Source organism: Arachis ipaensis, chromosome B6, assembly GCF_059453495.1.
Source record: "Arachis ipaensis isolate K30076 ecotype BB chromosome B6, ASM5945349v1, whole genome shotgun sequence".
In the NCBI taxonomy this organism is placed as follows: Eukaryota; Viridiplantae; Streptophyta; class Magnoliopsida; order Fabales; family Fabaceae; genus Arachis; species Arachis ipaensis.
The window spans coordinates 123,131,029-123,191,058 of record NC_142441.1 but is presented as its reverse complement, the minus strand read 5'-3'; the positions used below and the strand labels follow the sequence as shown (position 1 = coordinate 123,191,058).

At 37.1% G+C, this 60,030-nt stretch overlaps 1 non-coding gene and 5 pseudogenes across 1 annotated transcript; 5 read left to right on the top strand and 1 right to left on the bottom strand.

Annotated features, from left to right (window-relative positions):
* The first annotated feature begins 2,611 nt into the window (after positions 1-2,611).
* On the top strand, positions 2,612-3,387 carry LOC148562566 (arogenate dehydrogenase 2, chloroplastic pseudogene; annotated as a pseudogene).
* Positions 3,388-3,558: 171 nt separating this feature from the next.
* LOC107647235 (arogenate dehydrogenase 1, chloroplastic-like) lies at positions 3,559-30,743 on the top strand (annotated as a pseudogene).
* Positions 24,665-24,770, bottom strand: LOC148562565 (small nucleolar RNA R71). Its single transcript, XR_015887670.1, has one exon. It is a non-coding gene; the product is annotated as a small nucleolar RNA R71 (small nucleolar RNA).
* Positions 30,744-30,933: 190 nt separating the features above from the next.
* On the top strand, positions 30,934-32,565 carry LOC107647233 (arogenate dehydrogenase 2, chloroplastic-like; annotated as a pseudogene).
* Positions 32,566-34,818: 2,253 nt separating this feature from the next.
* On the top strand, positions 34,819-36,759 carry LOC107647232 (arogenate dehydrogenase 1, chloroplastic-like; annotated as a pseudogene).
* Positions 36,760-38,370: 1,611 nt separating this feature from the next.
* Positions 38,371-40,658, top strand: LOC107647231 (arogenate dehydrogenase 1, chloroplastic pseudogene; annotated as a pseudogene).
* The last annotated feature ends 19,372 nt before the right edge of the window (positions 40,659-60,030 follow it).

Below are 60,030 nucleotides of genomic sequence, written 5' to 3'. Positions count from 1 at the left end.
TGTAATTGTCGTCTTCGGCAACTTCAGCCAGTTCCTTGTCGCCACATTAGTCTGCCAAGGCCACACCTCCTCGCTCACTCCCGATCCGACCACTTCGTTGCAGCCAGAAAACTTGGTGTATCGTTCTTCTAAAATCGTGACGACTTATAGGAGGAGCATCCCGAAGTGATCCTCCTTTCTCCTCCATAATCTTAAAGGAGCTTGTGGATCATGATCGTTATGCCCCCGGTTTGCATTTTATTACTTATACTGTTGGAAGGATTCTCGAAGGGTTGATACTGGAGTCGACGCCGATTAATCCGAACTTCCTTTCCCTCCATTGTACAACCACCGTTCAAACTTCAAAACCACCATTTTGAAATTCGTCGCGCAGCCACTGTTCTGTCAGCGCCAGCTCCCTCAACTCTGTCGCAACCTCCTGAGCCTAAACACAAACCAAACGCCGTCGTCCAGATCAATTTTCAGTAAATCAGCCACGGCTAATGTAACAACCGCCCTTCACCCTTTTCTAGAAAATTCAATTTGAAATTTGAAAACCAGTTAGAAGATAAGCTTAGAATTTTAAATTACGGATAGGAATCTAACAACTACCCTTCTTTGGAATTTAAAATACACTAATCACACCTACCACCAGAAGTATATAAATAGGGGTACACCAATAGGTAGTAGATCACCCTTCTCAAACACTAATCCTCCCCCTTCTCTTTCTACAAAAATATTCTGTGTACACAAGAGTCAACCTCATAGTCAATAAAGAGGCATTAGAAAAAAAATAGGAAATTATATTTTGTTACTTTTATGCTTGGCATGCGTTATGCTCTATTTTGTTATTATTTACCATCTATATTGTTCTTATCCTATTATCAAGGTTGTGTGTCTTATGGCATTATTCTCTTTTTCCTTTTCTTTACACACATACATCATGTTTGTCATCAAAGTTTCTTCTATACGCAAACCCATAATTGTTTAAAGCTTTTTTTTATCAAGAGTACATGCATATTTTCTGTGTTTTGTGATGAATGTTATTCCTATACTTGTTACTGCCATCTTACAAGCCTTTTAAGCCAAAAGTACATGCCTTTCCATAAACTTACTTCGATTATTTAATATGCTTTATTCTCGTTATGTGCCTTAAAAATATGATGCTACACTGTCCAAACTTATGCCATTATATTATTATTATTTCTTTAATTAAGGAGTACATGACTATCTTGTGCCATTATCATCATTATGGTATCATTACTTTACATGTCCTTTTGTCGTTTTATCTTCTTGAATGATTCTCTTCTTATGTATGTCTAAATAACATTGTCTGTAAATTGAACTGAGGGAACGATCTTTCGGTAAGGGAAGGTGACCCCCAAACACAACATATTGATATGACCCCTTGGTAAGGGAGGGTGATTGATCGAGATGATTCTTCGGTAAGGGAAGGTGATCGCTAAAACTTTCGGGAGAAGAACCTTCGGAAAGGAAAGGAAACTCCCACCTTTTATACTAGCTTGAGCTCAATGCCTTCCATAAAAGCTATAAGTTAAGAAAAGGAAAGTTTGATTGTGTTCTTATTTTTAAAGTGTATCCAGTAAGTTATGATTATGTTGATCATCCATTCCTTTGTTGGGCTTATCTATGTTGATTATTTTATTATTTTCTTTTATATATGCATACCATGCCATATTTTTAAAATCCCGCAAGTGAGATGGGGATAGATATGGAGGTGTCCACATAGCACTCTTACTAAGATCTTTTAAGTTCTCACCCCTTCTTTTTCCCATAGTATCTCCAGAGGAGCATGACACAGTGGATAGAGATGACGCAGCGCCCCCGAAAGTGAATTCTGAGTATGATCCCTCAAAGCACGCATGGGTAATTACAAACACTACTTCTGTGCTCCAAACTATCTACTTAGGTCAAGATTTCGTAGGAGAAGACCCCCAGCTTCCTGTCTTAACTTTCCTAGATACGAACACTTCAGCACCCAAGAAATGGTCACCCGAGGTGGTCTACCTCGAATCAAATTCTAAGACAGGAGAAGAGGAGTCCAACAGTCCTAGCCAGGAGGAGGACCCAGTGGAGGAGGACCCAGAGTAGTAATTGACCTTTTGCAGAAGTCCAAAGGTGGAGTACGTGCCTTATTCTCCTACTTCAGCACCCCGTCAGATCTTAGTTCACCCACACAACGGAATCGGATCTTCATCTCACAAAAAAGTATTGGAAGAGGATTGTTGGTTCCCCGATTCATGGAAGACTGAAGGGTCCTGACATAAGATAGAATATGACATAAGGATGGGAGTTTCTTCGATGAAATTAGTTAGGATGCGTTGGATTTTTTGTCATAGCAATTTTTAGGCATTTCTTTTTTATTAGAAACCGTACCAATGGGAATTTTGTTGTTATTTTATTTGCTCGAACTTACTTGTGTGTGTTCAATTTTGTCTTTTAATTGCTTATTGATTTTATCCAAAACTTCATGCATATTTCTCTTCTTCCTTGCATAACGATTGGGTTAATTTGCTTCCTAAAAGAGTGACACCCTATCTAAAAGCCTTCAAGGATAGGATTTAAGTTAGGGTGTTATAGCTAACCATTCAGAACTACCGCCAAAATAACTATGCTCTCCATTGCAACCCTCAACCCTTCAACCGCACTTAATCACTCCCCAGATTAACTGTCCTCCATACCCTCAACTGTCACTCTCTCCTCCCATCCACAATCTTACTACCGTCTAAATTAAATGCCTATTGTTCTTCCTCCACCTACAGACCCCTCCGTGTTCATACCATCATCTACCAAGGCCACACTATCCTTGCCCACTCCCGCTCCGACCATTTCACCGCAGCCAGGAAGTTTGGCGTATCGTTCTTTCGAAACCCCGATGACCTATGCGAGGATCATCCCGAACTGATCCTCCTCTGCTCCTCCATAATCTCAACCAAGCGCGTGCTCATCACGCTCCCTCTCCAGCGCCTCAAGTGCAGTACTCTCTTTGTTGACGTCCTCTCCGCCAAAGAATTCCCCAAGAAACTCCTACTTGAGCTCTTTTCCTCTGATTTCAATGTCCTCTGCACTCACCCAATGTTTAGACCTGAGTCTGCACCTGACGGATAGACCAGCCTCCCTTTCGTCTTCAAGAAGGTTCGTATCTTCGATGAGTAGTACTGTGTTTCTTGCTGTGAGAAGTTCCTCAATGCATTTGCCAAAGAAGGTTGTAGGATGGTGGAGATGAGTTGCTAGGATCAGGACCGTTATGCCGCCAGTTTGAAGTTCAATATTAATGCCGTTGGAAGGATTCTTGAAGGGTTGATACTGGAGTCGACACCGATTAATACTAACTTCCTTCACGTCCATCACGCATTCACCGTTCGAACTTCGAAGCCATTGTCCTGAACTCCATCGCAACCTCCTGCCTCCAACACGTAGCCAATGTCCCACCAGCGTTAGCTCCCTGAACTCTGTCGCAACCTCCAGAGCCTAATCACAATCCAAACGACATCATCCAGATCAATTTTTCAGAAAATCAGCCACGACTAACCAGTCAGAACCGCCGCCGGAACAACCATGCTCTGCATTGACACCTTCAACCCTTCAACCCCATTCAATCACTCCCCAGATTACACTGTCCACCGTATCCTCAACCGTGACTCTCTCCTCTTATTCACATTCTCACTACCATCCAAATTGAATCGCTATTGCTCTTCCTCCACTTAAAAAAACTCTGCATGCGCGCCATTGAAGCCACTTAGCTCTTTGACTACAAGTCAAAGCTCGCCAAGGAATTCACTATCTCCCAGCACCTCAAGATCACAATTTTCGGCTTCGACAACTTCGGCCAGTTCTTTGCAACCACATTAGTCTGCCAGGGCCACACCGTCCTTGTCCACTCCCACTCTGACCACTCCGTCAGAGCTAGAAATCTTGGTGTATATCCAAAACCCCCATGACCTAAGCGAAGAGCATCTCGAAGTGATCCTCCTCTAGTTCTCCATAATCTAAACCGAGCGCGTGCTCATCACGCTCCCTCTCTAGTGCTTTAAGCACAACACTCTCTTCGTTGACGTCCTCTCTGTCAAAGAATTCCCCAAGAAGCTCCACCTTGAGCTCCTCTCCTCTGATTTCGATGTCCTCTGCACTCATCCGATGTTCGAACCACAGTCCGCACTTGACGGATGGACCAGCCTCCCCTTCATCTTCGAGAAGGTTTGTATCCTCTACGAGGAGCACTGTGTTTCTCGTTGTGAGAAGTTCCTCAATGCATTTTTCAGAGAAGGTTACAAGATGGTGGAGATGAGTTGCGAGGATCACGACCATTATGCCGCCGATTCGCAGTTCATTACTCATACTGTTGGCAGGATTCTTGAAGGGTTGATGTTGGAGTCGATGTTGATTATTACAAACTTCTTTCTCCTCGATCGCACAACCACCGTTCGAACTTCGAAGCCACTGTCCTGAACTCCGTTGTGTAGCCACTGTTCCGTGGTTGCAGAATTTTACAAACCACAACTTACCGACAAGTGCACCGGGTTGTACCAAGTAATAACTCACTGTGAGTGATTGTCGATCCCACAAAGATTAACGGACTAAGCAAACAGTGGTTTATTAGCTATTCTAATTAACAAGTAATTTTTTAATTAATTTCAAAAAGATTAAAATATTTTTTTAGGATTCGAGTTGTTTGATTTTTAAAAGATTAAGAATTAATATTTGGAATTAAAAAAGATAAAATATCCCTTTTAAATATTTATTTTAAAATTCTAAAATATTCATTTAAAGGTTAATTAATGTAATAATATCGATTCATACAGATACAGAAGAAAAGGTTCTCCATTGAATCAAACGCTATACCTACGAGATAGGGATAGAGAAAGGGGAAAGAAAAAATCGAAGATTTCACACATTACTTTTGATAGAAAAATTAATCTGATTTATTTTGTACCTTTCGCTCAATAAAAAAATAGGTCAGATTTTACAGGATCAAACTTGTGGGACTTAAGGAACAAAATTACTCTTTTAGAATTAATGTTGTTTAAATTATTAAAATATCATGTTTAAGATTAATTTTGGAAACACCAAAATCTCTTTTTAAGATTAATGTTATTTAATAAAAATTAAAATGTTAAAATTTAAATTTAATTTTAATGATTAAAATACACACTTTTTGGTAATTTTAAAATGATAAAAAAATAATCTAGCTCTGTTTCTTCCCTCTTATAATTAGGAGTGGAAAAGCAGGTCGGCCCGTCCTAATCCGCCCCGTTCCGCCGCCCGCCCTGCCAACTAAGATGGGTTACCCGCCTCATTTTATGGCGGATTGGCGGGTCGGCGAGCTAGCCCACTTGACTCTTTTTTTTTAAATAAAATTTATTAAAATTAACCAAAAAATAATAATTAAAAAATTAAATACAGATAAAAAATAGTCAAATTATAATATAAATTTTTTTACTAACTCTTTTTTTTATTTTAAACTTTAATAAAATTGTTCAAAATAATATTTGTCAATAGAACCATCTTTATTTTAAAAAATAAATCACATAATTTGAGCAAATATACGAAACTGTAAAATAAAATAAATAATGTTAAAAAGTAAAAGAAGAATAAAAACAAAACAAAAGTGTTTGAAAATTCTATAATTATTAATTTTATAATAGTAATCACTCTTTTATTTAATTAAAAAAAACTCTCTAGCCCGGCCTTCCCCGCCAAAACTTGCCAATTTGGCGGTGTGAATTTGGCGGATTTTTTTAATTTGGCGGGCTCTAAATCCTAATCCGACCCGCATTTTTAGCGGGTTTAGCGGGTCGGCCCGACGGGTTCAAACCATTTTGCCACCCCTACTTATAATCATTAGTAACAAATAATTTAGTTGAATTTTAAAAGACAAAACTAAAAAAAAATTATAAATTAAAACAAAAAATAAAATAAAAAATAAGAGCAAAATAAAGAACTCTTTAATAGAAAAAGAGAAGTAACTCAAATAAAAAAAAAGTAAAAAAAATAGATATTTACCATGACCGAAAAACATAAAACATAATTAAAATCCAATACATACAATTCCAATCACACATGTTCTGAAGATGGTAGCAATCCAACAAATTACAACAAAAATTAAAATTATGGCTTTTACCTTTTACATAAAAAATAGGACAAATTATTGAAATAAAATAATTGGACTTTAAATTTATCATATTATAACTTTCTGAAATAATAGACATATTTGTAATTTTTTTATTCTATATAAATCGTTGTAGGTGTAACTGTTTCTAACTTCAACGTAATCTGCTACAGGATAGAACGAATTACTTAGAAGGTGTAGCGGTTTCTGAAAGAACGCAATCATACATAAAATGCTGTTATGTATAGCGGTTTATGAAGAAACATTGGGTAGCTTAATCCTTGGCACCCTATAGCAGTTTATGTATACGTACATTATTGCTATCCAAATCTCTCGGATAGATCAAGGTGGAATGGTTAGAAGGGTCTTAAATTAATCTGTTTTTTAAAAAAATTCTAAAATAATGTAAAATTTAACAATTAGACTTGTATCAATATTTTTTGGCAAGATTTAAGATAGTTATAATATAATTAACATTTGACCGCTGAAATAATAATATGATTATTTATCAAAAAAAAAAAATTATTAAACTAAGAATCTTGCGTGGTACTGTAGTTGTGCATTATTTTACCTTCTTTTGATTTTTTGGAAGAAGGTGATTATGTACAAAAGACACCCCACAAGCCATAAAAATGCTCATGTGGAACGGTCGGAGTTTAGAAAAATTCTTGATAATTCACATGATACAAGAGATTAGAAAATCTCACTCTCCTGATATGATTTTTCCTTGCGAAACGAAAAACCAAACCTCATTTGTGGTGAGAAAGTTAAAGGAATGTGGCTATGATTATGTGTATTGTATAGAATGTAGAGGATTAGTTGATGGACTAGCCTTAGCATGAAAAGATAGTACTGATGTGAAAGTAAAAAGTAGCAGTGAGTTTTATATTCAGTTTACAGTATTATATCAAGAAAAATAGATTATGTGAAAAGTCCATTGAAATGAATTTATTTTTTAATCTCCTTAAAATTCAATTTAATTCCGCCATTCAGAAACAAATTCAATTGTATGGCTCATTTTTTTGGATATGAGAAGCATGTGTGTGTTGTGAGTTATTATGGAAAATGCATGTGTTAGACATGGATGTGGGACAGCTTTTCTTGAAACAAAGGATGAAAAAATCGGACCATGCGATTTCTTTGTAAAAAAAATTAAGCCCACTAATCGGACGATCCGATTTGTATGGGAGGAAAATTTTGAATTTTGGCGAAGGTAATCGGACCGTCCGATTTCCATATAGATTTATTTTTTATTTCGAGAAAATCAAATCGGACCGTTCGATTTGATTATTATATGTGTTATTTCGTATGAAGTAAAAAAATTTGATAGTGAAGTTTATATTCATATGAGTGAGAAAAATGGATGATAGAGTCCTACTAAAATTATATTATTTCAATTAGATTTTGTTACAAACATATGAAGGAGTAAAATTTTTTTGTAAAAATCCGTTAGATATTATTATTCCATTCACAATCTCATTCGAAGTACTAAAATGTGTGATTTGTGAGAATATAGGTTCTGCAGTGTCAAGAAAAATATCATGTATTTTATACAGATATCCTATACCGGTATTTGGTGGATTCGTTCAATTTCAAACGAAATTTGTAACTAATGAAGCGAGTATATAAGAGATGTTTTCAATGTACATTGAAAGTCGCACTCAGATATCGTTCATTGAGTTGTATATTGAGTTCGAACAATCTAAAGCCGACCGAAATATTGAACGGAAAGATTACAATAGTGACAGTGAAGAAGAGTTTGAAAGCAATTACAAAGTTGTTGGTCTAGACAGAGACGAAGATCAAGGTGACGGCAGTTTAGATCCAAATATGACAGACGTGGCAAATGCACTCGCAAACGAACATCTGTTTGAGGAGCCATCTTTCATGCGAGCTTTGGATTTCAAAGCCATGCATGCTTCGGAGTTTCCAGAATATATGAATGCAGGTACGTAATTGTCTATATTTATACGAAGGATTAGAATTTTGTAATAATTTATATTGATCGACGGACCAAATTGTTACGTGATATGTGAAAATATACTTAATTAGCATTTGTTTATGTGTTTATTTAGTTAAATTTAAGATAATAATCTTTTTAGTTAGTTATTGATTTAGTTAAATATTAATTAGTATTTATTTATGTGTTTATGTATTTATGTTTTTATTTTGTTAAAATTGAGATAATAACATGATGTAAAGTTAATTTATATTAATAATGAAGTCGGTGCCATTGACATTTTATTCCAAGTGTACACAGTATGGGTCAGGTTGTGATTGGTTGATCAAGGTTAGCATGATCAGCAGAAAGTATAGCATGATCAGCAGAAAGTATTGTTGGGTTATAAGGAGGTATATTGGTAATCACACTTGTACCAGAGCCACCATTTCTTAGGATTATTCAAAACTGGATTCGAGCACAATTGCAGAAGTAATAAAGCTGTTGGTTGAGGCTGACCCCTCTAGAAAGGTGAAATCAGTTATTGCGGAAGTGCAATCGAAGTTCAATTACACTGGCAGCTATCGAAAAGCATGGTTGGCTAACCAAAAGTTAGTGGAAAAAATATTTGGAGGTTGGAAAGCATCGTATGAAGCTTTGCCCATATGGTTTGTGGCCATGTGTCATAAGGAGTCATCAGCAGTCGCCCATTTCGAGACTATGCTTGCATATCAAGGCGATGACTTGGTAACTGATATCCAAGTATTGCATCAAGTCTTCTAGAGTTATTACCCCTACATTAGAGAATTCAAACATTATAAACCAGTTGTCTAGGTGGATAAGACTCACTTGTATGAAAAGTATAAGGGTTGTCTATTGGTTGCTGTGTCACAAGATGGTAATAATAATATCATCCCAATTGCATTTGCTATTGTGGAGGAAGAGACTTCTGATGCGCGACACTTTTTTCTTAGTAACATGCGACAACATGTGGGGACTCGGGATGGTGTGGGACTGATCTCTGACCGACACGAATCCATCAATGCAGCTGTGCCCCGTAGTAATGGAGCTTGGTCGCCTCCTAGAGCTTTCCAAATATTTTGCATCAGGCATATAGAGTCGAATTTTCTGAGAAAGTTCAAGGCACTGTACCTGCAAAAACTTGTCGTCAATATAGGTAACATTGAGTAATTCAAAGTTCATTATTAACAGAGTTACCTTTAAACAATGTTTTCCATCTATTTTTTTCTTTTTTTCTCTTATTGCGTAGGATATTCGAGGACTGTTGGCAAGTACGAATTAGCATTTACGAGAACGAGGCGAGACTTACACTAACTGGTTAAACCGAATTCTCCGCAGACAGTATGCATTGACATTCGACTGTGGTTACTGATGGGGTCACATGACCACAAACCTAGTGGAATGCATCAACTCAGTCTTGAAGAGTGCAAGCAATCTCTCTATCACTGCACTTGTCAAAGCAACATTCTATAGGATTAATAAGTTGTTCACCCAAAAAAGAGTCGAGGCGGAGAATCGGATTAATGCTGGACATGTTTTTTCTGAGCTTGTGACCTCCAAATTGCATGCAAATCAACTTGCATCAAGAAACATCCAGGTTAATTGATTCGACAGGCAGAATGAGGTCTTTAAAGTGCGTGAGATGCCAAGTGGAATGGAGTACGCCGTCGACAACGATGTGAATGTGGTGAGTTCCAGGTGGACCGAATTCCATGTCGACATGTGTTTGTATGTTGTGCAAATCAACGACTAGATTGGCAAGTGTATGTTCATGATGTTTATAAGAGGGACCAAGTTGGACGGGTATACCGAGCTAGGTTTAAGCCACTAGGGAATCATACTACATGGCCTGCTTACAACGGGTCTCGATTCGTACCAAATTTGTTCCTGAGACAAGTTACCAAAGGTCGTCCAAGGATGACGCGTTTCTTGAACAAGATGGACACACAAATGTTATGTGGTCCTAGGCGGTGTAGGCAATGTGGGGCCGAGGCCCACAGCCATAGTAGATGCCGTCAATCAGGAGGTTCAAGTGCCGACAATAATGCTCAGTAAAGTTATGTATTTTGCATTTTATCCAAGTATTCAATGAATCTTTATCCTGCTTACTCTATGACATTTGTGACTTTATGTTTTATCGAAACACTCTATGATATTTGAAACATTGCATTTTGTAAAATAACTCTATGACATTTGCGACTTTATCAAGTATTCTATCACAAACATAGTAATGATTCAAACAAAACTTAAATGATACATGAAAAAGTTAAGTGATACACGTAACTTGTTAAGTACACAACTACTACTTTCTCATAGACCACTTTACATCTTTCACATAACTCCTGCGTTTCTTGGTGGCCTTCTTGAACAAGGATGGGGTGCATCGATTAGTGCTACGACGTGGCGGATCAACCCTAAGATTGTAGCCTTTGCCTGTCTCATCTGAAGTTCGTGCCTCACCTGTACATAATTTAATTAAACAGACCATCCAAACATGAATCTAATAATAGTAATCAACAGCACCTCCAAACATGAATCTAACATAATCAATCAACAGCACCTCTAAACATGAATCTAATAGTAGAAATCAACAGAACCTCTAATTATGAATCTAATATAAGTAATTAAACAACGAAAAAGAAAACCTGTACCTGGACCTGCATCATCACCATGATCAGAATCATCGTCGTCGGATTCTTGATCATCATCCATATCCTCATATCTGTCCTCCTTGTCATCTAGTTCATCTACTAGATAGTCATCAGTCTCTTGCTCAATTGTCTTAGTATTTTCTTCAATTAGACCCATTGAAACACGCCGTGGGTTTTGGCTGTTAAGAATTCCTCGATCACCGTCACTCCTACTAGAGTCTCCAGATACTACCCCTCCAGAAGTACTCAAGGAAATGCAGCATGGATGCCTCGCATCCAAGGAATACCTACCCATCATCATATCAGGCTGATGGCTAGATTGTGATCAGCTTGGATCTACAGCCATGAACCCAAGTAACTGGATAAATAAAGCTCCTTCTCCTGTGTTTTGAGTACTCCAATACGGCTGATGTAATGGGTATGACGGGGTAAATTGTGTTTGAGGTACATATGGAATCGAGGACTATGGTTGTTCTTCTAGAGGTTGAGATTGGAGTGGCAGTGACTGTGGCTCATCATTCTCCTGCTCTTGGTTGTCATCATCCCTAACTGGATTTAGCCTCATCATTCTCTTGCACCACAAGATCCGATAAGTTCATGTGGTTGCCATATTTTGTATGGTACCAATGCATGTAAATCTCTAAGGGATGCTATGGAGGCACGGGAATCTCAGTAAGAATGTGATTATACTTGTTTGTCCACTGTATCACCCAAAATGAATGAGTCGTGATTGTGGCCCAGTCAAGATTCTTAGGACTAGTCAGGACTTCCCCGTGTGTCTTATCCAGACTCCGTTCCTGATGAGGAACTCCCTAAATGAAACCAAACTATCGCCTAAACCAATCAGTTGCATGCCACTCAATGCATTCAAATGATACCAATGGCACCGTAGCGCTCCACACAACTGAGTCAATGTAGACTTCTACAGTAATTAAGTCTGGCTCAATGCGATCAACACCATAGGCCTGCACACAAACTGCACTTCATCCCACACAAACTGCACACAATAAAAGAAACAAATGATTACAAGCCAAATAATAAGTACACTAAAATAAAAACAAATACTCCTTTAATAAAAACAAACCTGACCTTCCTGAAGATCATCAAATGACTTCCTAACGTTTGCAAGACTAAGATATCTATAGCGTCTGTCTCCACGCTCCCAGTTACGCCACCTAATATAATTTATTAATGCAATTGGATTCTAAATATGAATTTACGATGTAAGTCGATATTGTTACCTGTTTGTAGCAAAAAATTGTGGGGTTCTCTAGGAAATAGCACAAGATGTGGTAGACGGAGCCAAGCCCAAGCTAGCAAAAGAGTTAGTGGACCGTCGATTTTCTTGCAATAAAAACGAGAAGCCCTGCATAACACCTTGTATAGGTGCGCTAGGCATGCCGATCCCCAACTATACTGTCTGATACTACCAAAATCACGAAGCAATGGCAGAAACTTCCAGTGCACAGCTACCTCAAACTTGTCTCCAAACAAGATCGTACCAAATAACAACATAATTATGTTAATATACGTTTGTCCTTCTTTAATAAGATTTATGTCTTTGGCTAATTTAACCTAGCAAGAAAAAGCATTATATTATAGGAAACATTTCAAGTGTACCGGGAGTACCGGTGTTCTAGTTGTTTTAACCGTTGATCTGAATTATAAAAAATATATATAATATATATTAATTGAAATTAATGGTTAAAACAATTGGTACACCGGTACTCCCCGGTGCACTTGAAATGTTTCCTATATTATATATCTTGTGTAATAAACTTTTTAAAGTTTAAATCAAAGAAATCAAGAAATCCTCAGAATATTCTTTCAAGGTGGCCAAATTCCAACGATTTTGGAGACATCGTCGGAAGCCAAAACAGGAGGAGCTTCTTGTTCATGTTGCCGTCGTCCACTGTTGTCAACTCGAAGGCCATTGAAAACTTTGGACTTAGATGTGGATGATGATGATGATGCTACTACTAATCTGGGCCTAGGCTTGAGCCTGACCTGAGCCTGAGAGTTGGGCTTGAAAGTGAGGGATAGAATTGGAAGCACAGAAGATGATGAGAGGTTCTACTGATTGAGTTTGGTGTGTGTGGAAGTGGAAAGAAGCAGGTTGAGCTATATGCTCTGAGCATGAATTTCTCCATTTTTAGAAAAATAATAAGTAATAGAAATTATTTAATTTCGTAGGAGTGAGTAGCATAATACACAAACCATGTATTGTGGGTTGGAAATGGAAAACTGAACATGAGGTTGCCACCAAGGACCTTGCTTGTGGCTTGATGAGCGGATAATTTATACGCTTTTTGGCATTGTTTTTAGTATGTTTTTAGTAGGATCTAGTTACTTTTAGGGATGTTTTCATTAGTTTTTATGTTAAATTCACATTTCTGGACTTTACTATGAGTTTGTGTATTTTTCTGTGATTTCAGGTATTTTTTGGCTGAAATTGAGGGACTTGAGCAAAAATCAGATTCAGAGGTTGAAGAAGGACTGCTGATGCTGTTGGATTCTGACCTCCCCGCACTCAAAATGGATTTTCTGGAGCTACAAAACTCAAAATGGTGCGCTTCCAATTGCGTTGGAAAGTAGACATCCAGGGCTTTCCAGCAATATATAATAGTCCATACTTTGCCCGAGTTTAGATGACGCAAACTGGCGTTCAACGCCAGCTCTCTGCCCAATTCTGGCGCCCAGCGCCAGAAACAAGTTGCAAAATGGAGTTCAACGCCCAAAATGGCACAAAAGCTGGCGTTCAACTCCAAGAATGACCTCTCCACGTGTAGACTTTAAGCTCAGCCCAAGCACACACCAAGTGGGCCCCGGAAGTGGATTTATGCATCAATTACTTACTTCTGTAAACCCTAGTAGCTAGTTTATTATAAATAGGACCTTTTACTATTGTATTAGATATCTTTGATTAGTTATATGCTATCTTAGATCACGTTTGAGGGCTGGCTTCTCGGCCATGCCTGAACCTTTCACTTATGTATTTTCAACGGTAAAGTTTCTACACTCCATAGATTAAGGTGTGGAGCTCTGCTGTTCCTCAAAGATTAATGCAAAGTACTACTGTCTTTCTATTCAATTCAACTTATTCCGCTTCTAAGATATCCATTCGCACCCAAGAACATGATGAATGTGATGATTATGTGACGCTCATCATCATTCTCCCTTATGAACGCGTGCCTGACAAACACTTCCGTTCTACATGCGAACAAGCTAGAATGAATACCTCTTGGATCTCTTAATCAGGATCTTCATGGTATAAGTTAGAACCCATGGATGGCCATTCCTGAGGTCCAAAAAGTCTAAACCTTGTCTGTGATATTCCGAGTAGGATCCGAGAAGGGATGGCTGTGACGTACTTCAAACTCGCGAGTGCTGGGCGTAGTGACAGACGCAAAAGGATAGTAAATCCTATTCCAGTATGATCGGGAACCTCAGATGATTAGCCGTGCCGTGACAGAGCATTTGGACCATTTTCACAAGAGGAGGGGATTGTAGCCACTGACAATGGTGATGCCCTTGCATAAAGCTTGCCATGGAAAGGAGTAAGACTGATTGGATGAAGACAGCGGGAAAGCAGAGGTTCAGAGGGACAAAAGCATCTCCATACGCTTATCTGAAATTCTCACCAATGATTTACATAAGTATTTCTATCCTTAGTTTCTATTTAATTAGTATTATTTTCGAAAACTCCATAATCAATTATTATCCGCCTGACTGAGATTTACAAGGTGACCATAGCTTGCTTCATACCAACAATCTCCGTGGGATTGACCCTTACTCACGTAAGGTTTATTACTTAGACGACCCAGTGCACTTGCTGGTTAGTTGTATTGAAGTTGTGACAAATTATGAATTGAGATTAGAGCACCAAGTTTTTGGAGCCATTACCAGAGATCACAATTTCGTACACCATGGCTCTCATAAAAGGATCACACCATGTAACCAAATTCTTGGAACATATTTATTTATACAACTATATAAAAATTAAATTTTTATTATTATTTGAAAAATTATTATCATCTATTGCTCCCAAGTAAAATTTTTTTCTTGTCTTTAATTAAAATATTTAGATTATTATGATATAGGCTCAGATGGGAACCCACGAACCCTAAGTCCCTAACGCGCAGTAGCCAAAGAATTCTTCAGTCTTCACCCTCGTCACTTGGTGCGAAATTTATAACCACAAACTAACTGGCAAGTGCACCGGGTCGTACCAAGTAGTACCTCAAGTGAATGAGGGTCGATCCCACGAAGATTGATGGATCAAGCAACAATGGTTAATTGATTGGCTTAGTTAGACAAACAGAAAGTGGTGTTTGAGAGTTCAATTGCATTAAACAGTAAATTCAGGAAATCAGAAAGCAAACAGTAAACAAGTTGGGAATGATATATGGAGAAACAGTTAAGGCTTCAGAGATATCTATTTTTCGGATTGACTTTTTTTACTAACTAATTTAATCATGCAAGATTCAATTCATGGCAAACTATATATGACTATGCCCTAATTCCTTATACCTTCTTAATCTACTCTAACTTTCATCAACCGCCAATTCCTTGGTCACTTAATTCCAATTAGAGGGTGAAGTTCAATTCTAGTTTATATGCCACAGAAACTCTAATTACAAAAATATAAAAGGATTATATGTCACGTATCCCGTTAAGTCCAGATAATTAGAAATTTAGGAGAATATATTTTCAAACTGTTGTTCAAGTAAAGAGCTTTTCCAAGTTATACAAGAACTCAATTAGAACAAGGGTCATACTTCCGTTCCACCCAAATTCATAAAATAAAGAACAAAAATAATTCATGAATTATAAATCAGTACATGAATTAAAATAGAAAAAATAATAGTATCAATCCATCCAATAGACAGAGCTCCTAACCTTATCAGTGGGGGGTTTAGTTGCTCATGGTTCAGAGAGAAAAACTAGGATTCTGGTAAATTGTAAATTGCAGAATGAGGTAGAAGAGAAGAGAGGCCGAAGAACTGATTCTTTTTCCTTTTACATCTAATTCTAATTAATGTAAAATATATTTTCTAAAACTAAAATAATATCTTTTCCTAATTGTAAATAAAATAAAAGTTGAATCAAAATTAATTTGATTGATCCGTGCAGGGCTTGAAGAGTGTGGGGACCATTGGATTCATTAAGCTCCACGCTGAACTTGGCTTTTTCCAAGTTCAATGTGGAAAAGGCAGCAAGTGCTTCAGCGTGTTCCTTTGAATCCTCCCAAGTTCAGCGTTGAGAAGGCAGCAAGTTCTTCCTTGGAAGTTCTCCAATCCATGCTGAACTTGGCAGGAACCAAGTTCAACATGGAGGATGCAGAGGTTGCTGGAGAAGAAATGTGAACTATTATATATCGTTGGAAAGTTCTGAAAGTTAACTTTCTAATGTCACTAGAATCACGTCAATTAGACCTCTGTAGCTCAAGTTATTCCAGTTTGAGTGCAAGGAGGTCAGGATTGACAGCATCATTCGCTTTCTCCCTTTTCTGCTACAAAACTCCGTCAAATCCCTCTGGATGCTACCTGAAATAAATAGAATTGTGCGCAACTCAAAGTAGCATCCATAGTAGCTAAAAGATATTTAAATTTTAATTTAACTTAGCAATTCAAGTGCAAATTCACAAGGAAAAGATAGATAAGATGCTCACGCATCACAACACCAAACTTGAATTGTTGCTTGTCCTCAAGCAACCAAAATACGTGCATGATTAAGACCTGAATTTTCATGAGAAGTGAGAGTTTAGTCATGCTCAAGTCTATTCTTAAAATGGGATTTATTCATTGTAACTCTGAACAGTTTTGGCATCTCACTCTCCTTTGAATCAGAGGAATGTCAGTGTCATTCGGAATTAGAATCCGGATCATATTATGAATTCTTTGATCTTTATACTCCAGTTTAATCATTGAACACAACAAAATTTACTTTAATTCTCTTTTCTTTGGTGCTTTGCACCTTGAGCCTAGCCGTGACTTTAAATGTTTTGTCTCAAGCTTTACTTGACACAGAAACACCACAAGCACTTGACTGGGGAACTATTTTTAAATTTTTATTTTTCTTTCAGTTACTCCCAGACAGTGTTGCTCAAAGCCTTTGGCATATTCTGTTGAATGCAATTGGTTGCCACTCTAAATACTCTTTCTCAAAGGTTACTTGAAACAAGAATATCACAAGCATATGACTAGGAAAATAACTCTTTGAGCTTTTGATTATTTCAGACCCCCTAGTCATTGATACTCAGAGCCTTGCACCTTGCTTTTATGCTTATTTTGCTGTCTCTTTTGCTTCAAGGATTAAATTTTTTGTTTATTTCAGAGAAGTCATAATAATTCTCTAAATCCCTCTTCCTCATACATTAACATCCCTTGATTCAAATTCAAATATGCACTATTTATGTCATTCATTCAGGCAAATAGTACCACCACATTTAAGTAAATAAGGTTAATCTTAAATATAAATTCACTCTTTTCATGCATTATATCATTTCTTTCTTTTCTTTTGATTTTCAAGCTCAGTGAGCAATACATGAGACACTCTTTTTCAGCATAAAAAGAAATCAAATAATAAAATAGACAGTAAATTAAACTAAAACCTAGGAATTGAAATAACAATTGATCATGCAGTAACAAAAATAGCAGAATACAGGAATATAACATAATACGAACAGGAGGAAATATAGAATGAAAGGAACTTAACCACCTCAGTTATCCTAGTGGCCATCTCATTCTTATGGCTGTACTCCTCCGTGGAAATGATTCGCCTCCTTTTGATGTCATTAAAATAAACAAAAAATCCACAAGCGAAGCGACAACACCAAACTTAAAAGTTTGCTTGTCCTCAAGCAAAGAAGAACTGAAAACAGAGAGGGACATAAAAAGACAGACGGAGGAGTAAAAACAAATATTAGTATAAGAAAATAGAATAATAAAAGGACAAGAAAGATTAAAATAATTAAAACATATATAGATATTTTTATTTTATTTTATAGTTTGTGATTTTTTTAATTTTATTTAGATATAGAGAATTATTTATTTATTGATTTATTTATATATATATATAAATAAAAGGGGGGAAGGGGGATAATGTATATATACGTAGATAGGGGGTTCAGGGGTTGGTGGGGCATGGGTAGTTGTTAGGTGTGAAAAGGAGGGGAATCTCTGAATGATATTTGGGAAGGATGTGGTAATTGAATTGGAGATTTGGTTGAGATATGTGGATTGGCGCTGAACCAGAAGAAAGGTAAGTTCAGCGTCACCTGCTTTGTGTGTGGAATGCATGCTTCACGCTGAGCTTGGTGGATACCACGTTCAGCGCCAACGCTCTCTTTTTTTTTTTTTTTGGATATTCCCACGCTGAATTTGAAAAAGGCCAAGTTCAACGTGGGAATGGCAGTGGCAACTCTCACTTGGTACGCATGCATCCACGCTGAACTTAGGAAATTCCAAGTTCAGCGTGGAGTCTGGCCCTGATTCACATTAATGACGTCTTTCCAAGTTCAGCGTGGACTTTGCAGTAAAAACTCCCTCTTTGCACGCTTCTAACTACGCTGAACTTGAAAAATCCCAAGTTCAGCGTAGAACTGGCAGAGACTTCCTTCCAAATTACACGCACATGCCACGCTGAACTTGGAAAATCCTAAGTTCAGCGTGGAACTGGCAGAATCAACCTCCTCTAGAGTGTTCAGAAATTTTTCTAAGTGTCCGGTTCTTATTTTAAAATTTCTGCATGATCAAAACACAAGTAAAACAACGAAAAATAGTAGAAACTCAATAAAAATCAAACAAGTAATATAATCAACGTAACGGAAAAATAACTAAAGATACGAAATCATCGGGTTGCCTCCCGACAAGCACTTCTTTACCGTCACTAGCTTGACGGTCAGCTCCTCTAAGGAGGAGGATCATAGGGGCTCAGCTCTTCACCCCTTACTTTGAACTTTTTTCCTGTGTCTCCATAAAGTAGCTCAATATGCTCCAGAGAGAGGATTCTATTTACTGTATAAATCTACACTGGATTGCTAGTCAACACCACTTTCATTCCTGGGGAGAAATCTTCAGTGGGGATCTTTTTGTTTCTCCATCCCCTGGGTACTTTCTTCTTTTTGGAAATCTCCTCCTTGGTGGATGATGCATTCCCAACACCAAACTTAGGTTTGATGTCAGGGATAAGTTTGTTGATTGTCACCAAGGGAGGTTTGAGCTGCAGATTTTGTGGTGCATCACCAGGTGGATTTTTGAAGGTTTGGATCAATAAGTTCAGTCTGTATGCACCTCTCTTCTTCACCTGCTGAATGTATATCTTTGAAGACATGAAAGACCAGTTGCTCATTGTGCACTCTAAGTACTAATTCACCTTCTTCCACATCAATTAGAGCTCTCCCAGTGGCTAGGAATGGTCTTCTTAGGATTATAGAGGCATTCTCATCCTCTCCCGGTCAAGAATCACAAAATCTACTGGGAGGAAGAACTTACCCACTTTGACCAATACATTCTCCATTAATCCATATGCAGGCTTTATAGATTTGTCTGCCATCTGTAATGCTATCCTTGTGGGTTGTGTCTCTTGGATTTGCAGCTTCTTCATCACAGACAAGGGCATTAAATTGATGCTTGCTCCCAGATCACATAACGCTTTCTCAAAGATTGTGCTTTCAATGGTGCATGGAATTTGAAAGCTCCCTGGATCCGGCATCTTCCTTGGCAAGTTATTCTGAATGATGGCACTACATTTGATCACCCGATGTTCGGACCTGAGTCTGCACCTAACGAATGGACCGGCCTCTCATTCGTCTTCGAGAAGGTTCGCATCCTTGACGAGGAGCACCGTGTTTCTCGCGGTTAGAAGTTCCTCAATGGGTTTGCCAGAGAATATTGTAGGATGGTGGATATGAGTGGTGAGGATCACAACCGTTACGCCGCCGGTTTACAGTTCATTACTTATACTGTTGGAAGGATTCTTGAAGGGTTGATGCTGGAGTCGATGCCGATTAATATGAAAGGGTACCAAAGTTTGTTGGGATTAGTAGAGAACACTGTTGAGGATAGCTTTGATTTGTATTATGGTTTGTTCATGTTTAATAAGAATTCTTTGGAGGTGCTGGAGAAGTTTGATTTGGCGTTTGGGGATCTCAAGAAACAGCTCATTGCACGGATGCATCACGTGGTCAGGAATCAGTTGATGGAGAACGGTAAAAGGTTGCAGCAGCTAGATAGAAGTAACAACCATGCACTGCTTTGGTGAGCTCATAATGGATATACATTGTTGCATTCTAGGTATTTGATATTTGATACTTGAAAAAAAGTCTCAGGACTTTTTGCTACATTGTGTGAATATTTGTGATTAATGTTTTAGAGAGTGTTTGTGTTTGTTGATATTGAGAGCATGCAACTTAATCATTTTGAATTCGGAAGATTTTGTTCTTGTGATGGAAAAAAGGTTAGTACATAATAATGATTAATGAGCAATGATACTAATAATGCAGATCCAATGATGTTGCTCTGCTAAGTGGTTTCACTTCAAACAATTCTAGTCCGTCTGATGATAACACAAAGCTCAAGATTGCAATAGTTGGTTTTGGAAACTTTGGTCAGTTCCTTGCGAAAACTATAGTTAGTCAAGCTCATGGGGTCTTGGCGTATTCTAGATCAGACTACTCTAATGTGGCTGGGAGTTGGGGTTTTGTATTTTAGTGACACAGATGATATTTTTGAGCAGCATATATCCAAAAGTGATCTTACTCTGCACTTCCATCCTTTCGACAGTTAAAGTTCTTAAATCATTACCTTTCCAAAGGTTGAAGAGAAGTACATTGTTTGCTGATGTATTATCCGTCAAAGAGTTCCCTAGAAACCTCTTCCTTCAACACTTGCTTCCTGATTTTGATGTTCTCTGCACACATCCCATGTTTGGGCTGCAGAGTGGAAAGAATGGCTGCAAAAAACTTCCTCTTGTTTATGAAAAAGTTAGAATTAGGAACGAAGAATCAAGAATATTGCGATGTTATGGGTTTCTTGACATTTTTGCTAGTGAAGGACTACAGATGGTTGAAATGTCTTGTGCAAAACATGATTGGCATGTAGCTGGATCCCAGTTTGTTACACACACAACAGGAAGATTTTTAGAAAAACTAGGGTTAGAGACAACACCAATCAACACAAAGGGTTATGAAACTTTGTTGAGTTTAGCGGAAAATATCGAGGGGGATAGTTTTGATCTGTAACATGATTTATTCTTGTATAATTTAAATGCCAAAGAGCAACTAGAAAGATTAGATTTGGCTTTTAATCATTGAAGAAGCAGCCTTTTAGTCGATTGCATAGTATCTACCAAACGCAGCTATTTAAAAATGAAGAACAGGTCTTTGCTTTGCCAGAGAGGTCTATGTTGCCAAAGAAATCTGAAGAACAGATCCTCCTTGAGCTCCTCCTTTTCGATTTCGATGTCCTCTACACTCACTCGATGTTTGGACTTGAGTCGGCATTTGAAGGATGGACCGACCTCCCATTCGTCTTTGAGAAGGTTCGTATCATCGACGAGGAGCACTGTGTTTCTTACTGTGCAAAGTTCCTCAATGCGTTTGCAAAAGAAGGTTGCAGGATGGTGGAAATGAGTTGCGAGGATCAAGACTATTACGCTGCCGGTTCGTAGTTCATTACGCATACCGGTGGAAGGATTCTTGAAGGGTTGATGCCGGAGTCAACGCCAATTAATACGAACTTCCTTGCCCTCCATCGCGTAGCCACTGTTCGAACTTCAAAGCCACTGTCCTGAACTTCGTCGCAACCTCCTGCCTCATCACGCAGCCACTGTCCTGCCGGCGCCAGCTCCTTGAACTCTGTCGCAACCTCCTAAGCCTAAACACAAACCAAACGACTTCGTCTAGATCAATTTTCTGAAATTCGGCCACGACTAACCACTCAGAACCGCCACTGAAACAACCATGCTCTCCATTGCAACCCTCAACCCTTCAACCTCTTTCAATCACTCCCCAGATTACACTGTCCACCGTATCCTCAACTGTCACTCTCTCCTCCCGTCCACATTCTCACTACCGTCCAACTCGAATCCCTATTGCTCTTCCTCCACCTACAGACCACTATGCGTGTGCACTATCGACGCCGCTCAACTCTTCGACTACAAGTCCAAGCTCGGCAAGGAGTTCACTATCTCCAAGCGCCTCAAGATTGCAATTGTCGACTTCGGCAACTTCGGCCTTGCCGCCACATTAGTCCGCCAGGGCCACACCGTCCTTGCCCACTCCTGCTCCGACCACTCCGCCACAGCCATAAAGCTTGGCGTATCGTTCGTCCAAAACCCCGATGACTAATGTGAGGAGCATCCCGAAGTGATACTCCTCTGCTCCTTTCTAATCTAAACGGGGTGATGCGTGAGCATCTTTCCTATATTTTCCTAGTGAATTTGTACCTAAATTGTTGAATTTAATTAAGAATTAATTATATTTTAGCCACTATGGATGCTATTTTGAGTTTTGTGCAATTTTATTTATTTTAGGTAGCATTCGGATGGATTTGATGAAGTTTCTGCAGAGAAAGGGAAGAAGCCAAGGAGATGACCAGCGAATACCGGACGCATGGCTCACGCGACCGCGCGAAATAGAGGAAATCGCAATGACGCGATCGCGTGCCTGACGCAAACGCGTGGACTGGAATCTGCACAAATGACGCGAACGCGTGGACGACGCGGACGCGTTACATGCGCCACATGCAAAAAACGCAGAAAAATGCTGGGGGCGATTTTTGGACTGTTTTAACCCAGTTTTCAGCCCAGAAAATACAGATTAGAAGCTGCAGAATGGACAAATCAAGTGGTTCCCATCCATCCATTGAAGACTTGATTATTTTAATTAATTCGAATTTAAATTCAAATCTTAAATTAGGAAAAGATATTATTTTAAGTTTAATTTTAAATATTAGATTTTAAATTTATTAGGATTAGATATAAAAAGGGATCTAATGCCATCAGATTGGAACTCTGTACATTTTTACCTGAATCCTTATTTTCTCTTTTTCATGAGCAACTAAACCTCCACTGTTAAGGTTAGGAGCTCTGTCTATTTCTATGGATTAATTTTATTGCTTTTACTATTTTAATTTATATGTGGATTTATAATTTAAGAATTGTTTTCGCTCTTTATTTTATGAATTTGGGTGGAACGGAAGTATGACCCTCTTTCTATTTGAGTTCTTGTAAAACTTGGAAAAGCTCTTTACCTGAACAACAGCTTGAAAATTATTTCTCCTAAATTTTAATTATCTGAATTTAATAGGATACGTGACATATAATCCTTTTACCTCTTGGATAATTAGAGTTTTTGTGGCATATAAACTAGAAATTGATTATCACCCTCTAATTGGAATTAATTGACCAAGGAATTGGCAGTTAATGAATTTTAGAGGAGACTAGGAAGGTCTAAGGAATTAGGGTCTAGTCACATACAGTTTGCCATAAATTAAATCCTGCATAATTAAATTAGTTAGTAAGAAAAGTTAATCCGGAAAAATAGATAACTCTGAAACCTTAACTATCTTCTCCATATTTTTTTCCAAAGTATTTACTTGCCTTTCTTCAATATTTTTGATATTGTTTAATGTCTTTTATATTGCATCTCAACACCAATTTTTGTTTGTCTAACTAAGCCTATCAAACACTATTGTTGCTTAGTCCATCAATCCTCGTGGGATCGACCCTTACTCACATAAGGTATTACTAGGTACGACCCGGTGCACTTGCCGGTAAGTTAGTGGGTTATAAATACCGCACCAAGTTTTTAGCGCCGTTGCCGGGGATTGACTGTGATTAACAACTATTAGTTGTTTGATTGTTTAGATTAGGCTTTTTAATTTTAATTTTAATTAAATATTATTTTATTATTTTTCAAAAATTTTTTTTTAATTTTCCTTTTTTTTTCGTTTCCCTTTTCCTGCCCGTGAAAATTTTTTTTTCTTACTTCCTTTTATCTTTTATTTTTATTTTATTTTATTTTATTATTATTATATTTTTTTCCTGATTTATTGTTCCGTTTTATTTTTATTTTTATTTTATTTTTGTTTCTGTTTCTTCCATTAATTTTTTTTACTTTTTACATTTTATTAGTCTTATTTTATTTTTCTTTATTATTTATTTTTTCTAAAAAAAATATTTATAATAGCACTAATATTTTTTTTTACTTTCTGAAATTAAGTTTGGTGTCACTCGGTTAATTTTATTTTAATTTTTCTGTTTATTTTTTCTTTTAAATTTTTAATTTTTTTTAGTTATTTATTTAGTATTTTTATTTTATTATTTTACACAGGTTACCTCACAGGGACTTCTCTGCACTCTGACGTAGAGAGTCCCTTTTTTTTCTTATTTTCTGCTTGTGTATGCACAGGAGTAGAGACAAAGAACATCTCTTAGACTTTGATCCTGAACCTGAAAGAAATTTCAGGCGACGTTTACAACAAGCAAGACTTTGCAAGGCTGCAGAATTCACTATGGCAAATAATAATGCTAATGCCAATGTGGTAAATTCGAATGGGGATGATCAACAGAGGAGAGTGCTTGGCTCTTATTCTGCCCCTACTGCGGATCTTTATGGAAAAAGTATTGTGGTGCCTCCTATAACTACAAACAACTTTGAGTTGAAGCCACAATTGGTCACCCTGGTGCAACAGAACTGCCAGTATCATGGACTTCCTCATGAAGATCCAAATCAGTTTATTTCTGATTTTCTGCAGATATGTGATACTGTGAAGACAAATGGAGTGAACCCAGAGGTGTACAAACTCATGCTCTTCCTGTTTGCTCTGAGGGATAAAGCAAAGTTATGCCTAGATTCCCAACCAAAGGAGAGTCTGAATACTTGGGACAAGGTTGTTACTGAGTTTCTCACAAAATTTTTCCCACCAAAGAAGCTGACTAAGCTTAGGTTGGAAGTTCATACTTTCAGACAGAAGGAGGGTGAAACTCTTTATGAAGCTTGGGAGAGATACAAGCTACTGACTAGGCAATGCCCTCCGAACATGTTCTCCAAATGGACCCAACTAGATATCTTTTATGAAGGTTTGGGTGAGATGTCCAAAATGAGCCTAGACACTTCTGCAGGCGGTTCATTGCACAAGAAGAAGACACCAGAGGAGACTATTGAGCTTATTGAATTGGTTGCAAACAACCAATATCTGTACTCATCTAACAGGAATCCTGTGAACTCTGAGACCTCTCAGAAGAGAGGCGTGTTGGAAGTGGAAGCCGTTAATGCTCTTCTTGCTCAGAACAAGCTTATGTCTTAGCAGATAAATCTACTTACTCAACAGATGGGTGGCATGCAAGTCTCAGCTATCAACACTCAAAATCTACCCCAAGAAATCTCCTATGACATGGCAGGTAATTTTGTTCAAAATGATAATCATGATTATGCTCAACCTTCTTATGAACAGGTGAATTACATGGGGAATGGCCCTAGGAATCCCAACAATGATCCATATTCTAAGACATACAACTAAGGATGGAGAAATCACCCAAATTTTGGATGGAGGGACCAACCTCAGAGACCTCAGAACTTCAACAATAGTTCTCAGGGAAGTTTCTAGCAGAACAATGATTTGGAAGCAATATTGACAGGTTTTAGATAGGAAACCAGAGCATCCATCAAGAACCTGGAAATTCAAATGGGTCAATTAGCCACAAAGGTTAATGAAATTGATCAGAGGACCACTAATAGCCTTCCTGGTAACACAATTCTAAATCCAAGAGAGGAATGCAAGGCTATCACCGTAATAAGTGAACAAGTGGCAAGTACGGAAGCACAAGTTATACAAGAAACCAGAGCCTCTATTAGAAACTTAGAGGTGCTAGTGGGCCAACTGAGCAAGCAAATACTTGAGAGGTCTGCAAGTATATTTCAAGAGGATATAGTGGTGAACCCAGGAGAAGATTGCAAGGCTATTCAATTGAGAAGTGGTAAAGTAGCTGGCTCTGAGACCAAGGCCAATGAAGAGCTAGTTGAAAAGGAAGCTTCAGAGGAGAAGAAGGGAGAAGTGGAGCACACCCCTCCAAAGCGTGCAGACAACCCATTCCCAGATTCTCTTGACACTTATCCTACATTGCCAAAGGCTCCTGAGTACAAGCCTAAAATGCCATATCCTCAGAGACTTCAAAAGGAGACCAAAGACAAACAGTTTTCAAAGTTCTTGGAAGTCTTCAGAAAGTTGCAAATCAATATTCCTTTTGCTGAGGTTTTGGAACAAATGCCTCTCTATGCCAAGTTCATGAAGGATCTGTTGTCAAAGAAGAAGCCTTTAAAGGGAAATGAGACAGTGGTCCTGACTAAAGAATGCATTGCCATCATTCAGAATAACTTACTAAAGAAGATGCCAGATCCAGGGAGCTTTCAAATTCCATGCACCATTGGGAGTACAACCTTTGAGAAAGCATTATGTGATCTGGGAGCAAGCATCAATTTAATGCCCTTGTCTGTGATGAAGAAGCTGTAGATCCAAGAGGCACAACCCACAAAGATAGCATTATAGATGGTGGACAAATCTATGAAGACTGCATACGGATTAGTGGAGAATATCTTGGTCAAAGTGGGTAAGTTCTTCCTCCCAGCAGATTTTGTAATTCTTGATACAGGGGAGGATGAGAATGCCTCTATAATTCTAGGAAGACCATTCCTAGCCACTGGAAGGGCTCTGATTGATGTAGAAGTGGGTGAATTAGTGCTTAGAGTGCATAATGAGCAACTGGTCTTTCATGTCTTCAAAAATGTACATTCAACAGGTGAAGAAGAGAGGTGCATGCAGGCTGAGCTTATTGATCCAAACCTTCAAGAATCCCCTGATGATGCAAAGCAGAATTTGCAACTCAAACCTCCTGTGGTGACAACCGATAAAATTCCGCCTGACATCAAACCTAAGTTTGGTGTTGGAACTGCATCATCCACCAAGGAGGAGTTCCCCAAAAAGAAAAAAATACCCAGAGGATGGAGAAACAAAAAGATCCCCACTGAAGGTTTCTCCCCAGGAATGAAGGTGGTGTTGACCAGCAATCCAGCATGGGTTTATACAGTAATCAGAATCCTCTCTCTGGAGCATATTGAGCTACGTTATGGAGACACAGGAAAGAAGTTCAAAGTAAGGGGTGAAGAGCTGAGCCCCTATGATCCTCCTCCTTAGAGGAGCTGACCGTCAAGCTAGTGACGATAAAGAAGCGCTTGTCGGGAGGCAACCTGATAATTTCGTATCCTTAGCTATTTTTAGTAGTAGTAGTTTTCTTAGTTATTTTATTTTATTTTTATTGAGTTCTTACTAATTTTCTGATCATGCAGCTATGTTCTTCCAAGAACCGAACACCTCAAGCTATATTTCAAAAAAAAAAGAGAGAGAGAGACACACGACGCGCAAGCGTCATTGACGCGAACGCGTCAATCATGTGTGCGTGAAAAATAAATTTAAACAGAGAGTTGCGCGAAAGTGGCGCAAGAATGATGTCTCTAGCACAACCAAGCCCACGCGGACGCGTACCCCACGCATGCGCGTCATTCATGATTTTGCCACCTCACGCGACCGCGTCATCGACGTGGACGCGTGACATGAAGAATCGACGTAAAAGGTGTCTGGGCAGAGAGTTGTGCTGGCTTGACGCAAGAAGTGTGCTAAAAGCACAAATTTGGTCACGCAAACACGTCGTAGGAAAATTTGGCTCCCAAGCCATGCGAACAGAAAGTCACGCGGGCGCGCAGCTGGCTTCGCGCGAATCGCACAAAATCTAAGGCACGCGGATGCGTGCCTGACGCTAACGCGTCATTATGAAGAATGCGCGACGTACGCGATCGCATCATTGACGCGAACGCGTCGCTTGCGCCACCCAGTTTTCTTTCTCTCCTCCCAATCCTAATTCTCTCTTATTCTCTTATCCTTTTATTTTTTCTTTCATTTTAACATTTGTCTCTTCTATTTTCAGTTCTTATTTGCTTGAGGACAAGCAAACCTTTAAGTTTGGTGTTGACGCTTCGCTTAAGGGTTTTCTGTTTATTCTTATGGCACCAAAGGGAGGCGAATCATCTTCACAAAGGAGCACAACCTGAAGAATAAAACGATCGCTAAGATAACCCAGGTGGTTGAGTTCCTTTCATTTTTTATTCCCTCCCACTTTATTATGTATGTTCTGATTTCCTGCTACTTTGTTTTGTTTATTGCATGATCCTTTATTAGTAGATTCATAGGTTCTAATTTAATTTTTCTGTTAAATGCTTAAATTCTGAAAGATGTCTCATGTATTGCCCACTAAACTTGAAATCAAAAATAAAGAAGAACAGATGTAGGGCATGAGAGTTTGAATTTAATTTTTAGAGTAGTCTCACTTACTTAGATGTGGTGGTATTTTCTGTGATTCTGAATGAATGCTTGAACAGTACATATTTTTTATAGTGAAGTTTATGAATGTTAAAATTGTTGGCTCTTGAAAGAATGATGAAAAAGGGAAATGTTATAGATAATCTGAAAAATCATAAAATTGATTCTTGAAGCAAGAAAAAGCAGTGAAAAACACAAAGCTTGCAAAAAAAAAGCAGAGAAAAAGCCAATAACCCTTTAAACTAAAAGGCAAAGGATAAAAAAAGGATCCAAGGCTTTGAGCATTAATGGATAGGAGGGCCCAAAGGAATAAAATCCTGGCCTAAGCAGCTAAATCAAGCTGTCCCTAACCATGTGCTTGTGGAGTGAAGGTGTCAAGTGAAAAGCTTGAGACTGAGCGGTTAAAGTCGTGATCCAAAGCAAAAAGAGTGTGCTTAAGAACTCTGGGCACCTCTAACTGGGGACTCCAGCAAAGCTGAGTCACAATCTGAAAAGGTTCACCCAGTTATGTGTCTGTGGCATTTATGTATCCGGTGGTAATATTGGAAAACAAAATGCTTAGGGTCACGGCCAAGAATCAACATACTGAACTAGGGGAATCAATAACACTATCTGAATTCTGAGTTCCTAGGGATGCCAATCATTCTGAACTTCAAATGATAAAGTGAGATGCCAAAATTATTCAGGATTGTAGTTGTAAACCCCACTATAAGAGAAGACATGGGCTTAATCTAACTCTCATTCTCATGCAAATTCACATCCTAAGCTTATATTAGTTTTGGTTGCTTGAGGACAAGCAACAGTTTAAGTTTGGTGTTGTGATGCGTGAGCATCTTTCCTATATTTTCCTAGTGAATTTGCACCTAAATTGTTGAATTTAATTAAGAATTAATTATATTTTAGCCACTATGGATTCTATTTTGAGTTTTGTGCAATTTTATTTATTTTAGGTAGCATTCGGATGGATTTGATGAAGTTTCTGCAGAGAAAGAGAAGAAGCCAAGGAGATGACCAGCGAATACCGACGCGGACGCATGGCTCACACGACCGCGCGGAATAGAGGAAATCACAATGACGCGATCACGTGCCTGACGCAAACGCGTGGACTGGAATATGCACAAATGACGTGAACGCATGGACGACGCGGACGCGTCACATGCGCCACATGCAGAAAACGCAGAAAAACGCTGGGGGCAATTTCTGGACTGTTTTAACCCAGTTTCCAGCCCAGAAAATACAGATTAGAAGCTGCAGAATGGATAAATCAAGTGGTCCCCATCCATCCATTGAAGACTTGATTATTTTAATTAATTCGAATTTAAATTCAAATCTTAAATTAGGAAAAGATATTATTTTAAGTTTAATTTTAAATATTAGATTTTAAATTTATCAGGATTAGATATAAAAAGGGATCTAATGCCATCAGATTGGAACTCTATACATTTTTACCTGAATCCTTATTTTCTCTTTTCCATGAGCAACTAAACCTCCACTGTTAAGGTTAGGAGCTCTGTCTATTTCTATGGATTAATTTTATTGCTTTTACTATTTTAATTTATATGTGGATTTATAATTTAAGAATTGTTTTCGCTCTTTATTTTATGAATTTGGGTGGAACGGAAGTATGACCCTCTTTCTATTTGAGTTCTTGTAAAACTTGGAAAAGCTCTTTACCTGAACAACAACTTGAAAACTATTTCTCCTAAATTTTAATTATCTGAATTTAATAGGATACGTGACATATAATCCTTTTACCTCTTGGATAATTAGAGTTTTTGTGGCATATAAACTAGAAATTGATTATCATCCTCTAATTGGAATTAATTGACCAAGGAATTGGCAGTTAATGAATTTTAGAGGAGACTAGGAAGGTCTAAGGAATTAGGGTCTAGTCACATACAGTTTGCCATAAATTAAATCCTGCATAATTAAATTAGTTAGTAAGAAAAGTTAATCCGGAAAAATAGATAACTCTGAAACCTTAACTATCTTCTCCATATTTTTTTCCAAAGTATTTACTTGTCTTTCTTCAATATTTTTGATATTGTTTAATGTCTTTTATATTGCATCTCAACACCAATTTTTGTTTGTCTAACTAAGCCTATCAAACACTATTGTTGCTTAGTCCATCAATCCTCGTGGGATCGACCCTTACTCACGTAAGGTATTACTTGGTACGACCCGGTGCACTTGCCGGTAAGTTAGTGGGTTATAAATACCGCACCACGGGGCGCGTGCTCTTCAAGGTCCCTCTTCAGCGCCTCAAGCACAACACTCTCTTTGTTTACATCCTCTACGTCAAAGAATTACCCAGGAAGCTCCTCCCTTCCGATTTCGACGTCCTCTACACTCACCTGATGTTTAGACCCAACTCTGCACCTGACGGATAGACCGGCCTCCCCTTCATCTTCAAGAAGGTTTATATCCTTGACAAGGCGTACTGTGTTTCTCACTGTGAGAGGTTCCTCAGTGCGTTTGCCATACAAGGTTGCAGGATGGTGGAGATAAGTTGCGAGGATCATGACAGTTACGTTGCTTGTTTGCAATTCATTGCTCATACAGTTGGAAGGATTCTTGAAGGGTTGATGCTGGAGTCGACGCTGATTAGTATGAACTTCCTTGCACTCCATCGCGTAGCCACTGTTTGAACTTCGAAGCCACTGTCCTGAACTCTGTCGCAACCTCCAACCTCCGTCGGGCAGCCACTTTGCCACCGTTGCCAGCTCTTTGAACTCCATTGCAACCTCTCGATCCCAAACGCAAACAAACGATGTCGTCTACATCAATTTTCAGAAAACCGGCCATGGCTAACCACTCAGAACTGCCGACAAAATAGCCATGCTCTCTATTGCAACCCTCAACCCTTCAACCCCATTCAATCGCTCCCCAGATTACACTGTCTGTTGTATCCTCAATGGTCATTCTCTCTTCCCATCCATATTCTCAGTACCATCCAAATCGAATCCCTATTGCTCTTCCTCCACCTATAGACACCTCTGCGTGCACGCCATCTACGTTGCTCAACTCTTTGACTATGAGTCAAAGCTCGCCAAGGAGTTCACTATCTCTCAATGCCTCAAGATTGCAATTATCGGCTTTAGCAACTTCGGCCAGTTCCTTGCCACTGCATTAGTCCGCCAGGGGCACACCGTCCTCGCCCATTCAATCATTCCTCCTCTGCTCCTCCACATATTCTCAACCTAGCGGGTGCTCTTCATGCTACGTCTCCAGTGCCACTCAGCTCTTCGACTACGTATCAAAGCTCGCCACGGAGTTCACTATCTCCAAGATCCTCAAGATCACAATTGTCGGCTTCGGCAACTTCGCACAGTTCCTTGAAACCATATTAGTCTGCCATGAATACACCGTCCTCGCCCACAACCGCTCCGACCACTCTGCCACAGCTAGAATGCTTGGTGTATCGTTCTTCCAAAACCTCGACGACCTAAGCAAGGAGCATCCCGAAGTGATCCTCCTCTGCTCCTCTATAATCTAAACCGAGCGCGTGCTCATCGCGCTCCCTTTCCAGCGCCTCAAGTGCAGCACTCTCTTCATTCATGTCCTCTCCGTCAAAGAATTCCGCAAGAAGCTCCTTTTTGAGCTCCTACCGAATCAATCACTCTACGGATTACACTATCCGCCGTATCCTCAACCGTCACTCTCTCCTCCCATCCACATTCTCACTACCGTACAAATCGAATCCCTATTGATCTTCCTCCACCTACGAACCACTCCGCGTGTGTGCCATCGACACCGCTCAGCACTTTGACTACGAGCCAAAGCTTGACAAGGAGTTCACTATCTCCCAGTGCCTCAAGATTGCAATTGTCGCCTTTGGCAACTTCAGCCAGTTCCCTGCCGCCACATTAGTCTACCAAGGCCATACCTCCTCGCTCACTCCCAATCCGACCACTCTGTTGCAGCCAAAAAACTTGGTGTATCGTTCTTCCAAAATCGCGATGAATTCTGGGAGGAGCTTTCTGAAGTGATCCTCCTTTCTCCTCCATAATCTTAACAGAGCGCGTGCTCTTCATGCTCCTTCTTTAGCTCCTCAAGTGCAACAGTCTCTTTATTGATGTCCTCTCCGTCAAAGAATTTCCCTAGAAGCTCCTTCTTGAGCTCCTCCCCTCCGATTTTAACGTCCTCTGCACTCATCTGATGTTCGTACCTGAGTCCGCACCTGACGGATATACCAGACTCACCTTCATCTTCGAGAAGGTTAGTATCCTCGACGAGGATCACTGTGTTTCTTACTGTGAGATGTTCTCCAATACATTAGTCAGAGAAGGTCACAGGATGGTGCAGATGAGTCGCGTGGATCACGACCGTTATGCCCCCGGTTTGCATTTCATTACTCATACCGTTGGAAGGATTCCCGAAGGGTTGATGCTGGAGTCGATGCCGATTAATCCGAACTTCCTTTCCCTCCATCGTACAACCACCGTTCAAACTTTGAAGCCACCATTCTGAACTCTGTCGTGTAGCCACTGTTCTGTCGGAGCCAGCTCTCTCAACTCTGTCGCAACCTCCTGAGCCTAAACACAAACCAAACACCGTCGGCCAGATCAATTTTCAGAAAATCGGCCACAGCTAATGTAACAACTGCCCTTCACCCCTTCTAGAAAATTCAATTTGAAATTTGAACACAAGTTAGGAGATAGGCTTAGAATTTTAAATTACGGATAGGAATCTAACAACCGCTCTTCTTTTGAATTTAAAATACCCCAGTCACACCTACCACCAGAATATAAATAGGGGTACACCGATAGGTAGAAGATCACCCCTCCCAAACACTAATCCTCCCCGTTCTCTTTCTACAAAAATATTCTGTGTACAAAAACAAAAGTCAACCTTATAGTCAATAAAGAGGAATTAGAAAAAAATAGGGAATTATATTTTGTTATTTTTATGCTTGGCATGCATTATGCTGTATTTTGTTATTATTACCATCTATGTTGTTCTTATCCTACTATCATGGTTGTGTGTCTTATAGCATTATTCTTCTTTTTCCTTTCCTTTACACACATACATCATGTTTGTCATCAAAATTTCTCCGATACGCAAACCTATCATTGTTTAAAGCTTTTTTTTATCAAGAGTACATGCATATTTTATGTGTTTTGTGATGAATGTTATTCCTATAATTGTTACTACTATCTTACAAGCCTTTTAAACCAAAAGTACATGCCTTTCCATAAACTTGGTTGGATTATTTAATATGCTTTATTCTCGTTATGTGCCTTAAAAATATGATGCTAGACTGTCCAAACCAATGCCAATATGTTATTATTATCTCTTTAATTAAGGAGTACATGACTATCTTGTGCCATTATCACCATTATGGTATCATTACTTTACATGTCCTTTTGTCGTTATATCTTCTTAAATGATTCTCTACTTATGTATGTCTAAATAACATTGTCTGTAAATTGAACTGAGGGAACGATCCTTCGTTAAGGAAAGGTGACCCCCAAAGACAATATATCGATATGACCCCTTGGTAAGGGAGGGTGATTGATCGAGATGATTCTTCGGTAAGAGAAGGTGATCGCCAAAACTAACTTTCGGGATAAGAACATTCAGTAAGAAAAGGGAACTCCCACCTTTTATACCGGTTTGAGCTCAATACCTTCCGTAAAAGAAACAAGTTAAGAAAAGGAAAGTTTGATTGTGTTCTTATTTTCAAAGTGTATCCAGTAAGTTATGATTATGTTGATTATCCATTCCTCTGTTTGGCTTATCTATGTTGATTATGTTATTATTTTCTTTTATATATGTATACCACGCCATATTTTTAAAATCCCATAAGTGGGCTGGGGATAGATATGGAGGTGTCCACATAACACTCCTACTGAGATCTTTTAAGTTTTCACCCCTTCTTTTTCCCATACTATCTCTAGAGGAGCATGGCACAGCAGATAGAGATGACGCAACGCCCCTGAGGGTGACTTCTGAGTATGATCCCTCAAAGCACACGTGGGTAGCTACAATCACTACTACCGTACTCCAAACTATCTGCTTAGGTCAAGATTTCATAAGAGAAGACCCCCAGCTACCTGTTTAACCTTCCTAGATATGAACACTTCAGCACCCAAGAAACGGTCACCCGAGGTGGTCTACCTCAAATCAGATTCTAAGACAGAGGAAGAGGAGTCCAGCAATCCTAGCCAGGAGGAGGACCCAATAGAGGAGGACCTAGAGGAGTAATTGAACTTTTGCAGAAGTCCAAAGGTGGAGTACGTGCCCTATTCTCCCACTTCAGCATTCCGTCAGATCTTAGTTCACCCCACACAACAGAACCAAATCTTCACCTCACAGAAAAGTATTGGAAGGATTGCAGGTACCTCAATTCATGGAAGACTGAAGGGTCCTAACAAAAGATAGAATATGACACAAGGATGGGAGTTTCTTCGATGAAATTAGTTAGGATGCATTGAATTTTTCATCATAGCTATTTTTAGGCATTTCTTTTTTATTAGAAACCGTACCCATGGGAATTTCGTTGTTATTTTATTTGCTCGAACTTGCTTGTGTGTGTTCAATTCTATCTTTTAATTGCTTATTGATTTTATCCAAAACTTCATGCGTATTTCTCTTCTTCCTTGCATAACGATTAGGTTAATTTGCTTCCTAAAAGAGTGACACCCTATTTAAAAGCCTTCAAGGATAGGATTTAAGTTAGGGTGTTACAGCTAACCATTCAGAACTATCGCCGAAATAACCATGCTCTACATTGCAACCCTCAACCCTTCAACCACACTTAATCACTCCCCAGATTAACTATCCGCCATATCCTCAACCGTCACTCTCTCCTTCCATCCACAACCTTACTACCTTCAAAATTGAATCCCTATTTTTCTTCCTCCACCTACAGACCCCTCCGTGTTTGTGCCATCGGTGCCACTCAGCTCTTCGACTACGAGTCAAAGCTCGCCAAGGAGTTCACTATCTCCAGCGCCTCAAGATCGCAATTTTCGGCTTCGGCAACTTCGACAAGTTCCTTGCCTCAATATTAGTCTACCAAGGCCATACTGTCCTTGCCCACTCCTGCTCTGACCATTCCATGCAGCCAAAAATCTTGGCGTATCATTCTTCCAAAACCCCGACGACCTATACGAGGAGCATCCCGAAGTGATCCTCCTCTGCTCCTCTATAATCTCAACCGAGCGCGTGCTCATCACGCTCCCTCTCCAGCGCCTCAAGCGCAGCACTCTCTTCGTTGACGTCCTCTCCGTCAAAGAATTCCCCAAAAAACTTCTGCTTGAGATCTTTCCTTCCTATTTCAACGTCCTCTGCACTCACCCAATGTTTGGACCTAAGTCTGCACCTGACGGATGGACCGGCCTCCCCTTCGTCTTCAAGAAGGTTCGTATCTTCGACGAGGAGCACCGTATTTCTCGCTGTGAGAAGTTCCTCAATGCGTTTGCCAAAGAAGATTGTAGGATGGTGGAGATGAGTTGCTAGGATCAGGACCGTTATGTCGCCAGTTCGAAGTTCAATATTCATGTCGTTGGAAGGATTCTTGAAGGGTTGATACTGAAGTTGACACCAATTAATACTAACTTCCTTCACCTCTATCACACATTCACCGTTTGAACTTCGAAGTCATTGTCTTGAACTCCGTCGCAACCTCCTGCCTCAAACACGTAGCCACTATCCCACCGGCGCTAGCTCCCTGAACTCCGTCGCAACCTCTGGAGTCTAATCACAATCCAAATGACATCGTCCAGATCAATTTTTCAGAAAATCGGTCACGGCTAACCAGTCAGAACCGCCGCCGAAACAACCGTGCTCTGCATTGACACCTTCAACCCTTCAACCCCGTTCAATCACTCCCCAGATTACACTGTCCACTATATCCTCCACCGTGACTCTCTCCTCCCATCCACATTCTCACTACCGTCCAAATTGAATCCCTATTGCTCTTCCTTCACTTACATAAAACTCCGCATGCGCGCCATTGAAGTCATTTAGCTCTTCCACTACGAGTCAAAGCTCGCCAAGGAGTTCACTATCTCCCAGCTCTTCAAGATCACAATTGTCGGCTTCGGCAACTTTGGCCAGTTCTTTACAGCCACATTAGTCTGCCAGGGCCACACTGTCCTCGCCCACTCCCGCTCTGACCACTCCGCCGCAGCCAAAAATCTTGGTGTATCGTTCTTCCAAAACCCTGCTGACCTAAGCAAAGAGCATCTCGAAGTGATCCTCCTCTGCTCCTCCATAATCTAAACTGAGCATGTGCTCATCACGCTCCCTCTCTAGCGCCTTAAGCACAGCACTCTCTTTGTTGACGTCCTCTATGTTAAAGAATTCCCCATTAAGCTCCTCCTTGAGCTCCTCCCCTCTGATTTTGATGTCCTCTGCACTCACCTGATGTTCGAACCTAAGTCTGCACTTGATGGATGGACCGGTCTCCCTTTTGTCTTCGAGAAGGTTTGTATCCTCGTCGAGGAGCACTATGTTTCTCGCTGTGAGAGGTTCCTCAATGCATTTTCCAGAGAAGGTTACAAGATGGTAGAGATGAGTTGCGAGGATCACGACTATTACGCCGCCAATTCACAGTTCATTACTCATACCATTGGCAGAATTCTTGAAGGGTTGATGTTGGAGTCGATGCTGATTATTACAAACTTCCTTCTCCTCCATCGCGCAACCACCATTTGAACTTCGAAGCCACTGTCCAGAACTTCGTTGTGTAGCCACTGTCCCGTGGTTGCAGAATTTCACAAACCACAACGTACCAGCAAGTGCACTGGGTGGTACCAAGTAATAACTCACTGTGAGTGAATGTCAATCCCATAAAGATTAACGGACTAAGCAAACAATGGTTTATTAGCTATTCTAGTTACACAAATTAAAATGAGGGTTTTGATTATCAATTACCATAAAAGACAATAAAATAAGAAAGCAAACAATGAACGGTTGAGAAAACGGTATGAGAATGGAGTTAAGGTTTTGGAGATGCTTAAATGTCCGGATTAATATTCAATGTCAACTATTTTGATCATGCAATGATTATGTTTATGGCAAACCCCAGGTGATTAAATTCCTATTCCTAGGCAATCCAACCTCCTCTAATCTAACTGACTGTCAATTCCTTGATTACTCAATTATATTAGAGGGTTATGTTCAATTTTCGATTTATAAGCCACACAACTCTAAGAACCCAAAAGCATAATGCAATTATATGTCACGTAACACACAAAGTCCAGATAATTAGAAGTTGTGAGAAATTGGTTTTAAGCTATAATTCTAATGATATAACTTTTTCGAGACTCAAATAGAATTCAAGTTGAATTAGAGTTATTTTTCAATAATCACTAATCCCTAGGATGAAAAACGAAACTAATCCTTAAACAATAATCAAGACATTAATTAACGGAAGAAGAACAATTATTTATTAATCTATTCAAGTAAACAGAGCTTCTAACCTTAACAATGGAGGTTTAGTTGCTCATGGTGTAGAAAACCCTAGTTGAGAAAAGTTGTAAAAGTGCGGAATGAAATTTAGGAGAAGAGAAGTTCCCGCAAAGACAGATCTAAATCCTATTTATAGTCCTAATTAGAAATAGATTTAAACTTAAATAAAACCCTAAGAGATCTTTTCTAATATCTATTTGATTTACAAAATCAAATCTTTGAAAGCCACATTGATTTGTTACAACGTGTGGTCCCATTATTGTATATGCATTCGGCGCTAAACGATAGGTATTGAGTGTTTAGTGCCACCCAGACAACAAGCTTTGTATGCAAAGAAAAGTGGTCTTGACACTAAACACCGGTGGCTGGGCGTTTAGCACCAGGTGTCCTGAACTGTGGTATGTATCACGAAGCCTTAGGCGCTAAACACCGAGTCGTGGCGCTTGGCATCACCCATCCAGAGGAGAATTGTCTCACTTAAGCCCTTGTAGTCGTGCATACGCATGGCTCCTCTTTCTGCTCCAATGATGCGTACGCGTGGTCTTGGTTTGCTTCTTCATGCATTTTTCCACCAATTCTTAATCCGAATGCTACCTGAAATCAATCAAAAGTAAAAAAACTCAAAGTAGCATCCAATGGGGCATAATCCACTAGAAAATTCTAATAAATCAACAAAATACCATGTAAATCACATAGAAAAGATACTAATGATGCTCACGCATCATCCTGCCAATGTCAGCTCCCTGAACTCCGTTGCAACCTCCTGTGCCTAAACACAAACCAAACAATGTCGTCCAGATCAATTTTCAGAAAACCGGCCAAGGCTAACCACTCAAAACTGCCGCCGAAACAACCATGATCTCCATTACAACCCTCAACCCTTCAAGCCCATTCAATCACTTTCCAGATTACACTGTCTGCCGTATCCTCAATCATCACTCTCTCCTCCCATCCATATTTTTACTACCATCCAAGTAGAATCTATATTGCTTTTTCTCCACCTACAGACCACTTCGCGTGCGCTCCATTGATGCTGCTCAGATCTTTGACTAAGAGTCAAAGCTCGCCAAAGAGTTCACTATCTCCTAGTGCCTCAAGATCACAATTGTCGGCTTTGGCAACTTCGGCCAATTCTTCGCCGCCACATTAGTCCGCCAAGGCTACACCGTCCTCGCCCACTCCCGCTCCAACCACTCTGCCATAGCCAAAAAGCTTGGCGTATCGTTCTTCCAAAACTCCGACGACCTATGCAAGGAGCATCCCGAAGTGATCCTCTTCTACTCCTCCATAATCTCAATGGATCGTGTGCTCCTCATGCTCTCTCTCAAGCGCCTCAAGTGCAACACTCTCTTTGTTGACATCCGTCCGTCAAAAGAATTCCCCAAGAAGGTCCTCCTTGAGCTCCTCCCCTCCGATTTTTGACGTCCTCTGCACTCACTTGATGTTCGGACCTAAGTCTGCACCTGACGGATGGACCAGCCTCTCATTCGTCTTTGAGAAGGATTGTATCCTTGACAACGAGCACTGTGTTTTTCACTATGAGAAGTTCCTCAATGCGTTTGCTAGAGAAGGTTGCAAGATGGAAGAGATGAGTTGCTAGGATCACGATCGTTACTCTGCCAGTTCATAGTTCTTACTCATACTGTTGGAAGGATTCTTGAAGGGTTTATGCTGAAGTCGATGCCAATTAATACGAAAGGGTACAAGAGTTTGTTGGGGCTGATGGAGAACACTGCTGGGGGATAGCTTTGATTTGTATTATGGTTTGTTCATGTTTAATAAGAATTCTTTGGAGGTGCTACAGAAGCTTGATTCGGCATTTGAGGATCTCAGGAAGCAGCTCATTGCGCGGTTGCATCACGTGGTCAGGAATCAGTTGATGGAGGATGGTGAAAGGTTGCAGTAGTTGGATGGAAGTAATAGCCATGTACTGCTCCGGCAAGCTCATAATGGATCTGCATTACTGCATTCCAGGTATTTGATATTTGGAACTTGAAAAATCTCAGAGATTTTTACTATATTGTGTGAATATTTGTGATTGATATTTTAGAGAGTGTTCGTGTTTGTTGACATTGAGAGCAAGCAACTTAATCATTTTGAATTCGGAAGATGTTCTCGTGATGGGAAAAGGGTTAATACATAACAATGATTAATGAGTAATAATGCCAATAATGCAGATCCAATGATGTTGCTCTGCTAAGTAGTTTCGCTTCAAACAATTCTAGCTCGTCTGATAAGAACACAAAGCTCAAGATTGCAATCGTTGGTTTTGGAAACTTTGGTCAATCCCTTACAAAAACTATATTTAGTCAAGGTCATGAGGTTTTGGCATATTCTAGATCAGACTACTCTGATGTGGCTCGGAAATTAGGGGTTTCATATTTTAGCAACGCAGATGATCTTTGTGAGCAGCATCCAGAAGTAATCTTACTCTGTACTTCCATCCTTTTGACAGTTAAAGTTCTTAAACCATTACCTTTCCAAAGGTTGAAGAGAAGTACATTGTTTGTTGATGTACTATCCGTCAAAGAGTTCTCTAATAACATCTTCCTTCAACACTTGCCTCCTGATTTTGATGTTCTCTACACACATCCCATGTTTGGACCAGAGAGTGGAAAGAATGGCTGGAAAACCTTCCTCTTATTTATGACAAAGTTAGAATTACGGACGAAGAATCAAGAATATTGCGATGTTGTTGGTTTCTCGACATTTTTTCTAGGGAAGGATGTCGGATGGTTGAAATGTCTTGTGCTGAACATGATTGGCACGTAGTTAGATCCCAGTTTGTTACACACATTACAGGAAGATTTTTAGAAAATCTAGGGTTAGAGACAATACCAATCAACACAAACAGTTATGAAACTTTATTGAGTTTGGTGAAAAATACCATGGGGGATAATTTTGATTTGTACTATAGTTTATTCTTGTATAATTTAAATGCCATGAAGCAACTAGAAAGATTTGATTTGGCTTTTGAATCATTTAAGAAGCAGCTTTTTAGCCGATTGCATAGTATCTACTGAAACCAGCTATTTGAAAATAAAGAACAGATCCTTGCTTTGCCAGAGAAGTCTATGTGTCCAGAAAAATCTGAAGATAGTGATGCGTCATCACCTCTTTCAAAAACTGTAGACACCAAATAAATTTATGCCGAAGATTTCTATCTCATTGATAAGCATTGCAGGCCCCAATTATGCTAATAGTAGGTTTAAATAAATTTGTTAATTCTAAAATTTCACATTCAATAATTTTCAGAGTTTAGCTGTTTTGTCCTATTGAAATTAAAAAAAAAAGTGTTGTAATTCTCAATATATTTTAGCTTCCCTATATTTCTTAGTTTTCATGCCATGTGTAACTTGCTGCATTGATAACAGTGGAGATGGATGATCATGTATTTAGGTGCCAATGCAGTTATTGGCATTAAATATAGACTTAAGAGTTCTAAATCTTAAATGAGATAAAGCGCAATCCAGTGGACAAGCATCCCACGTTAACGCAGGGTCTGGGAAAGAGCCACACCCAAAGGATATGATGTACGCAGCCTAACCTAATAATTAAATCAGTGGCTCTTTGTACGGCTTTAACCCGTGATCTTAGGTTCACTCGAAGACAACTCAATCGTTGTTCCAAAGCTTTCCTTCTGAATCTGAAGTGAGATATTCGTTGAAAAAAAATGTAGATACTTTAGATAAAAGTTGGATGTCTGTAGGAATTGAGTGACTTAAAATATAAATATTCACTTGGTATAACGTGAAAATAGGAAATAATCATGAAAACTGCTGTGAAGTGTGATCATGGACAATGCTAAAGGATGGCAAAATAATCCGCATCCACGGATACCCGCTGGGATTACCTACGATGAGGAGGTTAACGTGGACCTGCAAAATTTTTACGGGGACGGAGACCTACTCCCATGAATAAATGGAGACAAGAGCAGGGATTGAGGTACCCGCCCCACAGGGTCCCGTGAAAGCCTCACGAAAAGTAATTTACTTAAATGTTCTTATGTATATAAGTTTTGTAAGTAACTTTAATTCATTTTATTTTAATTTATATGTTAAAAATTTTACGTATATGTTATCAGTTATTATATTAAATTTTTCTTTGATTATGTGTGATTTGATATATTTGATTGAATTATATAAGATTTTATTATGGTTGTGTTAATTATCTTTTAAAAAAATTTAAAACTTAATAATATCTAATTATTCATTCATACCCACGAGTATCCGCCTTTTTCACGGAGAGAAATAAACGAGACCTGTGGCGGGAACTGAGGGCGGGAGAGGGGTCCCACCCATAAAGATCATTGCCATCCATAATGCTGATACAATGATACTAAGTGTCCTTCATATCCTAGTCTATAGTATATAGTCTATAGTCTATTTTAGTTGAACTTATTCTACCAATGATTGTATTATATATATGTTGTGTTCATTTGATCCTATATAATTCTATGTAATTTTTTTGACTTTTTTTGCTTCATAACCTTGATTAAGCACTTGATAACCCCTAAAGGATTTTGCTCCAAGAAAAATTAAACTTGTCATCATCAAGCTATTGATGGAGCTGGTGTATGTATGTATGTATAATTAGTCTGTACTCTAAGAAAATTTGGCAAAGACGTAGTGGCCACACCTTGACTTAAATGAAAGGTAAAAGAGCCAATGTGAGAGGTCATTGTCATCGGACTTTTTTTATGATGTCTCTGAAGATGCCCCATTAAAGTGATTAGCAACAAGTTCTTCAATAGATTATAATCTTGGTGGCATAAACTAAGTATTGATTTTTAATTTATAATACATAAATTAATAATATGATGAGTGATCTCTTCCAACTTGTATATGTTTTTTGTCCTCTTTAAAATGAATCTGAATGGTGATTATGTTTTGGGTTGTATGTGTTTTTTCGAAACTCGAAAATTTGTAATTTAGGCAGTTGCGAATCAGTAATATTATAGTATATGATTCATTAATTTTTTTTTTCTTTTAATTATTTCACTTTATTTAATTTATGATTGTACTACCTCAAAATAATTAATAATTAGATGAACCTTAAAAAATTTATTGTAAAATAAATTAAGAGAAATTTAACAGTCTGCATCAAAATTATAAATTAAATAAACCAAAGAATGACTTACACGTAAGAGAAAACTAATAATATGCTATTTTACTGAAAAATTATGGGTATAAAATGAATTGTGAATTCACAAAGAAATAACCGTACACAATTTTTTTAAGTAATTTGACTTAGTGGTGATATTGCCGAGACGTGTGCTGTTTATATTTGAAACTTTGAATCATTAATGTCGTCTCTCACCAAAACTAAGCAAGCAACCACAAATTATTTTCTTTTCCGCTGCTATTGTCAATCTCAAATATGATTTTATTGTTTGTTTTTCGTATAAAGTAGAGAATTGTTAATTCAATTTCTACATCTAAATTTTGTTATGGTTATGGCATATTATTTTATTATAATTATTTTGATAACTATATTAAATATATATCAAAATTAATCACTAAAATTAGTTATTAGAGTAAAATTTATATTAAAATATAAAATATATATTAAAAATAAATTAAATTATATATATTTATATTCAAATATATAATATAACTGATTAAGTGTGTAAATAGTATTTTTGTTATTCTAAAAATGTGATGTAGGATTCAATATAATATTCATTTGATAAATAAAAATAAAAGTCAAATATATAACTATCTATTATATCATATGATTCATTTTCCAAATGTTTAAAGTGTGTTTTATTTTTTATTTTTATTTTAGTATTTGTTTTTAGATTTTATAAAAAATAATAAAATGAGCATATAATAATCTCTCACGAAATAAATTTATATGCAAATAATATGAAACTTGTGCATATGGGCCAATTTCCTGACAATACATGTAATTATTGGTCAAATTCGTGCTTCTCTTTTAAAGGTTTCTTATCTAAAATATTTTTTTCTCTGTTTCAGTTTTTATAAAATTTTAAATGTAAATAAAACTTTTATGTTAATTTTGTTTTTTATTTATTAAAAAAATATATTAAATTTATTAGAGTTTAATTTTGATGCTGATAGTGTAAAGTGTTTTACACCATCATGTAATCACATTTATTTTTTTAGATAACTATAGAGTAATTATTTTTACTGATGTAGTGTTATATAATTGAAGGCTCATTTTTTTTGTTATGAAAATCACGTTAGTGTTGTACTTGGCTATGGGTTCCTGGGGTGCTAGATCAATGTGTGAGACAGTTTTTGCTCAGTTTCAGTGTGTAAAACTCGGACCATGCGAGTTTTTTGTATGGAAAAGGTGATGATCAAATCGGAGGGTCCGATTTGGAGGCATAGAAAATTTGAATCTTCGACAAAGCATATCAGACCGTCCGTGTTGTATATATATTTAATTTTTTTTTAGAAATTTGTATATGAAATCACATGGTCCGACTTGATTATAATAATTTATTTTTGAATGAGTTGAAAGTAATCATCGGGTCCGATTTAGTTATATATATATATAAAGTGTGTAACTTGTAAAGAAGATTTTAGATCCATGTTCTTCTTCTTCTCCTTTCTTCTACCCGTGTTCTCTCTTCTCTGATATGAAGTAAAAAAATTTGGTACTAAAGTTTCTGTTTTTAATTAGGTGAGTGAGAGAAATGGATGATAGAGTTCTTTTAAAGATGTATTACTTTGGTCAGATTTTGTTACAAATACTTGAAGGAGTGAAATTTATTTGTAAAAATCCATTAGATGTTATTCCCTTCACAATCTCATTTGAAGAGCTTAAAGGTGTGATCTATGAGAAGATAGATTCTGAGATGTCAAGGAAAATATTATGCATTTTATACAGATATCCCGTACTGGTGTTTGGTGGATTCGTCCAATTTGAAACCAAATATGTAACGGATGAAGCAAGTATGCAAGAGATGTTTTCAATGTATATTGAAAGTCACGCTCGAATATCGTTCATCGAGTTGTACATTGAATTCGAACAATCTGAGGTCGACCGGAATATTGTACGAGAAGATTACAATAGTGACAGTGAAGAAGAGTTCAAAAGCAATTATGAAGTTGTTGGTCCAGACAGAGATGAAGATCAAGGTGACAGCACTGTGGCTCCAAATGTGACGGATGTGGCAAATGCACTCGCGAACGAAGTGCCATTTGAGGAGCCATCTTTCATGCGAGTGTTGGATTTGGAAGTCATGCATGTTCCGAAGTTTCCAGAATATATGAGTGCAGGTACGTAATTGCCTATATTTATAAAAAGGATTTGAATTTTGTAATAATTTATGTTGATCGATGGACGTAATAGTTAGGTGACATGTGAAAATATACTCAATTAGTATTTGTTTATTGTATTTATTTAGGTAAGTTTAAGATAATAGTTTTTTTAGTTAGTTATTGGTTTAGTTGGTTTAGTTACTGCTAAATAGTCATTTTCTAATTTTAATTACAAATTAACCCCATATATTTTATTTAATTATAAAAATTATTTTTTCTTTTATAAAATATTATTTTATGAATCAACTATTATGTTTATTAACAATAAAAAACAAAAACAATAACGAATTAGATCTTCCATTGATCGTAATAAAGCTTTTGGTCATTCCAATGGATTAAAAGTTTATATTTGATCCGTGACGTTCGTCCAGGGCCGTGAAATCGTATTTCCTTGAAAACCAATCGATTGGATTACAGTTTATCACAAAATAATCGATTGAAAATTGCAAGGCAGCATGGTTTTCGCATAAATCAATCGATTGGTCATAGTATTTCAATCGATTGGACGATGAATAATATGTAGATTTTTTATAATTCAATCGATTGTTTATATCTTCCAATCGATTGAGTGCTTCAAAACAACCTGAGGTTCACAATTCAATCGATTGGAGTGTGCTACTCAATCGATTGAAGTGTGTACTATGCCTATTTCAATTTTCTTATCGTTTTTATAAATTATTAAATTATTATTCATATATCTTATCTTTAAAATTCTATCTTCAATTTTTAAGGTTTTATTTTGATTTAGATACTCTAATCTTATCTTTTCTTTAATATTAACATTATAAATTGGTGAATAATCCATCACCAATTATTCAATATCCAATTTTTTTCATTTTTTATCCGTCTATTTAATATCCACTATTTGTTCATCATTTGACAATCACTGTTGCAGCAATCAGCAAAGGTCCAATCAATTTTTTCATTGTAGTGTTCAGAAAACAATCTATCGTTTTGTTTACAAAATCGAGGTCAATGAATAGAATCTCTAATTTTACAATTCTTCGTTTTGATACTTTATTCGGGAAATTGATTGTGTAATGAAAAAATATTTTTTATCTTTTATTAATTCACAGACATTGAGAAATACTAAAAAGTAAATAGATGTTATTATTTTTTATTATTAATTAGCTAGCAATCAGGGACGGACCTAGAGGGGGCGAGTAGTGGACTAGACCCCCCAAAAGTTTAAGAAACTATACTTATATATAAGATTTGTGTTTAAAAAATAAAAAAATATTAAGTAATTTAATAGTTTTATATGGATTATTTTTCACTATGTAATAGATCTATGTCTTAATTGTTTAATTCACTAATATTTTTTACCTAACTAATTTAATATCATACCCACAAGTCTTTGTACCTTTCAAACTAGTTTTTATATAATAAGTTCTATATTTATTTTTAAAAAAAATCATTTGTTTTTTATATTAATTAGAACTTACTTAATTATGTTTTGGTAATCACATTATGTACTTTAGATATTATTTTCTTGTAAAAAATATTAATTCTTCTTCTAAATTTACGTTGGTAAAAGAAAAATTTTATAAAGATATCGTATATCTTGTATTCTATAAGGGTACTGTGTCTTTCAAATAATTAATAATTTATAATTTATTTTCAAATTTTTTAAAATTTTTGAATGAAGGAATTTTAATAAATAAGATATCGGATAATTTTTAGCTAAACTCGTTATAAATTATTGGTATTTTATAACTTTATAATGTACTATTTATATTGTTATATTTTCTTTATGTAATTATGATATTAAAAATAAAATTGTGGAAAAAATTATAATTATATGTATCTTAATAAATCTGTTAAAAAACTAACTCCAATAACTATATGTTAATTATTTTTATAGATTAAAAAAATTATTTAAAAATTGGCACCTCCATATTAAAATCTTTGGATCCGTCCCTGCTAGAAATATTAGAATATATCTATTTTTTGTTCTGTTATAAGACGGAGTGTACTAAATTTTTTTTTCATTGGACATTTTTAAGATGTCAGGTATATTTACGGACACTGAGATGAATGAGCAATACCAGGAGGAGGATGACATTAACCAACAAGAAGAGCAAGTTTGTGACCAAGATACGATGGATGAACAGAATGAATTCGAACAAGATTTCAGAGATGAAGTTACTGAGGGAGCGTATTTTTCTGATTCTGATCAGTCAGAAGATATCCTTGAAGCTGCTTATGCGGTTGACTCCGTGCAAGACATTACAACTTTGAACTTTAGTGAAAATTTTGTGGAGGAAATTGGCAAATATCACTTTTCTACTTTGCAGCTTGCATTTTATTTTTATCTGAAGTACTCAAAGTCGAAGGGCTTTAGTGCAAGGAAGAGCAAGACCTTCAAGAATAGTATTGGCGAGATTTATAAACAAAAGTTTGTATGTCATAGGCAAGAATTCAGGGAGGAGAAATATTACACGATGGAAAAAAGGAAGAAGGAGCCTCGATTGGAAACAAGAACTGGATGTGAAGCCCGAATGGATGTTAAATTTGTACCAGAAACTGGAAGGTGGCATATCTTTTATTTCTCTGACGAACACAACCATGATCTATTGGATACACAATTCAGTGCTATGTTGCCTGCCCACAGGAAAATATCATAGGCAGATATTATGCAAATGATGAACATGCTAAAGTCCAGGATTAGCTCTTCACAGATATTTGGTCTTCAAGCTAGTCAAGCAGGCGGGTATGAATTTGTTGGCTATGGTCCCAGAGATATGTACAATGAGATTGCTCGGCAAAGGCGTCAAATTCCTGGTGATGCAGCACGAGTGTTGAAGAAGTTGGAGGATATGCGGTTGAAGGATCCACAATTATATTTCAAGGCATGTCATGATTCAAGAGGTTTGTTACATAACTTGTTTTGGTCTGATGGGATTAGCCAACTAGACTACCAACTCTTCGGGGATGTTATTGCTTTTGATGATACGTACAAGAAGAACAAGTAAAGTTGTCCATTAGTCATATTCAGCGGGGTTAACACCACAACCAAACAATTGTTTTTGCTGCTGCGTTAATTGTGGACAAAACTACTGATACATATATTTGGCTCCTGCATCAGCTCATGTTTGCAATGAAGGGCAAGACCCCGACCTCAATAATAACTGATGGGGCCATGGCGATTAGGAATGCAGTAAGAGATGTATTTCCCGAAGTCAGACATAGATTATGCGCTTGGCACCTTATTCGAAATGCAACTAGCAATGTCGGAAATTCATCGTTTACATCTAAATTCAGAAAAATCATGTTGGGAGACTATGAGATTCCCGTGTTTAAGCGTAAGTGGGTTAAGCTTATTGAAGAATTTGGCCTTGAGGATAAGTCGTGGGTGATCAACATGTATGAAGAGAACCATATGTGGGCTACTGCATATATAAGGGGAAAATTCTTTGTTGGCTTTAGAACTACCTCAAGATGTGAAGGTTTACACTCAGTTGTGGCAAGGTATGTGGGGTCGCGGTATGATTTGACAAGTTTTGTAGAGCATTTTCAAAGGTATGTTGCACACTTGCGCTTTAAAGAATTTAATGCTGATTATGAGTCTACACATGGGGTGCCCGTCATGCAGACTTGTATAGAGCTGCTAGAGAGATATGTTGCTGAGTTATACACTCATGAGATATTTCTTCTGTTTTGGCCATTTCTCTCTAGAGCTGGATCAATGCAGGTGCTAAACATAGAGAATAACTATGATTGCATAAAGTACATTGTGTGTAAGCATGGGAGGCCCGATTTTATGTGGACCATTGATTTTCGTCAAGAAGAAATGATCTTCATGTGTACCTGTTTAAGAATGGAGTCATTTGAAATTCCCTACAAACATATTGTGAAAGTTCTGGTTGATAGAGACATTTGCGAGATTCCCCGGTCATTGGTATTGGATAGATGGACAAAAAAGGTTAAATTAGCACTCAATGATCCAAGTGGGTTCACCAGGGATGCTGTTGTTATTATTCATCAAAGTGCCTTGATGGAATTTTCGAAGCAATTGGCTGCTGTTGCTGCTAAAGTACCAGAGAGATATGAAGATACACGTGACATAATTATGGGATTGTACTCATCTTACAAGGCTGCAGACGAAGGCACTAATCAACCTCAGTCAGGTGTAGCTAAAAGTAGCAATCCGTATATGCATCAAAGCGGTGTAGGCTCAGGACAACCATCTAGGAAGAAGCGGCAACGTTGTAGTGTTTGTCAAATGGAAGGACATAAGAAGACAACATGTCCTTGGCAAAAGGACATTGACAACAACATTATAGAAGATGAAGCTAATGGTTCGGATGATAACGACATGTATACCGAACCGACGGCTGATTTAGATACTGATGATTAGCAACCTCCATAATCTAAATATTTTTGCGTAAAGAATCAGTTTCATATTTGTATTTACTTTTTTTTTTCACTATATTAATGATATTTTATATATTCTTCCAATAGTCGTACTTATGCTTTTTAGATGACATAATTGTCAAATAAATATCGGTTAGCGAAAAATAGGGTATAAAAACCGGTCAAACCGGTAGTTAACTGATAAATCGGTAAAAAATCGAACGGTTTTTTAGCAGTTTTTCGGTTTAACTGTTGCACCAACAGTGTCGTTTAATGGGCTGGAGAAAAAAAACAATGTCATGAAAACCGATTCGAACCGGCCGGTTTTCGAAATTGGATAGCTTTATGCCGCGTTTTGCATGCTGAAGAAAGTGGGAATGAACCCTAGTCTCAGACAGATCCACTCACACCTCTCATCTAGAGCCTCCACAGTCCACTCTCACTAGGGGTGTTCAAAATCGATCCAATCCGAAAAAAACCGACTAACCGAACCCAAAAAACTGATAACTGAACAAACTGAAAACAGAAAAATTATGCAAAAATGATTTTTGCAGTTTTTTGCGGTTTGGTTAGGGTTTTTGGTTCTGATAGAGAAAACCCGAACCGAACCGGTGTTATTAAAAAAACCCTAATATAAAAGCATCCCCTTCCACAATCCACAGTGACATTCTATGTGACCTAAATTAGCTACTCCAGGAACCCGAACTCCCTCAAGCCCTCTCTCAAGTGCCGAATCTCAGCGCTGATCCTCCTCCTTCTTTGCCACCAACGACGCTGCCAGACAGTACCATCGCGGTGGCGCATCTCTTTCCCCTCCCTCTGCCTTCCTCGTAGGCTCGTAGGGCTTCTCTCTCTCCCTCATCCTCGACAAAGCGCAGCAGCATGCACGGACGCACTAGACGCAATCGAAGCCGCCGCCATTCATTACCCATCGGCCGTCAGTAGTCGCCCATCGCTCGTGGCTCGTCGCCCGTTCGTTGAAGCAATGTTGTCCTTACATCTCTGGGTTTTTGGTTCGTGGCCGCCATCGTCTCACCGTCATGGATCTCTGTCGTCCTCTGTAACGGACTCTAAGTCTAAGCCTCAGGTTTGTTTTTTTTTTTTTTTTGTTCTGAAATTTGGATTTTTTTTTTTAATTCTGGTTTAGTCTGCTTATTGAAGTTAATTTGTATTGAACACTTAATTAGCTTGTTCTTGATTATATGGTTGAGTTGTTGAATTTGAGGTTGTTTTTTAATTCTGAACTTTTATTCTGTTGTTAATTTAGGGTAATTTTGGTTTAGGGTTGACTCTGAACCTTTTGTTTATTCAATGTTAATGCAGGAAAGGGGAATTAGCTTGGTTGTATTTCACTATTTCTAATTCAGTTTTGTTCTATTTTTTATTCAGTTTGGTTCTATTTCTGATTCAGTCTCTTGCTTTTATTTTTGCTTGATTTTTCTGAGTATTATTGTACCATCTGCTTCCTCCGATTTTGCAAAACAGTTAATGACCTAAATTTGGTGTGCTTCTGCTAATTTGATGTTACTGATTTCTTAGTCGAATTGATTATTGTTAGAGGAAATGTGTCTTTTATATACCATTTACGGGTTTATTGATGATTGTATTTCTTTCTCATTTTAAAGGATGATACACCAAGGCCCGGTCAGCCTGGTCCTGCACCTCGTCCTGCTGGTGGAGTAGGAGCTACCCCTGGGTATATTGGAGGTTGAGAAAGCAGATCACAACATGAAAGTAACGTTATTAGAGCTTTACAATGAGGAAACAATGGATTCTATGCCTCCTGAGGAAACTGTAAAATCTGAAGATGATAATTCTAAAAGTCCTATCGCTCTAATGGAGGATTGGAAAGGGGGCTTCCATTGTTAATCTAGGAAGAATTGATTAAAATTCTGTAATATATATACTTCGTATATGTCTTAGCAATATATGGACAGATTATTAAAATGCTTTGATATATCTTGCATGGTGGTTTTTTTTTCTAGTCGACATTGAATACATCAGTCTAATGTTGAACAAATGAAAAGAACAAAATAGAATGCAAACAAATAAAAGGCCATGGAATGTTTTTACATAAATTAATTATATAAAATAAAATATAATTCACAAGACATAAAATTTGTATGGCATTGTTGCTGAAATAATAAATGAGAATGACATTGCTTCATCATAAAAATATGAGTTTTTGAAACTAAAATATCTCTATATGCATAGATATAGAGAAAAATTGTAAAAGTCACAAGCAATGAATATCTATTTAAGAAGTCATTGAAAAATAACTAAAGAAGTACGTCCTTCAAACATAAAACCAAAGTATAGTCATATATCTAGATTACTGCTATTATCTTTACATCTTATTCTATTTTGTGTGCATATTCCAAAACTCATTGGCCAACGCTATAAATTGTGACTTCTTCTGGTTGATCCAACTCCGGAGTAAATGCACAGCGGTTATCATGCGAATATCGTGATCCTCAAGCTGTAATTTATTTATTATAAATTAGTACAAAAAATAGAGACTAAATATTAGAGAGTTGTTTTATAAATGCTCACACCTTATTGTTACCATTTTGTTTAAACTCAAAAGTCATATCCATCCACTTCATTACCCAAGTTGCAGAGTTCCAGCTTGAACTGCATTGAGGTATATCATCTGGCTTTTTAATTTTGTAGTCCTGAAATTGTTTATTATACTCTTGAATGCCATCATCCTTGTAGAATTTTGACTTGATGACTTGCTCCAGTACGTTTGCTTGATTTCATTTAACTAGTTAAATAATAAAAACAAAATATCAGCAAATAAGCTTATAAAGATTTTTTCTTGGCTTTACTAGTGTATTGATAACACATTCACGATAATGAATTCTGTCATCATTAAAATGGGTGTCCAAGTGATAGATTGTGCGATCGTCAACTGAGATTACCATTAGATACCAGTGGTCACCCTCTTGAATAGGAACATATATCTATACCATAAAATTTGCCCGTGAGTTATAAATGTTAATGATGAAAAACTATATTCAACAAAAAAAATCCAAAAAAAATTCTTACAAATTTTAAATCAGAAGTAGGTTGCATAAATTTATAAATATAGTGTTCCATCTTCTTCCTTAAATTTATCTTGTTGAAGATATCCACCTAATTCATTAATGCAAACCAATATAACTGTTAGTACATGATAAAGCATGGTTCTATATCAACATTATATTTATAACTTATAATCAGTAAAATTATCTTGTTAGGGATTATATAACATACCATAAATCTGGGTGGAAGTTGCCATGTTGTCTTCAAACTTACATCAGATTGTTCATCAGTGCATCTCAATACCGCTAATTCAAGAATCTGAACCATAATCCAAATATATTACTAGATTGTGCAAAAATCAAAATGTAAGTTAATTAATAGATTATTTGGGTACCTTATCCGTAATGGGTCTGTCAGGTATGAAATGTTCAAAGTCTGATCTAGTTGTTCTGATTGTATCTGTTACCACAAGTTCTTCACTGAATCAATAAAAAATCAAAACACATTAGATTGGTCATCATTCATCGTCAATAGTGATAATATCAACTTAAATTACGATGGATCTAGCGAGGCTGAAAATGCATATGCACAGGCCTTATATCTAATCTTCCAAAAGACGCATGGTTGGAGTTGGCATAAATTTACAATGCATTGACTACGAAGTTTGACACAAAAGTATTAGCAATACACAACTAAATGGTTAATTAGCAGTACTCATAAGAGACTAGATAAATAAAGATTAGTATCTAAGTGGTAATTACGTTTGTAATGGAAAAGAAATAAACAGGTCTTCTATAGTCATTTGTGGGTTGGCTCAGTGCATAAGACGCCTTGGATTTATTAGATGATTTGGACTCAATTTTTGGCTTTCTAATTCCACTTGGGGGAGTGAAGGGTAATTTTTTCTGTGTCCCCATAGTGGTCTTACCCTAGGAAAAAAAATAGATTCAGTCAATTCTTATTATCATGTTAAGAATATATTAGTAAAAAATATGAGTTGTTGTCCATTACTACAAATGCATTTACCTTTGATATATTTTTCTTTTTTTTGCGGCTCTTATAGTTGGGGATACTGGGTTATCCATATTGATCTTGATTTTGAAGGCATCATCGTGAATGAAAGATCCCTTGTCCAGTTCAATAAGACCATCTTCATCGTCTGATATAGCAGTATGAATATCAATATCCGAACTCTTAGCCTTCAATCTATTTGAGAATGGATGTTTCTTTTGTACAAAAAGCTTGGTCGGAGTCTTGAAATCATTGTTCAGACTGAGTTGTGATATCATTGTCTCAATGCGGCTAACAAATTCAAGGATTTTATCAATCTTTTCATCCCGAGCCATGTATACAACTCTCATTGACTGCAAACATTTTAGGTAAATAATGTCATATAAATGTAAAAAAAGAGTGATAAAAAATGTTTATACTATATAGATTGTATGACATAATATAAATTGCATTACTGGTTGTCAAATTAAATTACCTCCACGCTACGGAGGACCTCTTCCACTTTACTAGACAATTCTTCACTTTTATTTAGATCCTTGCTTTGAATAATATCACCATTGATAACTATGTCATCCTGAAATATGAAAACATAAAAGATTAAATTACTCATAATACATTCTACTAAAATTTAAAAACCGATACGTCTTACCTTAGCACTAGGAATTGTAGTTCCAATTTGAACACCAAAATCAACTGCGATAATGTCACAGTCTGTAGCCAGTGATATATTCTGTGTATTACATGCATCGTTGACGACTAAATCTTCGTTAGGAGGAATATCCATGATTATTATCAACTGAAGAATATTGTATGAGTAGATTTGGTTAAAAGGCAAATACTTAAAATAAGTTGTCAACGTATAAAAAATTAGTCAGATTGAGCACATATATATACACCCAAAAAAGATAACCAAATTTTAATTCTATCTTTTTTAAAATTTTTAAATTAAGTGAACAATCTTAAACCTGTTTAAGATCTCTTATCTTTTGGTTAAAATCAAATGCAAAGCAAATTTTATCTTGATTTTTATTTACAATTTAACAAAGTAAATTTGATTATTTCATATGATTATATCTTATCTATAATTATTTTTAAGTAGATAAATACTCAAGTAATAATAATAATTTTTATTAGACGCATCAGATTAATAATTAAATAAAAACCGTATTAAAACCGGTTGATAGGCACCATACCCAATCAAGCCCCCACCAGATTGAAATAATAATTGTGGATACTTCAATCGATTGCACTTAGAAAACAATCGATTGAAATAATAATAAGTGTAATCCAATCGATTACAATAACAAAACAATCGATTGAATTAGTAATTGAGGATAATTCAATCGATTGCATTAAAAATCAATCGATTGAAAACAGTAATTAAGTGTACTCCAATTGATTACAATAACAAAACAATCGATTAGAACAGTAACTAAGTATACTTCAATCGATTGGAGTAAGAAAACAATCGATTGAATCAGCAATTGAGGGTACATCAATTGATTTCACTACCAAAACAATCGATTAAATCCATACAAACACCTGATTGCAAGCATTTTTCAATCGATTGGTTTCAAGAACTGATTGCAGGATATAGATAAACTTAATTACTAATTTAGCTGCATACAAAAGTCCCACTGAATATTCAAGAACTCTACATGTGAATTAAGTTCCCAGATTTACATGCATAGATAAGATGTTTTTTGCTACTTTAGCTTCTTTGTATAATAAGAAAGTAAGATTGCCATAATACTTTCTTTAAAAACAAAATAAGCTTAAAAAAGTTGCACTACCTAATAAAAGCACAAGAAATTTTTGCCATCATGTATGAAAATGGCAGATAGCAAAAATGTCAGTGCTATGCTTCATGATCATCAGAACAAAGTCCAAAGATTAAATTGATATCAACATTAGTATTCACTAATCATCATGTTGGCACCAATTGTTGCAATAGTAGCAGCATCAATAAACTTTCACCATGGAAATAACTTGCAAGAACTTATGCTTCTGTTGGATTTCATGAACCAGTGAGAAAGTTACAATCAATTCCAAAGTAAAATTTATAATATGATTTACAGGGATGAAATTATTTAAAATTGTCAAAATACCCAGTAAACAATAATACTTAGGACTCTCAAAAGTGAAATGACACATTTCATGATAAAGTGAAAATAACACCTAGATTTTGTCCTGGATTTTTTTGTAACTCAATAACATTAACTCTCATCCAAGAATCAATGGGGATTATAGTATCATATGAAGTTCTAGATAACAATTTCTTCATGGTCCAGGCCTTGGGATGATTCCCCTTGGGTTTGTGATGCCTAGATTAGTGTATAGAAGATCAATTGCTTCTCCTTGACGATTGATAGCTTCAGTTTGCCTGTCTTGACGCTGCCTCATATCAGCAAATTGCTCCTCCATATATACTCTCATGCTTCGCAATTCATCCATCAAATCTCGCATTGTTGGCGAAGGAAGGGGTGGTGATGGGGGTTCATGTGATTGTGCTTGCACCTCAAGGTCTTGTGGTTGTCCTTGGATCTGAGATTCTTGGGCATCCGGATCTCTTCCCATTTGTTTTAGAGTGCTATCATCAATCTTGGCTACATTACTCAAGATGACACTTTTCTCTTCACTCAAGTCAATTCCAAGCCAGGTGAAAATCTTGGTCCAATGGCAAGCATATCCTAAACCAACACTTGATTTTCCTTTCTTCATTTCAAGCATATGATGGACCATAAAATAAGGCCAGTTTATCTCCTTTCCAGTCACCATAGCCCAAAGCACTAGAATATCTTCGTTAAACAAGATTCCATGGTTATGTTTCCTTGGAATCAACATGTATGAAAATAAATACATTAATATACGCTGCTCATTACCCAACCCACTGCAACTTATATTACCTCTAGCATCCATATGTGAATTTATTGTAGACTCTGCAAACCAACCAATCTATTATATTCACCCCATTCCTCATCTGCCGCAATACCTCCAGTAAATTTTGCCCCATGATAAACTAAATTCCATTGTTCAGCTAATTGTTCCAAAGTAACTCTATAATGATGTGACCTTAAATCAAACTCAATCAGCGGCATTACCTCCTCACCCTCTTCATTAGGTTCAGGAATAACATAATTTAAAGTACTATAAACAGCCCTAACCAAGTGCGGGTAATAATCATCCTTAGTTTGTACAAAATCAGTTAAGTGCTGTGCTTGCAAAGCATTCCACACCAAATTATAATGCCTATTATGAATGAACTCGGCTGTTATGTACCTGGGAGGAACAATTGCCCTTGACTCGAACTTCTCCACATAGTTCTTCAATGCCCTCCGAGACGGCAGCCACCTTGCCATGTAATGGGATGAAGCAATTAGTCTGGCGGAGGCAGAGCTTTCTCCCTCAACCCTAGCTCTTTTGGCGTTCTTGGTTCTGGCCATTATGGAAATATTAGTTTGGTGGGTTTTGTAAGGATTTGGATGAGGGTTTATATTATGTATGTAGTTTGGAGTGGATGTTGGTGAGATTGGAGAAGAAGAAGAGAGAAGCTTCCTAGATTTTAGAGAGAGGAGGGAGGAACCGAAATGGTGTTCTTATGTTTCAAAACGGGGAGAGAGTGGGTGTGAATACGCATGGTTTTCTGGTTTAATAGATAGCGCATTTCAAATTTCAATTGATTGGATTACATTACCAATTGATTGAATGCAGAAAAAACATCATTTACCTCACTTTCCAATCGATTGAATTCTCATGCCAATCGATTGAATTGGAATTTGAGTAGCACACTTCAATCGATTGAATTGGGTAAATTCATATTGTTTTGGTGAATTCAATCGATTGAGTAACAAAAACAATCGATTGAATTGTGAACCTCATGTTGTTTTGAAGTATTCAATCGATTTGAAGATATAAACAATCGATTGAATTATAAAAAATCCACATGTTATTCATCGTCCAATCGATTGAAATACTATGACCAATCGATTGATTTATGCGAAAACCATGCTGCCTTGCAATTTTCAATCGATTATTTTGTGATAAACTGTAATCCAATCGATTGGTTTTCAATGAAACACGATTTCACGACCCTGGACGAACGTCATGGATCAAATATAAACTTTTAATCCATTAGAATGGCCAAAAGCTTTATTACGATCAATGGAAGATCTAATTCGTTATTGTTTTTGTTTTTTATTGTTAATAAACATAATAGTTGATTCATAAAATAATAATTTATAAAAGAAAAAATAGTTTTTATAATTAAATAAAATATATGGGGTTAATTTGTAATTAAAATTAGAAAAGGACTGTTTAGCAGTTATTAAAAAACTTAAAAAAAATGTTTTGTTATGGGACCATTTAGTGGTCCAAACGTTCTGGGACCATTTAATCCTTTGCCGGTTTAGTTAAATATAAATTAGTATTTAGTTAAATATTTAGGTAATTATGTGTTTATTTTTTTATTTTGTTTAGAAAGAGATAAAACCTAATGTAAAGTTTATTTATATCATAATTGATGCAGTGAGTATTGATTTACGTTTAATTTCGGTTATTAAATATTCGTGTATTAAGTTTTTTTCGTATGGTTGCCGTCCTTGCAGAAATTTCTATTGTCGCATATGGTGAATTTGCCGTGGGATGGAATTCAGTTTCAGGGAAGCTGTTATTAAGGCGATAAAAGAGTATACCATCCAAAGAAGTGTAGACTACCGGGTGTATGAGTCGGAACCATTGACATTTTATGCGAAGTGTACACAATATGGATCAGGGTGTGATTGGCTTATCAGGGTAAGCATGATTGATCAGCAGGAAGTATTGTTGGATTATAAGGAGGTATGTGGTAGTCACACATGTACCAGAGCCACCATTTCTCAGGATCATTCGAAGCTAGATTCGAACACAATTGCAGAAGCAATAATGCCGTTGGTTGAGGCTGAACCCTCGTTAAAGGTAAAATCAGTTATTGTAGAAGTGCAATCGAAGTTCAACTACACCGTCAGTTATCAGAAAGGATGGTTGGCTGAGCAAAAGGTAGTAGAAAAAATATTTGGTGGTTGGGAGACATCGTACGAAGCGTTGCCTATATGGTTTGAGGCCACGTGTCATAAGGAGCCATCAGCTATCGTCCATTTTGAAACTATGCCTGCATATCAAGGTGATGACTTGGTAAGTGATATTCGGGTATTTCATCGAGTCTTTTGGAATTATTTGGGTATTAATCTATCATATTACTCTAACTCAAATATTATCATTGATTAAAATATTCTCTAACCATATTTACATATATATATATTCTTAAATTTCTATCAATAATAATAATAATAATAACAATAATAAAATCAATAATAATATTAATGTCACTGATATATGCTCCTAACTTGAACTACTAACAACAACAATTATAATTAAATTTTTAGCAATAATAATTATATTTTTAAAATATATAATAATAATAATAATAATAATAATAATAATAATAATAATAATAATAATAATAATAATAATAATGTATATTCCTAAGTTAAAACTACTGGCAACAATTATAATTAAATTTCTAACAATAATAATTATAATTTTAAAATATAAACAATAATAATAATAATAATAATAATAATAATAATAATAATAATGTAGCTGCTATATATGTTCCTAAGCTGAACTATCTCCAACAATAATTATAATTAAATTTCTAACAACAATAATAACGATTCTGAAATATAATAAAAAATTAATAAATACACTTACATAATCATCATAACTGAGATAATTTACAATATAAAATTCAGGACGATCAATATTTCTATATTTTTTTTTGACATTTTAATTTATTTTGTATGAAGCAGAGGGTGCAGAACTTGTTGAAAGATGAAGAAGAGGGGAGAATGGCTGTTGGGTGGGGATGAAAATGAAGCTTTGAAAGGGACTCGGAGATAGGTGTGGATGGAGAAAACGGTGTATGTTGGTTAATGGGGCACCATCCTAAGGAGCAAGGCACCTGCGACACGTGGCTACGGTGAACAACTCGGAGGGTCTGTATTGTAGGCAACAATTTGGACCGTCCGATAAGGCCCCTCCCACTCGCACCGTCCGATTTCTCTTGTGCTGACATCACATGCAGGTAAAGCACACCCGATCTCCATAACGAAGTCCTACTCCATTTTAACCTCCATAATAAAATTAAAAAGTGTATAATGGAATGTATGTGTAAATATTACTGTATCAAAATTATATTCAATTTATTAACAATATTTAATAATTCAATATATTTTTATAATGGAAAATTCTAGGGGACCAGCAACTTTTGTGTTTTGTATCCAACACTTAACCAACAAAACAAAAATGAGTGATATTTCACCATTAGATGTAATCTCACACCATTAAAAATACTATTGATGGCCAATTGATGGTTACAAAACACCAAAATTGCTGCCCCTAGCATTCCTCTTTTATAATAATAAACCCTGGGTCTGTCTTTAGTAAGCTCAAGTCTTTTGAGCTTTTCTAATAGACACAAAATATAAATTATAAATATACCCCACATGGGGGTTTAATAATAATAATAATAATAATAATAATAATAATAATTTTTTATGTTTACCATATTTTTTTTTAAATTTAACTAATAAAACCCTTAATTCACCACACTCCACAGCCCCACCCCTAAACTCACCATACGGTACCCTAATTCCCAAATCCTTTCCCTGTTAACTCACCACCACCTACGTGACTCTCCATTGGTCTCAACCTTCGCCGTCGCCGTCCAGCAGAGCCGTCGCCATCCAATTCATCTCCCCGTCGTTCGTAGGCTCTCCCTCCCCGTTGATCG